At 39.1% G+C, this 72,089-nt stretch overlaps 1 protein-coding gene and 1 long non-coding RNA gene across 2 annotated transcripts; both read left to right on the top strand.

Moving 5' to 3' along the window:
- Window positions 1–28,346: 28,346 nt before the first annotated feature.
- On the top strand, window positions 28,347–29,216 carry LOC129721067 (uncharacterized). Its single transcript, XR_008727339.1, has 3 exons — window positions 28,347–28,522; window positions 28,579–28,768; window positions 28,860–29,216. It is a non-coding gene; the product is annotated as an uncharacterized LOC129721067 (long non-coding RNA).
- A 17,791-nt stretch (window positions 29,217–47,007) lies between these two features.
- On the top strand, window positions 47,008–59,800 carry LOC129721066 (cuticle protein 19). The gene is made up of 3 exons (XM_055673192.1): window positions 47,008–47,103; window positions 58,672–58,851; window positions 58,930–59,800. The coding sequence occupies exons 1-3, from the start codon at window positions 47,092–47,094 to the stop codon at window positions 59,155–59,157; spliced, it is 420 nt and encodes a 139-aa protein (XP_055529167.1). The 5' UTR covers window positions 47,008–47,091; the 3' UTR covers window positions 59,158–59,800.
- Window positions 59,801–72,089: the final 12,289 nt, after the last annotated feature.

Genomic DNA, 72,089 nt, shown 5'->3' with positions numbered 1-72,089 from the left:
AATGAATTTGGAACGTTCAAATAGTACTATACCACATTCAAAATATGTTGAGGCCACATATATCGATCAAAGCAGGGGTAGTTTTAAGTATTTTAATTTCTTTTCTTTCCATAACTTTTGAGCCACATCAAATTGTAATGAAGCTTGTTATCTGTAAGTTCGAGAGATGACTCGTTCGTATGACACTAGTTATGCTCAAATAAGTCATGTAATCTTTGAGATAATAGACTTTCGTTGTTTTATTAACAATTTAATACATAACGGTTGCTTAAGTTCGATTATAATCAAATGAAAAGAGGGCAGCCTAACTTTGAAACCACGCGTTTAATCATAATTCATCAGTTAACCTTGAACTAGCCCGCTTATCTGATAATAATATTGATCAAATCCATTGTGTAGTTTCTGAGATAATGAAGTTTCGTGATTTTCAAATTCCGGTACATTACAGACGAAGTTACAGTTCGATTACAGCAAAATTCAATAGGGTGTCATGAGGCAGCTAGACCTTTCATTCGACACTAATTTTGTGGAAATCGGGTCAGCCATCTCTGAGAAAAGTGAGTGAGTTCAAGTAGTCTTCGGAATATGTTCCTTTTCATAGCTGGATTTCACATTTTTAAACATAATAGGCAAAGTAATAGTCTGATTGCAAAACAAATCAATAGGGTCTTATGGGGCAACTAGACCTTCGATTTGACATTGATTTTATGAAAATCGGTTCAGCCATCTCTGAGAAACATGAGTGAGATTAAGTAGTCACGTTTCTTGTCATAACTTTTGAACTACAAGTTCAATCTTCATGAAATTCAAAACTTAAGGGTATTTTAGGTAGCCCGTTCACTTGAAACCTATTTTGTTTAAATCGGTTGTGTAGTTTTTGAGATATTGATGTTGCATGATTTTTACATTTTGATACATTACCTCTGAACCAAAAATCCGATTACAATGAAATTTAATAAGGTCTTATGGGACAACAAGACCTTTCATTTGCAATTAATTTCATGAAAATCGGTCCAGCCATCTCCGAGAAAAGTGAGTGAGAATAAAAATCTGCACATACACACACACACATACACACACACATACAGAAAATGCTCAGCTCGTCGAGCTGAGTCGAGTGATATATGCCATTCGGCCCTTAGGAGCAATTTTTTACTTTCGGTTTTGCAAGTGATTGCTATACCTTTCTAGGAGAAAGGCAAAAAATATATAAAATATCCTGTTTTATTTTACTACCTGAAAGTTAGAAGGCGATTGGTTGAATGAGTGGAAAATACCAATTTTTTTGTGATGCAATTTGGTCTTGGACACTCTTTACCCAATCCAACGAATCTGCTTCAGAACAGTCCTGTCGAAGATTTCTGTATGATTTCATGTTCAATAGTATGATTTCACAGTCAATAGTATGATGAATTCTTATAATCAACACTGCGAAGCCATTCACTTTACGATCATTACCATGACCAACGTAAATGTTTCATCGCATAACGTTGATTTGCGAAATTCTTGCGATAAATCTTCTTCTTCTTTTTCTATATCTATAAAATAGATGATACCCAGCCCGCGTTGCTGCGTCTCTTAGTTTGTAACGACAATTATGTATTTCTGGAATGTGCCATAATTTCAAACATGTATTACCATGCAATAAAAACCTAATTTAATCCACCTAGCGGTCAGACCTATTATTTGTAAAAATAGATTTACATGAATGCTTAAATCCAATAAATGTTTATCCACTCTTTGGGTTCTAAAATATTGATGTTGTAATTAAAGTATAAAATATGAAATATGACGTAATGTTAGTACTTAAGAAATAGCGAAATAAAAGCAATGACTCTTAATTTCGAACAATTTAATCACGAGCGATGCCGGGAACGTTCAGATAGTACGATACCACATTTAAATCATGTTGAGGCCATATATATTGATCGAAGCAGGTAAAGTGTTGAATAGTCTTTGAATTTCTTTTCTTTCTAAAACTTTCAAACAGCATATCAAATTGTTATGAAGTTTGTTATTTGTAAGTTTGAGAGATGACTCGTTTGTATGACACTAGTTATGTTCAAATAAGTCGTGTAATACTTGAGATAATAGACTTTCGTTGTTTTACAAATTAAAACATAACGGTTGCTTAAGCTTGATTACAATCAAATGAAAAGGTAACGTTTGGGGCAGCCAAACTTTGAAACCACGTGTTCAATCATAATTCATCAGTTAACCCTTAACTAGCCCGTTCAACTGATATCAATATTGTTCAAATCGGTTGTGTAGTTTCTAAGATAATGAAGTTTCGTGATTTTCACATTTCGATACATTACAGACGAAGTTACAGTCCGATTACTGCAAAATTCAATAGGGTGTTATGAGGTAGGTAGACCTTTTATTTGATACTAATTCTGTGGAAATCGGGTCAACCATCTCTGAGAAATATGAGTGAATCCAAGTAAGTTGTCTTGGAATATGTTTCTTTTCATAGCTGGATTTCACATTTTTAAACATAACAGGCAAAGTAATAATCCGTTTGTAAAAAAAATCATTAGAGTCTCATGGGGCAACAAGACCTTTCATATGACACTAATTTTATAAAATTCGGGCCAGCCATCTCTGAGAAACATGAGTGCGATTAAATAGTCTCCAGAACACGTTTCTTTCCATAACTTCTGAACCACATGATCAATCTTCATAAAATTCAAAAGTTAATGGTTTTTAAGGTAGCCCGTTCATTTGAAACTAATTTTGATCAAATAAGATGTGTGGTTTCTGAGATATTTATGTTTCGTGATTTTTACACTTTGATACATAACCTCTAAACTAGAAATCAGATTACAATAGAATTCAATAGGGGCTTATAGGGCAACTAGACCTTTCATTTGCAATTAATTTCATTGAAATCTGTTCGGTCAGACCATCTCTGAGAATAGTGAGTGCGAAAAAAAGGTGCACATACACACGTACACACCCACACACAAACATATACACCTATACATGCTTATATGCAGAAAATGCTCGATTCGTCTAACTGAGTCGAGTAGTATATGACATTCGGCCATTTCAATCATTTTTCTACCTTTTAATTAGCCAGTGATCGTTAGGAGGAAGTCAATATGTTTACTTTCATTATGTGATTTCACATTTTCATGAACAACGGACAAAGTTACAATCCGATTGCAATGAAATTCAATAGCAACCTATGGGGCAACTAGACCTTTCATTTGACACTAATTTTGTGAAAATCGGTTCGGCCATCTCTGAGAAAAATGAGTGAGTTTAAATAACCTCAGGATAACTTTTCTTTACATAACTTTTGAACCATATGATCAATCATTACGAAATTCAAAAGTTAAGGGTTCTGGAGACAGCCCTATTATTTGAAACCAATTTTATTAAAATAGGTTGTGTGGTTTCTGAGATATTGATGTTTCGTGATTTTTACATTTTGATACATAACCTCTAAACTAAAAATCCGATTACAATGAAATTCAATAGCAACCTATGGCGCAACTAGACCTTTCATTTGCAATTAATTTTATGAAAACCGGTCCAGCCATCTCTGAGAAAAGTGAGTGAGAAAAAAACGTTGCACATACATACACACACACACACACACACAAACACACATACATACATACATACAGAAAATGCTCAGTTCGTCGAAAGGGGTCGAGTGGTATATGACATTCGGCCATTGAGACCACTTTTATACCTTTGGTTTTTCCAGTGATTGCTATACCTTTCTAGGAGAAAGGCAAAACGTGTATTTTCCGAAATATTAAGAATTTATTGAGCTTGAATATAAAATAACTCGACAACCGATGCCTTTAGAATGTTTACTATCAAGAGCTTTTTGATTCAAAATGACTCTCTACATCTTTTAAAATCATCAGAATACAAATATTTTGAAAAATGTTTGAATTAGAATTTTCATAAAAAAATTATTCTACCATAAAAAAAAATATTTTTCATTTCTCCATCCTGGACTTTTTTTTAAAGTTGCGTATTAACGTCAAGTTAAAAAAAAATGAAAAGAAATTCAACTCTTTTTTTTAAATTGAAATTTAATGTTTTTTTAATTTTTTTGGTCAAAAAAATTTTTTTTCAGTGTATATTTTTTTAATTCCCTACAACTCATTCTCAGACAGTTTTTTTAAACAACCAACGGTTTCTGGGCTACAATGCTTCGAATAAAGCCTATGCCAAAAGGCAACGCCCTTTTAAAATGTAACTCATGGGTGTAAGAAATCTCTCCATCTGTGAAAAATGCTTAGTTTGCTAAGCCAGATACGTGTGCAAAGTTTCATTCAAATCAAAAATGGTCGATATTCGACCATAGTTCATTTCGCGCGATTTTGCTCATAGGGACTTTTTCGAGAAGGCAAAACTTTTGAAAACTGGCACATTTTAAAATTCAATGGTCAAACTTTTTCCTATAATATATTGGCACCCTATTATTTATGCATGATAATGGAAATACCAGAAAATTGAAACAAGTTGGATGATAATAGTCCCAAAAAAAGGTTGTCATAGTCAAAACACACCTGATTCTGTCGATTTCAGAAGTTTTCAAGAGCAATATTGCACAAAAATGATTTATGACCGCCCTTGTCATACAATTCGAACCACTGTGCTACGTTATTTTGTTTTCTTGATTTTATGCAACGTACGAATAAGTAACAACTAAAAAGAAGATATCAAAAGAAAGGTCTTCAAGTAACGAACAAATTGGCATAAAAACCCATATTCGAAAAAAATGGCATTTATGTCACTTTGTCATCTTTTGGCAAAAGTGCGGAGCTAGCGCTTTGATGGCACTAACAGTCTCTACCGAGCCGAGACTCGAACCTACGACGATTGGCTTATTGGGACGGTGTCATACCTTGAGACCAACTGGAAGACATTCAACACCAATTCTGTTGAGTAACAGCTTAAGGTCCAAAAACACAGACGGCATAATGACGCCTTCTCCATAAGAAGACGTGATCGCCATCACGCCTTCTATTTTGTATGGAGAAGGCGTCATTACGCCGTGTGCGTGACAGGGCCTTTATTAAGCTTTAGTTCAACCGTAATCCGGTTTATAACCATTTAACAAGCAATGTAAATCATCAAAAATGTTTGATGGGCAGGCCTCCGATAGACATGGAAATGATCCAAATTGGTAGTAGCTCACGTATGCTACTTTATACATCTATACCTATAAAAATGCAGTCCGGTCTGTCTGTCTGATCCATATAGGCTCGGAAACTACCGAACCGATCGACGTGAAAATTTGTGTGTAGAGGTTTTAGAGGCCGAGAAAGGTTCCTATGATGGTTTGAAACCCCTCCCTCTTCTGGAAGGGAGGGGTCCCATACAAAGAAACACAAATTTCTGCACATCTCAAAAACTGACCGAGCAAATGGAACGAAATTTGGCATGTGGATGTTTTAAAGGGTAACAAATATGTCTATATTAGTTCGACACCTCGCCCTTTGCTGGAAGGGAGGGGTTCCATACAAATGAATCACTAATTCCTGCACATCTCGAGAACTAACCAAGTAAATAGAACCACATTTTGTAGGTGGATGTTTTTAGGGGTAACAAATATATCCATAATGGTTTGACACTCCTCCCTCTTTTATAAGGGAGGGGATCCATACAAATGAAACTCAAATTTCGCACAGCTCGAGAACCAATCAAGCAAATATAACCAAATTTGGCAAGTGAATGTTTTTCGGTGTAAAAAACATGTAAAAAACAATGTTTCGACATCCTTCCTTCTTCTGGAATGTCTCCAAATACCATTTCGAAATCTAAGATGGCGACTTCCGGTTTCTAAAAAACAGCGGCAAATGACCAAATACCGACATGGGTATTTCCGGAATTGTTACGATGCATTGAAGCCACAAATCGACCTCAGACAACATTTTGAATTGTAAGATGGCGACTTCCGGTGTCTGGAAAACAGTCGAAAATGACCGAATACCACCCAATATGAGCGTTCCTTTAACCAGATTGACACACGGAGGCCAGAAATTGTTCCCAAATGCCATTTCAAAATCCAAGATGGCGACTCCCGGTTACCGTAAAACAGCGGCAAATGACCAAATACCACCCAATATGCGTATTACCGGAATTTTTATGATGCATTGAAGCCACAAATCGACCTATCAACCTCAGACAACATTTTGAATTGTAAGATGGCGACTTCCGGTGTCTGGAAAACAGCTGAGAATGACCAAATACCACCCAATATAAGTGTTTGTTTAACAAACATGACGCTCAGAGGCCAGAAATTGTCTCCAAATGCAATTTTAAAATCCAAGATGGCAACTTCCGGTTTCCAAAAACCAGTGGAAAATGAACAAATACCACCCAATATGAGTATGTTTTTAACCAGCATGACGCTCAGAGGCCATATATTGCCTCCAAATGCCATTTTGAAAACCAAGGTGGCGTCTTCCGGTTTCTGGAAAACAGCCGAAAATAACCAAATACCACCCAATATGAGTTTTTCTTTTACCAGAATGACGGTCAGAGGCCAGAAATTGTCTCCAAATGTCATTTTGAAGTCCAAGATGCCGACTTCCGGTTTCTGAAAAACAGCGGAAAATGATCTATCACCACCCAATCTGGGTATTTCCGGAATCGTAATTATGCCCCTAAGCCACAAATCAACCTCAGACACAGTTGAATGGTAAGATGGCAACTTCCGGTTTCTGGGAAACAGCCAAAAATGGCCAATTTCCATCCAATATGAGTATCTTCCGAACCAGAATGATACACAAGAGCTAAAATCGACCACAGGCACCATTTAGAATTTTAAGATGGTAACTTCCAGTGTCTGAAAAACAGCCGAAAATGACCAAATGCCACCCAATATAAGTATCTCCGGAACCAGAATGATGCAAGGAGCTAAAAATTGACCTCAGACACCATTTAGAATTGCAAGATGGCAACTTCTGGAAAACTGCCAAAAATAAACGAACACTACTCAATATGGATATTTCCGTAATCGAGATGATGCATAGAAGCCAAGCCTTGACCCTGAACACCATTTTGAATTCCAAGATGACCACTCTAAGTTTCTTGAAAACAACGAAAATAACTGAATACCACCCAATATGGGGTTTTCCGGAATCAGATTGATACAAGAAGAACAGATAAAAATGACCGAATACCACCCAATATGGATATATTCATAATAAAGGTGATGTACAAAAGCCAAAAGTCTAGGACGTTGACATTCCGATGAAACCAATCATTTCAAACGATTTGTCTTTTGACCTTGATCATATCCTATGGCTGATTCGTCGTGCATTTGCAGACTATAAACAAATCGCAAGGAATAGATGGCTTTGAAATGTTTAGAATTATTAAATTGAACACATGAATGGGCGAGACGAAGTTTGCCGGGTTAGCTAGTGCCTTATAAAGAATAAAGTTGTTGGTGCAAGCTGTGGCATGTTCATAAAACGAGAATAATAGAAAATCAAAGCAAAAAAGATACGAAACGTATCTAGTTATTCGACACAGACAACTGTTACTGTACAGGACGATTGTGGGGTTAACACTGCGATCCTTTTGACTACAACGGTCTTAGGTCACAAGTTTTATTGTTTTTCTTTGAACTAAATTATTCATACTGAATATATTGTTATTCGCTATCGATGAACCAGAGGTATTCACAAATTGAAATGCCAGTGCTTGTACAGGCAGTGTTTTTATGAAAGACTAAGGAACTATAAATATATTTATAAATTCTGTCTGTATCGCGGAAACGGAAAGCTACTCTGAGAATTCTCACTCAGGCAGGGTTATGAAAATGACTGCAAGACAGTGACAGCAATTTTTCAACTAATCCGGCTCTCATTGTACTGCACAGCTGTCTCTGCTCCCCACACGTTCGGTAAACAGTCCGACAGCAACTGACGACAGCCTACACATGCAACTTCAAACGGGCTATTATTTTTCATCTCTTTTTGAATGTTGGTTCTTCTAAGCTGTCGCTAATGACAGCCTTTACAGCGCGAAATCTGTCGTCACAATTCCGAGCGGGCTGTCATGTGATTATGATTCACGAGAGTAAGGCTGATGCTATAATGCAAGCGAGGCAATGCGAGACCCGTTTTTTCTCGTGCGGGGAATATTATCAACAATGGGAAAATATATGAAACCATATGCTTCGTGTTCAACATGGCATCGGCCTAGGAAAAAGGAAAAAAGAAGGAGTGCGAGTCAATATCATCGATGACAGCCGCAGCAGATCAGCAGGCTGTCAACAGCGCAGGCCAACCAATAGGCTGCCATGTCTGAACGAAGAAAATACATGCGCAAGAATGAGCTGTCGTGCGCAACACAAGACAGCTTCCTGGTCGCTGTGAGGTTTAGCTGTATGTGAATTCTTATGAATAGCTTATTCATGAGACGGTTAGAGTAAGAAGAGAGAACATTTGACTGACATCGCTGTCTTTTTACTAACCCTGCTCCGGATTCTTGGTTAGAGTTGCGAACCGCCGTTCGGCATTGTTAAGGTATTTTTAGACTATCTGATTCGATCTGATGAACCTTTGATTTTTTTTCAGTTTTTTGTTTTGGCTTCCCATAACGAACATCATTTTCGTTTTTTATGAGCTGGCAAATATTGAAATGAAGAAAAGAATTCATTTGACATTCATTTGGCAGTTCACCCTTTCGACTTGTGCAAACAGTGTGAACACCGCGATACAAACAGGTTCGACATATATCCTAGTTTTAAATTTAGATTTGTTATATATATCTAAATTTGTATTTATTTGTTTGAAAAGATGGGAGGGTTTTTATGCCTATTTGAGGAGGAATAACCATATAGATTCTACTCAAGCAGGCTTTTCCCTACTCCAACAGAATTTTCGGCCCCGTTATGCTTTCTGCGTCTGGGCCTTCTATTATTATTGTTGATAAGAATAAAAAAAAAAGTATGTCGAACGATAAATTGGGCAGACTTTCGATTTCTGCAGTGGTTGAAATCAAACCGACATGTCTAATAGTCTAAACGTGCCTTTAATGAGTGCCCCTTTTTAATTCGTTTTTTTTTTCTTCTCATATTTGTATTACCTTTAATTAAATGCAAATGAGGTTGTCTCTGTGTTGCCGAAATTTTTTTTGAAAAATATTTTTTGGAAGCTTCACCTGTAGCCGATGAAATACTCCACAGTATTAAAATTTCTAGAACCGGTACCATGCCCAAAAACTTAGACGATACTATTTTGAAATCTAAGATAGCATCCTCCGGCAGTAGAATGCCGATAAAAATATTTGAATACCCTCTGATAATTTATTTTTCAAACCGGTATGATACCTTACACCGATATTTCCTATGTCGATGCCCGATACCATTTTGAAGCCCTGATAACGACTTCCAGTTTACGGAAAACCAATCGATCTAGAGCCGAATCGAGAATACGTTGCCGTCTTTGTCGATCAGTCTTGAACTATTATTTTCCAGTCGCCTATAAAACCTCTTAAGCGGGCATCCTCGTCGACAACACACATCCAACGAGTGAGGGTTCTACCCCGAAGTCGACGGTCTCTATTGGAATTCCAACTAAGTTCTGCTAGTTTCTGCTGGTTTACTCCGGCATTCTAGCGACATGCCCAATTCACTGAGGTCTGCCGTGTTTAATCCGCTATATCCACCGATTTGTAAGCCTGGTACAATTCATGGTTTATGCGTCTCAGTCAAGTGTCCATGCTTCATGGCCATAGAGAGTCATCATGAGATTTAATGCTTTTTAGAGTGCTAGTTTTGTACGGGTTCATAGGCTGCAGAACCTCAGTTGATTACTCAAACCGTAAAAGGCCCTATTAGCAGCCATCATACGCCTCTATATCTTATGACTAAACCCATTGTCGCACGTCATCAATGTACCCAGGTAAATAAATTCGTCGACTTCTTCAAATGAATCCCCATCTATCACCACCGTAGCACCTACATTCGACGGACTACCACGCTCTCTCACAGCCACCAGTTATGAACTTTGTTTAGGTAGAGATTATGATAAGTCCTATTCTCGCAGCTGCCCACTGTCAGGTTCACCGCTCTACTGTTAATACCACCAATATCGATATCGTCCGAAAAACTTAGGAGCATGTAAGACTTCGTTATGATGGTGCCACTTCTCCGCACGCCGGTCCTCCGTATAGTACCTTCCAATGTGATGTTGGACAAATGTTTGACAGCCTGTCACCTTGCGTCAACAACGATAATTCATCAGCTACTCTGACGCATGATGTGAAACCTTAAACCACGGTACTGAGGTATTCGCCGAGAATTACTGCAGTCGTCGTTTTTCGTCAGACCACACTTTCAACATGATGGTTGGTACGATACAGCTGTTCGTTCCCGACTTTGAAACGTGCGGCGGAAATGTCGTATTTCCCAGCTGCCTTGCAGTTCTTCAGTTCCTTAACTGTTTTCTTCACCTCATTCATGGATGATGGATCCACAGCTTGGCCATAGCCAGTTTCAATATATATCCTACTCCTTTCGACGCCTCTGTCTTCTTCTTCGTTCAACATCAAAATGTTGTTTTCAACATCTGGCCACCTTTGATTTATCGGTAATCAGATTCCCCTGCCTGTCGATGAACATGACAGAGCAGACCCGATACGGTTCCTGATTCCGTATTCTCTTGTAGAAGCTCCTCGCATTGTACCTGAAGAAGTAACCCTCCGGCTCCGCAAGAACACGCTCCCAATGCTAACGTTTCCTTCGGCGATGAATACTCTTCTCAACGGCTCTAACAGCTCGATATTTATCTCCGCTCTGACGTGTCACAGTAGTCGCTCGCTGGCACTCAGCATCAAACCAACTATTGGATGCATTTGCTGCAGTTGGAATAGAATTTTGGAATATCTCGCACTGCGGTACTGATCGTACTGTGGATATATCTACACTGCCCGTTCAGGTCCCCTCCAAAATGCTCATCGATCCGCCTTTGAACTTTCTGCAAGTACTCTTCAGCCACTCCTCCAGTTGATAACCGTTGGGTGTTCAACCGTATTTTTTTCATTGTCCTCGATTTAAATACGTTAGACAGCCGGGTCGCAGATCTTGCATACCACGAGATAGTGATCCGAGTCAACGTTTTGTTCTCTGAACGATCTTACGTCTGTAATGTTTGGAAAATGCCGCACATCAATCAGAACACTACCGATGTGAAATCAGGTGCTTTCGAATACTCCGGCGTGCAAAATAGGTGCTCAAGATAACCGGCAGCGAAATTGATAAGCCTCAGGTCATTATCGTTCGTGTTAGAGTGAAAGCTTTCTTTACTAATTACGGAACGAAAGAAGTCTTCCAGCCCGACCTGCGCATTTGCATCTCCGATGACGATCTTGACATCGTTTCCCGAACGCTCACTCTATTTTTTTCAAGAAAATCATAAAACTTCTCCTTATCGTCGTCGGGTTCATCATTGATTGGGTTCATCATTGATTGGTGCATACATATTGATTAGGCTGTACTTGTAGAATTTGCCGTTAATTCTCAACTCGCATATACGGACTCTGATCGGCCTCCATCTAATGGCACGCCTAATCTGTTTCCCAACTAGCATGAAACCGATACTTCTTTCGGCTTTCACGCCGCCACTGTAGTAGATGGGTACTTTTTTGTTTACCTGAAGGGCATTGGGTAGAAGTGCCACAGCGACAAGAGGATTGTCTTTTGTGGCGGGCCCCGATTGATTTACACAGATTACAGGATGCTCGAGCTCATTGATGGAGTTGAGCTAGTTGGTTGTAAACCTGTGCCCCAATTCGGAACAACATGGCTGATGAAACCAGTGACCGTTTTGGGATTGGTGCTCTATACCTGGTATGAAGTTGAGAGGTAACTTATTAGGGATTTTCGACTCATCAGTCAGCAAGCATTGGGAAAACGAAAGTGTCGCAACTTCTTCTCCAACGTTTCGACAATTTATTTTGTCTTTATCAAGGAGTCTTCAAAGTGTACGTACAAAGGTGTGGTTTTGTCTTCAAGTTATACCTATTTCGTTACTTACATTAGCTCTACATTTTGTTGTCATGTTATTGTCTACGTTTGAATTGAAAAAAAGGCACTGTTGTTGCAGATATTGTTCTTAGTGTCACTGAAAAACTGTCCTATTCGTTCGCGTAGTAATTTACATGTTATGTTATACTAATTTGCACGTCTTTTTTAAAAATTAGATTAAATAGATTAGATTACGCTGTTCGGTTTTTGTAGTGTACGTTTAAAATTCTTATTACATTGCAGTATCCCGCCTAAACGTTCCCTGAAAGCTCTTCTGCTATATGCAGTTCATGTTGTCTGCAATCTGACGTCTATGCGTTTCATGTTGTTTGTTATTGCTTGTTGTGGTACGGAATAAACCAGCATATATGCAACTAAGGCCGTCGGTATCACTTCGTTTGTTAACTGTGTTTTCGTTAGTTGTTATGTGACATATTTCTAAAATTGGTAGTGCGGTTGTGTTTTTATGTTGGTCAAATATTTTTACTTCATGAAGGCAGATATTAGATGAAAAGAACGCAGTGCGAGGAGTGATGCTGTGAAGAGCCACCCGTCGGAGCGATACAAACCCCCCCACGTGGAGCGATACAAACAGAAATAGAGATAACAAACCCAACTCTTCCAGGACAAGAAGAGTCGCCAGGAAGAGGTGGAGTGCGAAGAACTACAACAACTGTAGCTCCCATGAAACTAAGACAGATGATCGTGAGGTGATCGAAAGGTGGATACTTCGATGAATGGTGTACATGCAGCGACGCAGGAGACTCTGTCGGTGCAGCAAGCGACGGAGTTGTGGCGCCCACATCGATAGACGTAGTTGATGATGCTATCCGGCGGCTTAAGAAAAACAAGGCAACTGGAAAGGACGGCATTGGAGCAGAGCTTCTCAAGATGGGCCCGGGCAAGTTGGCCAGTTGTCTGCATCGGCTGATTGTCAATATTTCGGAAACGGAATGCCTGCCGAAGGAGTGGAAAGATGGAGTTATTTGCCTCATCTACAAGGTAGGCGACAAGCTAGATTGTGAAAACTACCGAGCGATGCCTGAATGTCACCTACAAAGTGATATTCTAATTAATTTTCCAGCGACTGCGACAGATTTGTGGGAAGTTACCAGCCGGCTTCATTAAGGGTCGGTCCACAACGAACCAGGTTTTCACCATGCGACAGATCCTCCAAAACGCCACGAATACAGAGTCCATACGCAACATTTCTTCATCGATTTCAAAGCCGCATATGACACGATTAATCGTGAAGAGCTATGGAGAAAACGCGACGAGAATGGATTCCGCGGGAAGCTTACAGGACTGATAAAGGCTACGATGTAGGATGTGCAGTGTTGTGTGAGGATTTCGGGTGGTCTATCCGAGTCATTTGGATCCCGCAGAGGACTTCGACAGGGTGATGATCTTTCCTGCCTGCTGTTCAATATTGCGCTAGAGGTGTTGTGAGACGAGCGGGAATAGACACGCGGGGCACGATTTTCGTTGAATCTGGTCAATCAATCTGCTTTGCAGATGACGTGGACACTGTCGGCAGAACATTTGAGGTGACAGATCAGTGCACCAGACTAAAATGATAAGCAGAGAAGATTGGATTGAAGATAAATACATCTCAAACGAAGTTCATGCCAGCGAGTGGTACTGAACGCGACAGGGCACGCTTCGGTAGTGTTGTAATAATCGACGGTGATGAGTCGACGAATTCGTGTACCTTGGCTTAATGGTGACTGAGAACAACGAAACCAGACGTGAGATTAAAAGGCGAATTATCAGCGGGAGTCGTGCTAACTATGGGCTTAACAAAAAAATTCGATCGAAACGTTTAAGTACCCGAGCAAAATGCACCTTGTATAAAATGCTTATTCTCTAAGGACATGAGACGTGGATGAGACGAGGACCTGCGAGCGCTCGGAGTTTTCAAACGACGGGTGCTAAGATCCATCTTTAGCGGTGTGCAGGAGAACGAAGTATGGAGACAGACAATGAACCATGAGCTCGCGCAACTCTATGGTGAACCCAGCATCCAGAAGTGAAAAAAGCTGGACGGATACGTTGGGCAAGGCACAATGCGAGAACGACGGACAACTACCCTGCAAAATTGGTTCTCACCTCGAATCCGGTTGGTACGAGAGAAAAGGAGCGCAAAGAGCAAGGTGGTTAGACCAGGTGGAAAATGATCTGGCAAGTACGGGGAGCCCGCGAGATTCGAGGCGGGCAGCCATGGACTGATCACGTTGGCGGAATTATGTTATGCCAGCCACGTCTTAGGACGTACGGCCATATAGGTATGTTTAAGTAAATAAGATGCTTGTTAGAAAGGGAAGAAATGCTATGATATACAAGTTGTCAAATTACGAGTTCAATTTGTCATTACTACTTTTTCCGAAACGAGCAATCATCCTCTACAAAATTAGTTACGCAACTCATTATTATACTAGTTGCAATTTATATTTCGTACTCCATCGGTAAAATTTCAAAAGTCCCTACGTTTATCTGTTGTATCTTCAAAATCGCGCTCTTTTTTTAGAACAGTCAAGTTTCAATACACTCCATGATATGGTAGCTTGTCGGCCAACATTCAATAATACTATGCATTACGAATATCTACTAACATTCGCTAGTAGAAATCGCAGCGGTAGGCGACTGTAGATTGCAGGGTAAGTGATATTCGGAGGCGTGTGCGAAAAATTATTAATTGAGCAGAAATTCGTAATGATATGTTCTGTTTAATTCGTGCCATGGCTTGAATTGGCATTTACTTTTACCACCCGTAAGATATAGCATTATTAGACATGGACTCGTACACACTGTGGAGACACTCTTTGTACCGGGTACTATGCAAACCATCGACGACAGTCGTACTTTTGTGGCACTAGAAAATGGGTCACTTTTCACGTTACCCAGATGTACATATGCATATGAATCAACTAGCCAGTGTCGACAGATTTCATGTGGGGTCTTTGAGTGAATAAACTAGCTTCTGTAGATCTCGACAGGTGTCACGTAATTTGAAGTACTGGTGACATTGTGGAAAAGTGCACTGCAACGAGTAGTATTACTGCCGACGGTTTTAGTTTTGAGTATCGTTGTTAAGATTGTTTTATTTTTATAAAGAATCGGAAACAGTGGCTTATAAATATTGAAAACCGCATTGAAATGCTTTCATACAAGCAGCGAACAGATGCTTTAAAAAATGTTTCACCATACCGAACAACCAAAACAATCGTGAGTGATTATCTGGTAATTTTGAAGCGTTCCTTCAATTAGCACGCATTTTTTGCGCTTCCCATTTGCCATACGCTCAGCCCTCAACTAAACGAAATCGCATATCTTTAAGCGATGGTTGTTAAACTGCAGAGATTTAATCAGTAAACCGCAGAAGTGGCCGGCGGCGCGCAGCAGACATCCATGAAGCGGAGTGAATTTGAACTGCGTCGCAAGCTCGTTCACCTATTCTTCATCTGCATTTTCTCTCTGATGTTGGTGGCACTGGTGACGGCATGGAAAATTATTGTAAGTAATCAGTAGTAACTGGCTGAACTGCCGCTATTCGCATAACAGTCCTATGTAAAAGTTGCGAGTCCTGTGTAAATTTTGCGAAAATGGGTCCATTTTGGCATGTTTTTCAACTATATCCATTAAAAAACCTAAATTATTCCACCTAGCGGTCAGACTCAGCCTTTCTCATTCAATCTTATTATTTGTAAAAATAGATTTACATGAATGCTTAAATCCGAAAAGGTATATTCACCCTTTGGGTTCTAAAATATTGATGTTGTCATTAAAGTATAAAATATGAAATTTGACGTAATGTTAGTGCTTCAGAAATAGCGAAATATAAGAAATGACTCAATTTCGAACAATTTAATCACGAGCGATACCGGGAACGTTCAAATAGTATGATACCACATTTAAATCATGTTGAGGCCATATATATATATTGATCAAAGCAGCTATAGTGTTGAATAGTCTTTGAATTTCTTTTCCTTACAAAACTTTTGAACAGTATATCAAATTTTTATGAAGTTTGTTATTTGTGAGTTTGAGAGATGACTCGTTTGTATGACACTAGTTATGTTCAAATAAGTCGTGTAATACTTGAGATAATAGACTTTCGTTGTTTTACAAATCAAAACATAACGCTTGCTTAAGCTTGATTACAATCAAATGAAAAGGGAACGTATGGGGAAGCCAAACTTTGAAACCACGTGTTCAATCATAATTCATCAGTTAACCCTCAACTATCCCGTTCATTCGATATCAATATTGTTCAAATCTGTTGTGTAGTTTCTAAGATAATGAAGTTTAGTGATTTTCACATTTCGATACATTACAGACGAAGTAACATTCCGATTACAGCAAAATTCAATAGGGTGTTATGAAGCAGCTAGACCTTTCATTTGATATTAATTCTGTGAAATCGGGTCAACCATCTCTGAGAAAAGTGAGTGAGCCCAAGTAGTCATCAGAATATGTTTCTTTTCATAGCTGGATTTCACATTTTTAAATATAACAGGAAAAGTAATAATCCGTTGGCAAAAAAAATCATTAGGGTCTTATGGGGCAATAAGACTTTCCATATGACACTGATTTTATGAAAATCGGTCCAGCCATCTCTGAGAAACATGAGTGAGATTAAACAGTCTCCAGAACACGTTTCTTTCTGTATCTTCTGAACCATATGTTCAATCTTCATAAAATTCAAAAGTTGAGGGTTTTTAGGTAGCCCGTTCATTTGAAACCAATTTTGTTCAAATCGGTTGTGTAGTTTCTGAGATATTGATGTTTCGTGGTTTTTACATTTTGATACATAACCTCTAAACTAGAAATCAGATTACAATAAAATTCAATAGGGTCTTATAAGGCAACTAGACCTTTCATTTGCAATTGATTCCATTAAAATCGATTCAGCCATCTCTGAGAAAATCGAGTGAGATTGGGAGAGCGTTACACACACACACATGCAGAAAATGCTCAGCTGACGAGAACTGAGTCGAGTGGTAAACGACATTCAGCCCTTCTGAGCACTTTTATACCTTTAGTTTTTGCAGTGATTGCTATACCTTTTTAGGAGAAAGGCAAAAAGAGAAATGACTTTGAATTTCAACTTCAAACCCGAGCAAGGCCGCAAACATTGAAATAGTACAATATCAAATTTAAATGATGTTGAGGCCACATAATTTAGTTATAGTTTTAAACAGTCTGCGGGTTACGTTTCTTTCTATAACTTTCAAACCACATGTTTGAACATTATGAAATTCATTGTTTGAAGGTTTAAAAGCCCATTAATTTGAATTCAACTATGTTCATAGCTTCTGAGATATAAGAGCGATTTTCACATTCTGACGCTGCGCCAAAACTAAAAGTTTGATTACCATGAAATTCAATATCAACCTAAGCGGCAAATAGACCCTTCATTTGACACCAAGATTTCAGAAATGAAAGAATGGGTCAGACCATCTCTGAGAAAAGTGAGTGCGAAAGAAAGGTGCACATACACACGTACACACCCACACACAAACATATACACCTTTACATGCATATATGCAGAAACTGAGTTGAGTAGTAAATGACATTCGGCCATTTCAATCATTTTTCTACCTTTTAATTAGCCAGTGATCGTTAGGAGAAAGTCAACATGTTTACTTTCATTATGTGATTTCACATTTTTATCAACAACGGACAAAGTTACATTCCGATTACAATGCAATTCGATAGCAACTTATGGGGCAACTAGACCTTTCATTTGACACTGATTTTGTGTAAATCGGTTCAGCTATCTCTGAGAAAAGTGAGTGAGTTCAAACAACCTCAGGATAACTTTTCTTTACATAACTTTTGAACCATATGTTCAATCATAACAAAATTTAAAAGTTAAGGGTTCTGGAGACAGCTCGATCATTTGAAACCAGTTTTATTGAAATCGGTTATGTGGTTTCTGAGATATTGATGTTTCGTGATTTTTACATTTTGATACATAACCTCTAAACTAAAATTCCGATTACAATGAAATTCAATAGCAACCTATGACGCAACTAGACCTTTCATTTGCAATTTATTTTATGAGAATCGGTCCAGCCATCTCTGAGAAAAGTAAGTGAGAAAAAAAGTTGCACACACACACACACATACACACATACATACATACATACATACAGAAAATGCTCAGTTCGTCGAAAGGGGTCGAGTGGTATATGACATTCGGCCACTGGGATCACTCTTATACCTTTGGTTTTTCCAGTGATTGCTATACCTTTCTAGGAGAAAGGCAAAAAGTGAGGTTTGATTCCCACAACCTCGATTTTAATGTTTACTCTTGTAGAGCATGCCAAAATGTACCCATTTCCGCAAAAAACAAGAAAACATAGGACTTTTACATAGGACTGTTATGCGAATAGCGGCAGTGAAGGGTTTTGCTATCGACCGTGTTCACTCGGTGGATTTCGAAACAAGCGTGTAAAATCAAAAATGGATGGATTTGCATTTACACGGCGACTAGGATAAATTATTAAAGGTATTGTCTTTGTGAGTAATAGAACTTTTCTGTATTTCTGCAAATTATGATTCAATGTGGCTTTTCGATATTTCTTAACATTGGACTGAAACTTGCAGATTTCCGAATTGCAATGTAACCCTCTTAAGCGGTTCGTACTATGTAATACTTCTTGAACCTGCATGTGAAACAAATGGAGCTAATATAATATTCCGATCAACTATTGATTGGATAATTTCGATATCTGATTGCAGTATATTTTGAATGCTTTGCAATGAGGATTATAGTTATTTACATCCTTTCTCAGTTCTTTGCTTTTACTAATTTTGGCGAATTTACATTTCTGTTCGCAATTGACCTATTTCGAGCAAAGAAATAGGCATGGTTATGAAAACGGTTGGAAGTAAGTTGTACATTATTGAGATGGAATATTTCTCAGGCAATAAAACTGCTCACTCCAGGGTACATCAATCGTCTAATGTCTTTGGGCTCGTTATAGTTGTAAAACATTTGAAGCTTAGTTGCCTTGTTCAAGTGCGTTACGTTTTAATGCATCGTTACCGTCTGCTCCGTCATTAGCGTGAGGTTTCCTGATTTTTTTTGTTTAAGGGGGGATTTGTTAGTAGCTTAAGTATTTATGATAAATATTAGTAAATAATGAGTATGTGTGTCCAATCACAGATGGTGACTTCTCAACACTGTTAGAAATTTGTAATTTTAATTGTTAGGATTTGTTTGCTTTCGCAATTAGGACTTATAATTCATAGGGACTTAAACCTACTTGTCGGGAAAGGGGAAGTAAACTTACAACTAACTTAATTGCTAACTTATTGGCTATAAAGAGAGCTTATCGTAGCAATTGAGGATTGCAACGATTTTTGTCGAAAATTGTTAATAATTTTATTTGACATAGCTTCTAATGGTTCAACACCAGTAAGTCTATGTAATTCGAGTGAACCAAACCAAGGAGGACGCTTCAAAATCATTTTCAGAATTCTATTCTGAATCCTTTGGAGCGTTTTCTTCCTTGTTGAACAGCAACTTGACCAGATCGGTACAGCATAAAGCATTGCTGGTCTAAAAATTTGTTTGTAAATCAAAAGTTTGTTCTTTAAACAAAGTTTAGAATTCCTGTTAATGAGAGGATATAAACATCTCGTATATTTGATGCACTTGGCTTGTATACTCTCAATGTGCTCTTTGAAAATAAGTTTTTTATCATAAATTAGTCCCAAGTACTTAACCTTGTCGGACCAACTTAAAATAACCCCATTCATCTTGACAACGTGATTATTGTTTGGCTTGAGGAAAGAAGCCCTAGGCTTTTGTGGAAAAATGATCATTTGAGTTTTAGAAGCATTGGGAGAGATTTTCCACTTTTGCAAGTAGGAAGAAAAAATATCTAAACTTTTCTGCAATCGACTGCATATGACACGAAGACTTTTTCCTTTAACGGAAATGCTTGTGTCATCGCAGAACAATGACTTTGTGCATCCTGGAGGCAAATCAGGAAGATCTGAAGTGAATATGTTGTACAGAACTGGACCCAAGACTGAACCTTGAGGTACACCTGCTCTGACAGGAAATCTATCAGATTTTGAATTCTGATAGACAACCTGCTGAGTTCGATCAGTAAGATAATTTTTTAAAATTTTGATTAGGAAAATTGGAAAATTAAAAGTTTGCAATTTCGCAATCCCCCCCGCAAAACCTTTATGCCAAACACTGTCGAATGCTTTTTCTATGTCTAAAAGAGCAGCTCCAGTAGAATAACCTTCAGATTTGTTAGCTCGTATCATATTAGTAACTCTGAGCAATTGATGAGTTGTGGAATGCCCATGGCGAAATCCAAACTGTTCAGTTGCAAAAATTGAATTTTCGTTGATGTGTGACATCATTCTGTTAAGAATAATTCTCTCAAACAGTTTACTTATTGAAGAAAGCAAACTGATTGGTCGATAACTTGAAACTTCAGCTGGGTTCTTATCCGGTTTTAAAATGGGAGTAATTTTTGCATTTTTCCATAATTTGGGAAAATATGCAATTTTGAAGCAGCAATAGAAAAAACTACTAAAAATTCCATTTTGCTCTCAGGGAGATGTTTGATTAGTATATTAAAGATTCCATCGTCACCAGGTGCTTTCATATTTTTGAAATTTTTAATAATTGATTTAATCTCATTCAAGTTAGTTTCAATTATTTCTGCAGGTGAAAAATTCTGGGAAGAAATTAAATCAAATTGACGTGTGACTTCATTTTCAATTGGACTCACAAAATTCAAATTTGAGTTATGAACACTCTCAAATTTCTGAGCAAGTCTTTGAGCCTTTTGTTCATTGGATACAAGAAAACGTTCACCATCTTTTGAAACTGGAATAGGCTTTGAAGGTTTCTTAAGAATTTTCGACAGCTTCCAAAATGGTTTTGAATATGGTTTCAATTTTTCAACTTTAGTCTCAAAATTTTGATTTCTCAGACGAGTAAATCTATGTTTAATCTCTTTCTGTAGATCTTTATAAATAGTTTTAAAAACAGGGTCACGAGAACGTTGATATTGACGTCTGCGGACATTTTGCAAACGAATTAGAAGTTGAAGATTTTCGTCAATTATTGATGAATCAAATTTCACTTGAGCCTTTGGAACAGAATAATTCCTGGCATCATCAATTGCACATTTTAATGCTTCCAAAGCGGAATCAATATTCACTTCGTTTTGCAAATCAAGCTCATTATTGAAATTTCTCTCAATATGAGTTTTGTATCTTTCCCAATTAGCCTTGTTATAATTAAAAACAGAGCTCATAAGGTTAAAAACTGATTCATGTGATAAAGAAAAAGTTATTGGAAGATGGTCAGAATCAAAGTCAGCATGCGTGATCAAATCACTACATACATGACTTTGATCTGTTAGCACCAAATCAATTGTTGAAGGGTTTCTTACAGAAGAAAAGCATGTAGGACTATTCGGAGACAAAATAGAATAGTATCCTGAAGAACAATCATTGAATAAAATTTTGCCATTGGAATTACTTTGAGAATTATTCCATGAACGATGTTTAGCGTTAAAATCGCCGATTATGAAAAATTTCGAACGATTTCTGGTGAGTTTTTGTAAATCACCTTTAAAATAATTTTTGTGCTCGCGTGTGCATTGAAATGGTAAATATGCTGCGGCAATAAATAAAATCCCAAGTTCAGTTTGAACTTCAATTCCCAAAGTTTCAATAACTTTCGTCTCAAGATGGGGAAGAGCACGATGTTTGATTCGGCGATGAATAACAATTGCAACTCCACCGCCGGAACCCTGAATCCTATCATATCTATGAACCACGTAATTGGGATCATATTTTAATTTTATGTTAGGTTTCAAAAATGTTTCAGTAATAATTGCAATATGCACATTATTTACTGTTAAAAAATTAAAAAGCTCATTCTCATTGGCCTTCAATGAGCGAGCATTCCAATTTAATATTTTAATTGTTTTATTTAAAATCATTGCTAAATTTTAAATTAGAAACAATTTTAATAGTAAAATTTGTGCCTATTTGAATGGCTTCAAACATTGATTTTGCCTGCAACATGGCGTTCATAAGATCGAACATTGCCTGTTGCAAAAAAGAAAGTTTACCTGCCGTAATAGACCCCAGGCAGTTGACATTAGAAAAAATATTTTCGGCAGCAATATTAGCTGGAGTGATAGGTGTACAATTATTTTCTAGCCTGTTTTGCTTACCCATATTAACGGTCATTTTCGAACTACCAACACTAGGCGGTATAATGTTCGAACTACCTGTAACCTGTGCATAAGTTAAACGGGTATGCAAAGGAGTAGGTAAACTATGTGTCACTGGTACGCTTGGAGAATTTTGTTTTGAAGTTGGTTTTAATTGAGAAATTGAATTTTGTTTACCTTGCCTTGCCTTAACAATTGCTAAACGGACTGGGCATTGATAAAAATTTGACATATGGTTGCCGTTACAATTCGCACAGCGAAAATTTTTACTCTCTTTCACAGGACATGTGTCCTTTTTGTGAGAAGAGTCTCCACAATTAAGACATTTTTGGTCCATGTTACAGAATTTGGAACCATGGCCATAACGTTGGCAAGTACGGCATTGGGTGATATGCTTTTCACCTCCGCCATACTTCCTATAAATTTCCCACTTTACACGCACATTATACAAAGCATGTGCTTTTTCAAAAAATTTTAAGTTGTTAACCTCATTGCGGTTAAAATGAATTAAATAATTAACAAGGGAAATTCCAGTTCTCTGACTGTTTTCGCCTCGTGATTTTTGTTTCATTAGAATTACTTGGGTAGGGGCTATGCCAAGTAATTCTGTTAAAGTAAGTTTGATCTCATCAACGGTTTGATCGTTGGTGAGACCTTTCAAAACAACCTTGAACGGCTTGGCGTTCTTGGTGTCATATGTAAAAAATTTGTACATCTTGTCAGTTAAATACTGAACAAGACGATCACGACCCTTTACTGAGTCGGCTAATAAGCGGCATTCACCTCTACGGCCAATTTGATAGGTAACTTTAACGTCAGAAACAAACGTTGAAAGTTCCTTTTTGAATATATTAAATTCAGAAGAAATAGTTACCATAATAGGTGGAACTTTCTCCTTTTTTAAAGATTTTATATTTTGTATAGTTTCATTATTAATAACTTCCATTTCACCAGCTTCTTGCTCAGGCAAAATATCAAAAGGATTGTCACTACAGACACTCAATGTGTCAGAAAGAGATGCCTCTCTTTTCCTCCCCGCAGCGATGCGAGGTTTCTTTTTCCGTCCAGCCATTTCAGGTGATACGAAAAAAGTTAAAACAAATGTTAAATTCAAAAGTAGGTAGTCTTGAGAAAGACTGATGGGAAATAACTTTCAGGTAGTCTTTAAAAGACACACTGACAAAACACAAACTTTGAAGCTATAGACAGTCAAAGACCAGTCCACAAGCAACCGAAAAAACGTCTGATCTGTAGGACAGTTCAAGACGCACTGGAGAGGTTTCCTGATATTTTAATGCACTGCGGAGGTATGTTTTTACTGTCTAAATTTTACTACTGAATGTTTAAATTGTTGTTAGTGTTTATTAGCTGTATCGATATCCGCCCATAAATTTGATGTTTATGTAGCGATTAACGAGAATGCGCCGACCTAATGATCTCCAATGTGTCGACAAGGAGAATTCGGGAGGAATTTGTGTAATCCAGTTATAATTTCGTACAATAATCATGCAGTATGCGTATGTATTCAATGTAAGTAATACAATTTCATCATCATCATAATCAATTTGTTCAGGGCATCTTTTTGTCGACCAGTGTATTTCACTGATCTTACTTTCATTTAATCTTAAACACTATATATAAGTTTTAAGCAGAAAAAATGAGGAACAAGTAAGTTAGGTACCAAAAATTATTCCATTGTTTAATAGAAAATTACTAGAATGCAAAATCAAATCAAAATAATCTAAAAAGTAATTTGTTTTCCATTCGCCCAACGAATAAAACCAACTTTCCCGGATTTTCACGAATTTAACTTTTAAATTAAATTGACCACCACTTCTCGAGCCACGGTTTCCGTTTCAATGACCTTGATGAGCAAAAAGCAAACCAGATCCTTTTCACGCTGCCATTGCCTGAGACGTAATCGTTCGAACCGAACGAACGTTTAGTTTAACGCTCAATCCTCTCACTTTCAACGCCACACGCACACACGATGGTCATCGACCACTTGGCGTCACTGAAGATCGCTATCATTTTCTCTTCCTTCGACCTCGTCGACGAACGTGGAACTGATCGAACCTTCTGCTCGAACTAATCATATCAACTAAGGTGGAGCAGAGTGATTAGATCAGAGCAAACTAAAGTACATTGCTGTATCTAGGTAACGGGTGTCCAGCGGAGCGGTCAGATCGTACAAACCTTCATCAAGCTACGTTCATGGATAACACACAACATAACGCTACATTTCTCCTCGCCACACTAGCAGCGGTGATGCTAAAAAGCAACTACCGCGCCAATGCACTCGCCGCTGGATGCAATTTTCACGTTCGGATTGATAACTTTTGCAATCAGCATCCGATGGGACTGGTTTTCCGCTCCATGGAAATGTCAACAGTCAACCGGTTCTGCAGTGAGTTTCGGATCGTTCCTCACGCGACAAACTTGTCTATAAACGCTTTCTTTCCGATTTTCTGCATTCCGAAGCGCAGTTTTACACATTATGTGATAACAAGCTAAATAATGTTACGTTTTCAGACCACGTAACAGTGGGAAGACAGGTTTTCCGCATTAATCTATACTATCGGACATCTTAATTTGCTTCATCGCTTAGCCGATACAGTAGCCATATGGCTAATAGAAAAGGCTCTATAAACTATAAACAAAAACCGATCTCGCTTTTCTCCGCCCAATACGCATTAACCGAGAAAATTGGTTAAACGTGTTGTTCGACACCGGCATGCATCAGCTGGGTTTTACAGTGTGTAACATCAACCCCTTTTTTAGTACCGCTGATGGGCAATTATGTAAGGCTAAGCCGTCGCCGTATTCATAAAAAAAAAAGTTTTTGCTAGTAATACTCATCACATGTTGTTGGGGAATCCGATAGTCATCGCGGTTACCTAAATTTACAGTTACGTAACACGTACGAATTATGTTGTTTATTGTTTGTTTCAATACTAATTGAAACATGGGCAGTCAGATTTTTTTGAGTGTACTGCTTTATTTACTCTTAGCTTAATTGTTGATTTCGATCGATTCCGAGAGATTTGGATTTCGACAGATTTTGTACGATTTTTTCGCTTTAAATAGTGCGTCCACAGCTATCGCCAAATGTATTTGAACTCTCATTTTGAACACTTTGTTGTTTTATTTATTATCTGATCACTTTGCGTAGTACTGTAAAAATAGAAATAAAAGTATTTTTTAAGCCAATTAATATCAATAATGGCTTGACTCCCGCAAAATCGCTAACGAAACATGAATTTTGCAACAGAAGAATGTTTTGTTTGGCTCTGACAAATTGATCAAAATGAATAAATGTATTTTGCACTAGTTTTTCTAGGATGGCCTTTCAAAGAAGCTTCTGTTTTTCTATTTATATATGCCAGCGGTTCTCAACCTTTTTCTGTTCACGTACCCCTTAGAGATATTTCCAAATCCATTGGTTTGTTCTCGCAGAGTGGGAGGAAGTAGTGGTAGTCTAATCCAAGTTTGTTTGATTGCTACTACTGCCGGTAACTGCAGGTCAGTCCCATCTGTAATTTTATCAATATTGAGTTAGTATCGGATTTTGGCCTATCTTTGAGCGTATTTTCAGATGTACCAATACAAAAAAGTGGTTTGTTCAACAAAATTGGAAATCAATACCAAGTCAAATTGTCACATTATGAAAAGTAACCGTAAGTCAGTCCTAATTTAAACGAAACATGCGTAATACAATAATATGGACGAGGAGTGGAGAGGAGAAGTTAGACATGACTGTTTATAGAACTTCCGGCATACCTCCAAAGGTTCGATTTTATTGGCCATTAAGTGTAATGTGTGGTTCTTCTGGCTTCTTAGGTTCCTCTAAATTTAATTGATCTTTGACACGCCGAGTGAATAGAGCTAACTTTACTGTTTCTCGGAAAAACGTGGTTTGACCAGAAGCGTCCAAGTTCCAAAATCGATCGTGGATCTGTATCTTGTCGTGCTTCCAAATCTAGTTCACGCACTTTAATCGACATTTGTTACGGTTTATTGCCTTTATGGCATGTGACTTGCGCCTCCACTTTGCAAAGTCCTCTTTTTGGATTTTCTCTTGGTTTCCTTCTTCGTGAATATATCCGAAAAATCTTCAGTATTGAAAAAACTTCCATCAGAATCCAGGAAATCGTTCCAAGATATCTGCAAGGGATGCTTCAGCCTCAACGGATTTTCGTCGTCTTGACATTTGTTGTCTGATGAACCAGCCACAGTTTCGGCGTCAGATTCTTCATCTGAATCCTCACCGGACGAGCTTTCATCGGTTCCGTACTTCATGAAACTTTTCAACACCGATTTTTTTTAAACTGTTCTCATGGACATATACTTCCGAACTAGAAAGGGTTGACGGTTTTTCACGAGAACGAAGTACAACACTTCAACACGCGTTATAGCATCACCATGACAATGTGACTGACTCGCGGTTACTTTTCCCTTCGATATAGAATGTAACGGCAAGTCTGTCCCACTTAAGGATTTCATCATGATTCCAGTAGTTTATGCAACGTAATTTGTGCAGGCTAGTATGCACTCTATATTATAGCATGAATAACGTTTGCGGTAAAAAAAATGAACTTTTTTCAGATGGTGATGAAAAAAAAACTAAGACAGATAATTGAGTTGGATGAATTCCTCATTAATGGTAATTATATTATCTTATTTGCAAAAAAAAAACTACTCCCTTGCGGGCGGCCTTCCGGCAGTTAACCGGAACATTCGTCATGGCGAACGAAAACATGCGTGTAGGCATGTTTTTAAGCTCTTTCTTCGTTTTTTATTAACTCCTCCGCCGTTTTCGCGGCAAAATTGTTAAAATAGATCTTGCGCTTCAAGTTCGTTTCCATCCAAGATGAGATAGGTCTAGTCGTTCATCACCACTGCCACGTCGCGATTCGCCGGGAAAATCGACTTGACCATCTTATTCAACCGCTGTCGCTGCGTCATTGCCTGCAGCTTCGAGACCAGTGAACGGGACTGCCGCTTTCTGACATGTATGTCCATGTTCTCCAGATACTTTCTCACTGTTTCACCGCATGCACCAGCTTCCCGGCCAAGTGCACGCAGTGGTTTAGCCACTTTTCCCTTGGTCTCCCTCTTCAGCATCCTTTGAAGCTTCTTGTCGCTCAGGGTCGTTGGCCGACCGGAACCGGGCTTTCTTTCGATGCTCTGATCATTGTCCAATAGTGTCAAGATGTTATAGCGGCGCATAGCCGGCGTCCACAAAGTGCCGCACGATGTCCGTTTTTGACGAGGTGGGGTACCGTTCTTTGAACACGCACACTTCTGAACGGAATAGCTCCACTTTTTTCGCCAGCACAGTTAGAGTTTGACTGATAGAGGTGTAAAATTTTTTTTGCTAACTCATGGGTTACTATGATTGATGATGCATGAGTAGTTTCGTTAGTGCGAATCAAGGTAAACCCACGAAAAATCAGCAATTTTTGTCCATTTTTTACCGCAAACGTTATTTTACGTTGTCTTTTAGATATCAGAAACCTCAACCTGGATTTCGAAACGAAGCCTATTACGATGTGATCACAGAAAGTTGCTATACGCCACACCTTGCAAATAACACACATTGGGTCATAGGAACAACCCTGCCAAACTTGCGAGAAAATGACATGCGGCAATACTAGAACTCTTAGTAGCGGGGGCCTAGCGTGGTTGGTAACGTCTCTGCCAACCACGCTCGTCGCTTGGGTTCGAATCCCACCGCCGACATAGGTGTCGATGGTTGTGAGGTGGCGTGATCCGCTCACAACCAACCCAACTGGTCTAGATTCAATCCTAGCCGACACCGGGAGATTTTCTGAGGCGAAAAATCTCTGGGATCACGCCTTCCATCGCATGAGGAAGTAAAGCCGTTGGCGCCGGTCCGTTAATAAACGGGTCGTGAGTTAGGGTCCTGGGTGGAGTCGCCTCCCCGGGCGTCGGTGATTGGCACAACAACAGTGGCGGAACTAGACCGACGGAAAATAAGCGAGAATAAAAAAAAAAAAAAATACTAGAACTCTTCTCTCTTACGCTTTCTCAAAAGAGCGATCGCACATCCGCCATCCGCTATAAGAATCGCATTCTATTCTGAATTCACCGCCGTTGAAGGTGGACGCCGATTACTGTCACGTAAAGGCCAGTGAAAATATAAAAGCTTATACAAGTGAGCAAGCACATAGGCCAGTGAAAATATAAAACCTTATACAAGTGAGCATCTGAAACTTGAAACGTGCCGTGGCGGATTCATCAACGTGAAATTCACACGAAGGTAAGAAACCTGAAATTTTTGTGCTGAAACCACCAAACGACTCGCCATCTTCGCAGAACAGCCACGTGGTATTGCAATCGGACATCTGCCGACGTGATCGCACACAGAAGTGCACCAAAAGTCGAGTGGGAAAAGGATTTCCACGAAACGACAGGATTAAACCATTCCGCATACTAAACACCCAAGGCACGCACAAAGCAGAAGCCGATTGACGATCGTGCCCCCATAGAAAGGCTCTCTACGGAGGTAATTGACTAACTCCATCAAACTTACACTTACATTATTATACTGTTACATACTTAAGGGCCTTTTTATTACGTCATCTGGATCTATTAAGCATTAAAGCTGATCATGCGGGTGGGCGAAAAGGCCATCATCGACAAGGTCAAACGAGAAACGATTGTGGCGCAGTCGAAAGCAGGGGAAAAAGAGGCATGAGAATTAAATCCCAAGTGATCGGAACAACGATCAACACAACGGTGAATGCCAGGCTCGCGATGAACATTAGCATCTTCAGGTATAGAATGCCCTCGAGTAGGCACTCTCGATCATAGCGCATTCTGAAAACTGCACTGACATCGTAATTAGGATCATCGCACCGGGGCCCTGCTAGCGAGTCATCAGCAACAAAACGAGGGCGAAGCTAAGGTACCATAGTGAATTAAAATAATTATAAGGTAGTTTCGAGAAGAATTGTTAAATACAAAATGTCAACTGTATGACTGTTATGTTATTCGTACAATTATGATTCCGTATCGCAATTCCTCAACAGCAAGCACATAGTTGAAGCAAGTGAAGACGCTAGATCAATTTTGATTTTTTCCCTCATGCCAGTATAGCACCCCTTTGAGCGAGAAGTACTAATGCAGCCCCATTGAGTTTGAGTTAAAGGCAATAAGCCTTGGTCAATTTGGAATCTTTTTGGTTCCGAAAATACTCATAGTCTGCGGTATTCGGCAATTTTTCCAGAAACCAGAGTGCATCATACCCATCTCTTTTTCCGGAAAAAATGGTTTAAATATGTATTTTAATTGTATGTAACTTCCATTTTGAGAGGAGGGAGGGGTTTCAATCCATCATAGAGACATTTCTTGTACTTTATGAGGATTCATGGTTCAATTTTGGTTTCAATTGCTCTACTAATTCTCGAGTCATAGGTACAGATATTTGTGAAGAGAAGGCCCTTCAAATAAGTGAGGTTTGTCAAACCATCATAGAATCATTTATCGTACCTCAAAACCCTTACCTGCCAAATTTGGTTTCATTTAGTGATTAGTTCTCGAGTTATGCAGGAATTATTGTTTCATTTGTGTGTAAGCCCGGCTTTTCAGAAAGGGCAGACCATCCTAAGAACCTTCCTCTGCCCCACAACTTACTTACTTTGTTGGGCTAGCGGGTCGTTTTTCGGCTTAGAGCAGAATGAATTAGAGATGTCCAGCTACTTCTGTATTTGGCAGCCGTTCTCTCGTCAAGCATTCTGACTACATGTCCAGCCTACTGAAGCCTACCCCGTAATAGCCTGTTGGTAATCTCACTATATCAGCATGTTTGTATACCTGGTACAACTCGTGACTCATGCGTCTGCGCCACACTCTTCAATTTCACGCCAAGTATCGATCGCAGTTGGTCTCGAGGTACGATGCTGGTCTAGCAAACCAGTCGTCGTAGGTTCGCTTCTCGGCTCGGGAAAGACTGTTATCGTCAGTAGGATCGTAGCGCTAGCCCCGCAATTGTCCTGTACACTAAACAGTTTACTGCGAAATCTCTGTATAATAAACAGAAGATCGAGTTCCGAATCTGAATTAGCACCAAGGCGTTGCTTTTTATCGATCGCAGGACTTTACGCTCAAAAACTTCGAATACACGTCCTTCTGCTTCCTTGAACGTCCATGCTTCACGTCCGTAAAGGGCCACCGATCAGTGTCCCATACAGCGACAGTTTTGTGCGAAGGCCTCCTTCACGGCTTTATGATCGATATCGATGATATGAATGTCGTCCGCATAGGGACGTTGCAATACCACCGATACTAATACAGAATCGATCCTTCTACTTCCGATACTCGGATATTTGGTATCGATGTTTTACCAGCGATACTTAATCAATATCGATACACACCTCTCAGTATCGAAAAGACTCAAAACAACACTGTAAGGGCATCCTTAACATTGCGGTACCATTTAAATTGTTATGGCGGCAGTGTACAGGGCGGCTATTTTGCTCACTCACCCGTTTTCACACCGGTCGTTGCTATCGTTTCAGTTTAAGCGTCATCCAGCATAAACCTTTAGCAGCGCTGTTATCGGGCTGCTAAATTTGAGAGCGCGATGCTTCCCGGAAGCTCGGCTACTATTTCTCTAGCGCGTTTAGCAGCGACCGGTACGGTGTGAAGTGATGATAGAGCGCTGCCAAACGGGGTATGGAAGCGCACCGTTAAGGATGCCCTAAAGAAGAACGAACGAAGCAGAAAACTTGTTGTTTTCTGTGCCATTTTGATGCTTCGTATGCATGCATGCCATCTCATCGGCAATGCAAATTTAACAGAAATTTTTGTAGATTAACCTACGGGAACGATTCTTTTCTACGGTCATGCAGATCCGAAGGTAAAATCTACAGAGCCAGCGGCTCTTTTCGAAAACGGGATCAATTATTTAGGAAAAGCGTAATCGACTTTTGACTAAGTTTCTGCAGAAGCTGGTGTTTCTAGATTCAGTAAATTCATTGACCATTTTACGAACTGACAGACAGGGATACCAAATGTGCAGATTTGTCTGCAAAACGCAGGTTTTTGGAGTCCGTGTGCAGATATTCATTGATTTGCAGATTTTGCAGTTTTTCCACGGTTTCTGCAGATTTTTGTCAGAGTCTTCTTATATTTGCGCAGATTTTCTTAAATTGTGTGCAGATTGTTACAGACTTTTGCCTGCGCGAGCAAAATTTTTTCGGATCACGGATAGAATTTTTTCAGATATCGAGCAAATTTTTCCGGTTTTTTGAGCAGTTGCAGACATTTTTCAAAAACATCTGGCATCTCTGCTGACAGGTGTCACGTATTCTGCTGTTGATGATGTTGCTTTCACGTGCGTTATGTCAGCTGTTCCGAGCTCTCTGTCAAAATTTCATTCATAGAATGAGTTCAGAAACGTCTAGTAAAACGGTCTATATAAATGATTTAATTGAATTAAACATTTTATCTTGAGGAATAAATAATAAAAAAAAGAATTATGACTTATATTTTGAATGAAGTGGTATCGCACAACGATACATTTAGGTATCGATACGTTAGCCTCGATACTATCGGAATATCAGTACTTGCTCTCGATACAGGTATCGATTCTAAGTATCGATGTTTAATGGTATCGCAACGTCCCTACGTTCGCAAAACTAAGGAGCATGAGAGATTTCGTGATGATCGTATCGTTTCTTCGTGTGCTCTTCGTACTGCACCTTCAAGGAAGATGTTAAAAGTAAGTTGGAGAGCATATCCCCGCTGCTTCAGTCCATCTGACGTTATGAACGCGACTGATGTCTCGCCATCAATCAACTCGCATGATTGCAATCTCTCCAGTATCATACGATACAGTAGTATTAATTTCGTCGAGAAACATTATCTGCCACAGCTCGTTTCTTTTCACTCAGTCGTATGATTATGATTATGCGTGATTATGCAGATCATACTCCCGGAACTTATCGAGGATCTATCGTAGGATGAACATTCGATCCGTCGTGGAACGCTTCTGTCGAAAACCAGCCAGATATTCGCCGACGAAAGATCTGAATAATAGGATGCGAGAGCACTTTGTATGCGAAGTATATTTGTTTATTCACTTAGATCCTCGGTATGATCGCATAGTATAATCGATCGCTTCCCGCATTTAGAAGTTGGGTCGGGTTACCATCCTTTCCAGTTGGCTTGCAATTTTTCAGCTCACTAATCGCTTTCTCAACCTCCTCCCGTGTTCGTTGTTCATAATCCTCATCCTGTTCCTGTTTTTCTCATCTTGCTCCTCACTGTTCAATAGCGCTTGAAAGTGCTCCTCTGCAACCATCGTCAGTTTATCAACATCACCGGCACAGTGAAATTCCCTTTTCCGAGACTGTTGACTATTCTAAAGGCGAGCATTCAATCCTCGTGCTCGAGCTTCTACCGACGGTGGATTTGCGGCAGCTCTTATTTGCCTAGATTTCTTCCGCTTCCGATGCGTAGCTGCAGTGAGAATGTGGCACCTGGTACGATTTTCTTGTCCGTCGCTCTCTGGCAAACCATCCGTTACGCTGTCTATCTACCACCTCTCTCGAAGTCTTTACCGTGAAAACTACTCCACAGCACATTTATGTCTTCGACTCGTTCTTTTAATTGTTCTGCAATTCGTTGATCCTGCGATGGCGTATTCCTTTACCAAGCCATCAGCCTTAACCGTTATATGTTGAAGCACTCTCTGTGCGAAATATCAGCCCGCTCGACAACCCTGCGCTGGTCTTACTAACGACGAGATAATAGCCAGAGTCTATGTTTGGTCTCCGAAAAGACCTAACATCAGTTACATCCGAAAAGTGCCGACCGTCAATTAGTACGTGATCAATCTGGGAGCAGGCTCCAGATCTTTGTCGATTGTTCGGTTTCGTAGCTCTTATTTCGTTGTTCGTGGTTAAGAGAGGTTTCGGTGTGCTACCTTACCAGGGTCGCGATACCTACATCCTGCTGATGGGGCTGTCAACTTAGGTGTAGCTGGCACGATACAGCATTTCAATGATTCAGCCGCCCGCCCTTGGGTCAGAGGCTGTTGTACGCCGCCTCTCATATGAGGACACAGCCGGGTACTACCCTTCTTCCCAGTCAGTATACGACCAAAGTTTCCACCGTGGGTTGGTTACCCGATCACCGCTAAGGTTACTCGTATCCCGGTCGGCATCTCGTGGAGGTTGGGATAGGAGCTGCTGCACAGAGGTGAATGACCTAATTAGGGTCTCAAGTTACACGTTTCCAGCCTTTTATGTTTTTCCAATAATGTTTTTTGAAAGAAAAAAACCATTTTCTACAACTTTGCCGAAGACACTCTAGATACTCGGCGCAGGATATAATCTCAAATGATTTATGTCAGCACAAAATCCGGGACATCAAGTTTCGAGGTTATTTCTTGTAACGGGTATCTAAAAATGATAAAAAATAGTTGTGTCACAACGGTTTGTTTGATCGGTATGGTGCCTTCGGCAAAGTTATTGATGATAATTTTGTCCCTCAAATATATATATATATATATATATATATATATATATATATATATATATATATATATATATATATATATATATATATATATATATATATATATATATATATATATATATATATATATATATATATATATATATATATATATATATATATATATATATATATATATATATATATATATATATATATATATATACCGGTCATTCCATTCGAAGTGACCACGAATAAGCACAAACTTAGACACGACCATTACAGACTTTGCTTAAAGTTGAGGGTATTATTCATCTAGTGTCACTTTGGAAAAATCCCAATTTTGGTGTCGCTATCCTCTATGAAACCCTTTTTTGTTGCTTGATAACACATTTTTGTCAAAAGCACAAAAGCAACTTTTTTATTACCTTATACACGTAAGACGTCCGGAGAATACTGATGGATGGTTTTTGAAGAAAATAAAGCAAGGAATCTAGAGAAAGTATTATTTTTGACAGGAAGTGTTGCCGGATAGACTATTATTGTATTTAAAATTATATTTATAAATAGGTATGCATTTTTGGGTAAATTTAGCCAATTTTATTCGAAATTTGATGATTTCATCGTATTTCTCGGGAAACTTTTACGTAAGAAACACCTATCACTCCGAGGTAATAAGAGCCAATCTCAAAAAATAACATTTTTATGAAAATAGTTGGAAATTTCTTAAGCAATTTTTCTCACAATTTACATTCGTAAGACGCCCGAAAAAAAAATTGGTGATTTTTGAAGCAAATATACCAAGGAATCCAGAAAAAATATTATTTTGGCCGCGAATGTTGCCAGATAGATTATTTTCGCATTTTAAAACAAAATTTGCATTTTTCGGCAAATGCAGCGAATTTAATTTCAAATTGGATAGTTTATTTGTATTCCTCGGAAAAATTTACCGAAAAAGCCAATCTCCAGAAATAATATTCTTACGAAAAACTAATTACAAAATTTAAAACTATTTTGAGAAAACAATTACCTATCAGTATTTTCCGGACGTCTTACGTGTATAAATTGTGGAAAATAGAAAAAAGTGGATTTGACAAAAAATGCGTTATTGCAACAAAGAGAGGAGTCCCACAGAGCGGGATGTATTCCAATCGACACCAAAATTAGGATTTTTCCAAAGTGACACTAGATTCCTCTAACTTTGAGCAAAATCTGTGATGGTCGTGTCCAAATGGCATGTACACTTTGTTTGGATGACCCATACAGTAATAAAATTTGAAGAGATTTTTTTTCACGGTGTATAATTATGTTGGAAAGACAAATTATTCACACCTTTGCCGGAGACGTCGCAACGATCAAACAAACCGTTCTAACTCTACAAATATTTGTAAACATCAATACACTGTTTTTGCTTTAGTCCTATTCAAAAGTGATTCGTGGTAAAAAACTTTACAAAATTTATTTATTTTCATTTTTTTTAATGGTATTTTTTGTATGTCGCTTTACCAGTTTCTGTATTTTTTATAATGCGTTGTCAAATTCTGAGTACGTTATAAGCACTTCTACTTTTTTCTTGTTCTCATTTTCAATCCAGTTTTGGTGAAATAAATCAAATAAATAACCTAAATAATTTCTAACAAATTCGCTTCATTTTCGCTGGGCTTGGCAATAACCAATTTTTCAGTTGCATCCTACTCTAGTGAAAACATTGTTGAAAGTGCACGTGTCCGGATCTACGTGGATATTGGAAGTCCTTAGAACGCTAAATTTGTTTGAAGCATACAAACAAATTTAGCATTGGTTCTTTTTATACCGTCGTATCAAATCGTTGAGTTTTTGTCGAATACCCAGTTTGAGGTGGGACGCGTAATAGCACCTTAAAAAAACGCTCGTCTCCAACAGCTGACGCATTGCGTTTACGATGTGTGACGCATAGGCTTGAGTGGCCACGAAGGTGTTGGAGGCGACTCTAAAGGTGTTGACCCAGTGGTGTTTTTGTTAATGGTGATTTAGTAGTGTTATGTTGTTTTAGGTTATCTGAACGGTAATAGTTTGAGGTATCAGCCTTACTGAAGGTTTGGAACTGAGAGGCCTGTTATTGGGAGGTCGATAGTTGGTAGTGGATCGGTAAATTTTACTTCCTGTTCTTTGTTCATTTTTGCTGATGCTATGGTCACTTTTGTTTTCTTTAATGCTGTTGTTTGTGGCTGTAGGGATGCTATCGTTATTATTGGTGTCTGCGTGTTATTGTTTTTTTTTTGTGATTTTTGTTGCATCAAAATCTTTCAGAAGTTTTACTCAGGGCCTACGGGTATGTTGTTAAGAGTCATATTCGGACTAGTATTGCATCTAGCGTCATTGATTCCTATCCGGAAGATTAATGGTAAGCCAATGGTATGGGCTGTGCAGCTTCATTTTTTGCTGGAAAATTTTCATCTATTTTTTCCTGCGGCGTTTTGTTTAGCAGAGAGACATTAATTGCCGAAAAGAACGCTGAAAAATTTGTGCACTATGATTTCAATTTTCTCATATTTGGAAAACAATTGCCGGCACGGTTGTGCGCTTCATGCGACGTGTAATACCGCACTGGACTAATGCTATTGGTCGTTGGAGAATACCACACAGAGAAAAAAGTCTAACAACAATGCTATATACTATTTTAACAAATGGGACATGTTTAATGAACTGTGCATTTGACAACTTGTTAATAGCAATGAAAATAAATGCTAGCGTTGTAAATAAAGTTTATTGATTACTTCATGCATAAAAAGAAGATACAAATAAGGAACAACATAAAATTTCAAAAATATTCTTTGTACAAACTTCTTATGAAAAATGTTCTGGCCTCATGGATGTTATTGGAAATTTTGGCCCTGATTGTTTCCCTGATAAATTGATTTTTCCCAAATTTTTTTGACTGTTCATTGTTAATTGATGAGCAGCGAATAAATGATAGACTTCGAAGCTTACGAATGGCACTTATACTGAGCAGGAAAAAAAAATAACTGCTGATACATATCATGTATCCATGCAAAACATATTTTGCTACAGGACAGGTCCTACGTTTGTAAACCGCTGAAATGAATAATAAAATTCGCGACTTTCATCACATGATTATATCTAGCAAGCTGGTTCAGGCTGAAAACTATACAAGTGTCTGCAAGGAATAGCAACTCAACTTCATTCTCCCACCGTATGCTGCTCCTATTCTATCCAATGACATAAAATCTATATCAGTAAAAAATCCACCAGCACGCGAACACCCAAGCAGAGGCGTTTCAAATTTCCCGCCGTTTCAACGTTTTCCTCGATACAACACTGTAGCGAACCGAGCTCATTATAGGCTGCTTCAGATTAGGTAGGTGCCTTTGCCGGTACGCAACCTGCAGAAATAGATCAGAGCACCCGTTCTCCCATGCATCCCATGCAACTATATTTCAATAGTTTACGGTTCCAAAGCGCACAATTGTATACATCGGGTGCAATTATTTTCCGTAACGCTGAATATTTTCTTCTGCAAAAGAAGGCTCGCGAATTAGATCAGCTAGCCGGCAGCCACAAACCATTCAGCCGGGTCGCACATTAATACGTGATCTGGGAAAAAGCATTGAGATGATTACTATAGGTTATGGAAATCGGTTATGTAATTTTGTAATTCTTGTGTGCGCCGTCAATGTTTTACTTTCTGACGTTTAGCGAGAAGGCATTATTAGGAGAGTTGCAGATATACGAGTGTGTCGAAAGCAATGGCTTTACCAGAGATGCCGGTTACGGAGATCCAGCGGGTGGCCGGTACAGAGTGATTATGACAAAGACCGATACCGACAGATCAAACTCACAGTACGGGGCGGGTGATCTCCGCACTGAAACGTATGCATCAGTTTGGAAAGGACCCTTGGTTTCAATTTATAGACCTACAGGGCATAGTGCATGGCAGTACCATACCAAACGGGCGAATGTAAGCCTGTTGTAAGCTGTTGTCATGTTTAATGACTACTTGGGACAAGTAACGAGTTGGTAACGAAAGATTTTATGACAATATAAGCAAACACGGGCAGCTACGTGAATGCAATAAATGTAAGGCAGTGGGAAATTAGAGTTTTACAGCAACAGCACATACCGCAGATCTGTAAATTCTTCAGGCAACCTCAAGAGTGAAAAAAAAAATTTAATGTGAAACATTTTTTCCAATGCAGCAATTTATCTTTCAATTTCGATAAACTTTCAACGTTGATTTGTCACCTATGTTTTTGTTCGTTTCTGATTGAGAGATTAACCGCAGGGAATCATTCAACTAAGATGTTAAGCTATATTTTTTTATAACGTCAATGATATTAAAAGTGTTATAATATAGTAGAAGTACGTAATAGTAAGTAAGTAATATTGTATAACTGAATTATGTCAGCTTCCAATTATTGTTCTTTCACAACGTTTTTTTTTCCGCACGGCTATGTCTCTCAATGATGTCTACTTCGTATTATACAAGCATTGCAAACCATGGAGGTTTGTGATAATAATAATAATAATGTTGTGTTTTGTAAATAAGTTTTGATTTTGAATGATGTAACCAAACGCCTTCGATACCACGCTTACTAATATTATTAGAAATCGCAGAGAATTTTTTTTTAAATTGATATTTTGTAGGTAAGCTCACTTCCATTTCTAATGCATAACTTTTCACACTGCGGCAACTTTAAATTGTTCCTGGATTTCTCTTATATTATATAAGAAGCACTACTTCGTGCGAATAATACATAATAGTTTAATAACAAATAAAAAAAGTGGAATCCCGCGACGACATGTCAACCAATCGCAAAACAATAGTCGACAGAAAAATTTGCGGGCACCCGAGATAAGAATTATATACAAAAACTACACCAACACAAATTAGGCGTCGTACACAAGTTACGTAACGCTAAAAAGCTAGATTTCAGACCCCCTCCCCCATAACGATCTTGTGGGATATGAGTTGGGTTAAAATAAATTATCTTCAAAATTAGTGTCACTTCATGTGGCGTGTAGAATGTGTGAGCACTAACTTGCTATTTACATAGTTCAAGTTCGTGTAATGCTATCGCAAAGTCGACAAAGAGAGCGGCCGTACTTTTCAACACGAGCGTTTAACGAGGTGCCCCTAAAGAACGTCCTCATCGGGAAAACAAGAGCTCTTACAAAAGTAAAGGAAAGAGAGATAGAGTGGTGTGTGTGTGTGTGCGAGAGAGATAGAGAGAGAGCAGCGTTAAAAAAAGGACAGTGTGTGGAGGGTGTACATCTTCTGGTGGGAGCAAGAGAAAAGCAAGAGGAAACGGAATGAGCTAACGGAGGATATACACACCAGGTAGAATGATCTTCTCCTCATTCTGTGTTCGAAATTTGAAGCGATTAGTCGGACTGCACGAATTTGGAAAGCGCAACAAGATGGCTTCTAAGCGTCACGACAATGGCGCGGTAGACGCTCCCATCAAGTAAGTATAATTAATCAATTACTGAGCTGAAAAGTGAACATTTGAAAACGATTGCGAGGATGACGCAATTGAATAAAAAAATGAGCTATTCGTGAGAAAATTGGCAAAAAAGGAGGTAAGCCATGACGATAAATTCATCATTACGAGCTATTATTGAGAAAATTGGCAAAAATAGTGGTAAGCCATGATGATGAAAAAAAAAACCTAAAATGGATGGTATTGAAGGTTCGTAGGCAAAAAATTGAGGTAAGCCTATAGAGAAAAAAATTGATAAGCCATTATTCAAGCGTCATAAACATCGCGTAATTATCGCAAGCCTGTTCACAAAGCAAAATCAGTATTTATAAATTATGTGTACGTGGTATTAATTAATATGAATTCCAGAAAAAAAGAGCGCTAAGCTGAGTGTAGCTTTACTAGAACTATCGGAAGCTAACACCAGTAATGTAAAATTAACGGAAGGGCTTAACAAGGCACGAGAAACTATTCGTTCCCTGCAGACTAGTTTGTCGTCGGCAAGAAGTGAATGCGGCGAAATCAACAGCGTCGAGTTTGAAAACGAATTGGGACCTTGCAGTACAAAACACCTAGCTGACCAGCGTAATGATTCCGCAGTAGAATTGTCGCGGTTTGTCTCCTCGATGAACCAAATATCCATATCTTCTATTACTGTGCCAGAATGTAAGCCGTGTGTGGAAGGAGAAGACATATCCAGAATCGACTTTGATGCATGGCATGACCTGTTGACCAATTCAATGGCATTGGCGGGCATTAATGACGAAGCAACAAAATACATAATTTTCAAGGTCAAAGCAGGTCAAAAGCTACTAGAAGTATACAGAGGAACCACATCGTCTGTCGATGTACCTGATGAAGCAACTCAGCCTTTCTCTAACGCCATGACTCGTCTTAAAATGTATTTTGCTTCAAACTCGGACGTCATGCTTCAGCGTAGGAAGCTTGCGCTCATGTCACAGGGACTCAACGAGTCAGATTTGGCCTTTATTAGAAGAGTCGGATCTGCGGCAAAACTGTGTGAATACACGGAGGACAAGCAATTCGACGAGATTTTTTGTACTGTAGCCGAGCAAGCCAAGTATAAAGAGGTTCGAGTCGCAGCTCTCAAAATGATGAGCCGTAAAGGAACCCTATCACAACTTATCGATAAAGTTCGAGAGATCGAAACAATACGTCTGAACGAGGAATTCGTCGCTAAAAAGCAAGCTGTTGCTGGTTCGTCTGTAGCAACAGTAAATGTAGTTCGTAGTGTTGGTGCATCATCACGGTACAATTATAACCGTGGAGCGCCAACCTACGGTAGAACTGGGAGCCAAAGATCAAATTTTCGGAGTGGAAGAGGACAGCGGCCAATTAGAGGTGTAATGGCATGACGAGGTTCGAGCTCACAGATCCCCGAGCGCTGCAGTCGATGTAATAGTATTTACCATTCAATGGAAAGGTGTTTCGCGATTCACATGACGTGTCATAACTGTGGTAAAATGGGTCATTTGCAAAGAGCATGCAATGCTCCAGTGTCACCAAGAAATATGGGAAACTCCGATGATCGGAAAACAGATTCGGAATCGTTTGAAGTTGCAACTGTGGGCACGAAACCGGAAGCTACAATCGAAAACACTAGTGATACGAGACCAGTAAGTCATGTTTCATCTCAGTCGTAATGAAGTTCACCAATGGGCGATGAGTGGAACTAGCTGATCTTTCTAGAATAAAATGTTCTTGCTGTTTTTTATTATAGTCTCCTCTTTGAATAATAAAAGCCTATTAGATAATAAAATGAATTTGTTAAGCAAACTAATGCAGCTCAGTAGATTGTCCACTCATCCGAACCATCCCGTACAGGTGATTCATTGTTGGCATTCAATTAATTATTGATTGATTTTGATAGGTCGTCGAATCAGCAATTGCTTCATCAGAGGCAGGGTCAGTGTTGTCAGAAACAACTGTCGTGCTACCTGAAATAAAAGATAACGGAATTATTAAGGCTACTGTCGCGGGAATGCCATGCGATCTTCTAATCGATTCAGGTGCACAGGTCAATACACCGACCGAATCCATGTTTGAAATATTACTGTCGAATGACCGGTACAGCAAAGAGATATACCATGTTCGACAAGGTACCGATCGTCCACTTATGGCATACGCAACATCAGTGCGTATACAAGTCCTATGCACATTTGAAGCATTCTTATACATTTCGAGTGACCGCCCCGTGTTACTCGTAAAAATTCTACGTTGTCAACGAGATGAGATCTTTACTTAGCAAAGCTACAGCGACCAGATACAGTGTTCTACTTATTGGTTTGGACGTACCGTTGAACTGGCCCTCCTCAACTGGGCATGCGGACAGAAGGTGGCACAATATTGCCTTCATTAGCTCAGGTGAATACTTTCCAAAATTCAACATACCTCCTATAAAGATACACTACGATCTATCGAAACCGCCACGTCGTAATATATTTATGAATATACCTGTTGCGTTGAAACATTCAGTCGGCCAAAAGCTTGAGGAGCAGATATCGGCTGGTAGTATTGAGCGTGTCACAGAAACCATGGACACGTCCTTTTGTTCGTCTATGCTCGTAGTGCCGAAAGGGCAGAGTGATTTTCGTTTGGTCATCGACCTCAGAGGGCCAAATCGATATATTCTGCGCAGCCCGTATACAATGCCCAGTTTGGAGAAGATACTTGCGAAACTGGAGGGTGCAAAATGGTTCTCTACATAGACTTGTCAAGCGCATTTTTTCATATCGAGCTCCATGAAGACTCACGACACCTAACAAATTTTATGACTGACTTTGGTATGTTTCGTTACGCAAGATTGCCTTTCGGACTGTGCAACTCCCCGGATATTTTCCAGGAGGTCATGGAACGTAAGATACTGGAAGGATGCGAAGGGGTATGCAACTACCTCGATGATATCCTCGTTTTCGGAAAAACGAGAGAGGAACGTTCTAACTAGACTCACCGACCACAACGTGAGAATCAACGAAACAAAATGTAACTACGGTAGCCAAGAGGTGCAGTTCCTTGGTTTTGAGCTAACTGCCAATGGTTGGAGGATCGAGGCGGAGAAATTGATTGCCATTAAAAATTTCAGACGGCCCACCTCTTGCGCCGAAGTTAAAAGCTTTCTCGGCTTGATTACTTTCGTCGATAAATTTTTAATCAATCGTGCGACTAAAACCGAGCGTCTGAGGCAGCTAGCAAACGCAGCTAAATTCTATTGGACTGATACCGAGGAGGACGAGTTCGTATCTTTGCAGACCAACACAAAAGAAGCGATAAAGATGCTAGGCTACTTTAGTAACACAGACAGAACTGAACTCTTTGTGGATGCCTCAGCCATCGGATTAGGGGCAGTGTTGGCCCAATATAACACTAACGGCATCCCAAGGATTATTGCTTGTGCTTCGAAGGCACTCACGAGCTCTGAACGTAACTACCCCCAGTCTCACAGAGAAGCGTTGGCAGTTGTGTGGGGCATTGAACGCTTCACCTTTGTTCGGGACAACACCGTTGGACAACCCGTAGGGTTTACCACAGGGATGATAGCGTCACGGGTTGGTAGCGAAGCGTCACGGGATCAGGGAAACGGTAGCAAAGCGTCACGGGATCAGACAGAAGTTCTTGGATTTCGGATCGGTGGTAGTTGCGAAAATTAAGTGGAACTTAGTCAGGTATTAAAATTAAAACAAATTAAAATATAATACTGAAATAACGTTACATAAAAACAGCACGACAGGACAAACCGAGTTAAAAACCTTGCGGGGGAGAATTTTTAGGATTGACGAGTGAAAGTAAGTCGATAGCTAAAACGTTAACCTAAAGTTAAATAAAACATTGAAATCTTAAAATTTAAAATATAGAAAATCTGAAGTCGATTTGAGAAAGAGAGTCGGCTAGGGAAAAATAAGGCGAATAAATCCGCAGGAGGAAGGAAGAAACTAAATGTGAGTTTGTAAAAAATTTTTTTTTGGTTAAGTTACTAAAATTTACTAAAATTATTAATAAAATTGTAGCTTTGATCTACTTAGAACTAAAAGTGGATTTACGGCTGGTTTCTTGTTCCGAACAACCTTTTATCTTACCGGTAGATCCTTTATCGTACGCACCGATGCTTCAGCTTACGAGTTTATCTACCATTCTTGTCACCGAATCGGAAAACGAGCTGTTTCAAGAGCCGAAGGATATGCATTAAGACTGCAACCTTATGACTTCAGAATGGAAAGGGTAAGAGGAGAAGATAATGTGGCAGACGCACTATCAAGACTTGTTCGAGACACTCAGAATGCTGAACCCTTCGATGATGAAAATGATAGTCATATGCTTTGCACTTTAGACGCAGGTTACATGGAAATAACACTGAGTGAGATAGAGTCTGTTGCAGAACAGGACGAGGAGTTGATCGGATTATGACACGCTTTGGACTGGGACGTTTGGCCTACTGAAATGCAGAAGTATGAAGCACAAAAGAAGAACATACATAAGCTAGGGGCACTGTTGTGCAAGGGCGACAAAATAATTCTACCCAAGAGATTGAGATCCCGAGCATTAGAATCAGCGCACAGTGGGCACATTAGCGAAGTGGCAATGAAGCGCATTATGCGGGACTTTTTCTGGTGGCCCCGAATGAGCGCTGAAACGGAAAAATTCGTTAAAAGTTGTGAGACCTGTGTGCTGTTATCTAGGAAAAATCCTCCGATACCTCTAGCATCTCGAGAACTCCCTGAGGGACCATGGGAAATAATCCAGATTGATTTTTTAATGGTCCCGGGGTTCGGTTCTGGAGAATTTTTAATGATAGTTGATACATATTCTCGGTTCCTTACGGTCGTTGAAATGCATCGCACTAATGCCGATGCTACAAATGCAGCTCTACTACAAGTTTTCAAAAGCTGGGGCTTACCGCGTATACTCCAGAGCGACAATGGACCTCCATTTCAGAGTTCACCCTTTTGTGATTTTTGGGAAGAAAAAGGTGTGAGAGTACGCAAATCAATTCCGATGAGCCCACAGTCGAATGGACTAGTTGAGCGGCATAATCACCTAATAATAAAGACATTGTCCGCTGCAAAAATCGAAGGAAGAAACTGGCGAAAGCCCTCGATACGTTCGTACACAATCACAATACGTCAATACCGCATTCCCGATTAAATGTAACCCCATTCGAATTACTTGTTGGGTGGAAGTAACGAGGCACTTTTACAAGCCTCTGGAATGAAGTGAGCAATCGTGAACTAGACCGAGAAAACGTTCGAGAACGAGATACCGAAGAAAAACTTATCAGTGCATAACATGCAGATTTGGTGCGAGGAGCAACCTGTTCGGATATTCGAGTCGGCGATATGGTTTATCTCAAGCAGCAAAAGAAATCAAAAACAGATTATACGTTCTCTTCCGAACGATATAGAGTTGTGGCACAGGAAGGTTCGAATATCCAGCGACAATGGAGTTCAGTATGCACGAAGTGTCAACGATTTAAAAAATATTCCGTGTTACCCAGCTCATCGTGTTTCGGCGACACAGGACCTACAAAATGACACTGCTTCAGACGATTTAATATCGGACGAACCAAACAAAGTAAACCTGCGTAGAAGAATTGATATAAAGAAACCGGCAAGATACGATGGTAATTTTGTTTACGGAATCTTCCAGTAAATTAATATTTAATCAACGGATCGAAATTAAACAAAGAATGATAAATAAAACATTTGAACTGATAGTCCAGTATTTCGTATCATGATCATTAGAGTAGAGAAAAGTAATATTGTGGGATATGAGTCGGGTTAAAATAAATTATCTTCAAAATTAGTGTCTCTTCATGTGGCGTGTAGAATGTGTGAGCACTAACTTGCTATTTACATAGTTCGAGTTCGTGTAATGCTATCGCAAAGTCGACAAAGAGAGCGGCCGTACTATTCAACACGAGCGTTTAACGAGGTGCTCCTAAAGAACGTCCTCATCGGGAAAACAAGAGCTCTTACAAAAGTAAAGGAAAGAGGGATAGAGTGGTGTGTGTGTGTGTGAGAGAGAGAGATAGAGAGAGAGCAGCGTTAAAGAAAGGACAGAGTGTGGAGGGTGTACATCTTCTGGTGGGAGCAAGAGAAAAGCAAGAGGAAACGGAATGAGCTAACAGAGGATATACACAACAGGTAGAATGATTTTCTCTTCATTTCTGTGTTCGAAATTTGAAGCGATTAGTCGGACTGCACGAATTTGGAAAGCGCAACAAGATGGCTTCTAAGCGTCACGACAGATTTTATTCCCAAACCTATTGAAAGAAATACATCGACATAAGACAGACTGCCGTAATTCTATGTTTACTTTGTGGTCGTGTCTTATAAACAACCTCTTCAACTATTTCTTCTATTTTTCTCATAATAATTTGAAGTTTTTCCACAATTATTGGCAAAAAATTAGGGATGGAAAATATGAGATCAATTTGCTTTTGGAGGTTTTTGTTTTGTTTTTGGAGGTTTAGTTTCTACTTTTCTAAGAATACATTTATTCCAATAAAGTTAATTGATTTCAAGGTTATTTACAATCAAGAAGTTTAGATACTTTGAGTTGTATTTTCCCCGGAAGTTATTACAAAATTTCTGATCAAAAGTTCAGGCAGAAATTTAAAACATGATTTTTCTTAAAGATTATGGTTCGAGCATTTTCTCACTCTCATCTTTTTGTGAATGGTCATGTTTCAATGATGTATTGATCTCGTTGGTGACTAACTTTCAAAAGGCAACCGTTTTCGAGATAAGTCTAAGTCTATGGAGAAATTTATTTACACACCTTTCGAAAAGTCACTCGTCGGTAAACTGAATGCTTGACACTTATTTAAAATGTGTGTCGAATGTATTAATTCTGTCCGCTGACTTAGATGTATTGGTTCTTATCGGGATTTTGACAGTTGCTAACAACTTTTATAACTGAACTGGTTAGTATTTTTATGTAAGTCTTAATCCATGAATGGAACTATCATAATTCATCCATCTTGTGATGCAGCGATAAGTTACTTAAGAAGATATTTAAAAATGACAAAATCTGGTTAAAACTCATTAAGTTTCAGTGTGATAAAAATCGAATAGAGAGGTATTTAGTTTCGACCGCCATCCTCACTCACTGTTGAGAAGAAGAAAAACCGAGATAATTCAAAAAATCTGTGCGCATCACAATGAAATTATCCGCCATTTGAACTTGCGTTACGAACAACAAACAAAGGTTGCTAAAGCACCCACACCCCTTTAAACGGCGACTGTTCGGATAGACTTGCTCGAAAAAAGTTCGTCTGCCTCTTAAGTGACGAACGCGCGGTTTCTCAAACCACACAGTTCCATTGTTAAATATTTGCAGTGATGGGTGTTTTGCTGTCATTGTCGTTTCTGTGTGACCCTGTTTTCGCTATGCAGTTGAAAAATCATTCATTACAGATATTATGCTGCTCGTTGATGTGAATCAGTGCACCGATTGACCGCAAGAAGACAAACCACCGAAACCAGCTTCGTTTTGCCGCACTGATTTGGACTTACAGTTTACGTGATAGTCGCTGTTGGGAAAATAATCAGCTGTTTTTTTTATATATTTTGATTTCGTTTTCCAAGGTGAAAAAAAAACTTTTGCTTTTCTTTCGTTGCACATCACAGAGGTCAGGCCAGTTTGCTCGGACCTGTTAATCTTAAATCCTCTCTCTCTGTCATTCTCTCACCTCGTAAGGTTCGCCGGGAGAGCCTAGCCGTTCAGCAATGTTTTTCCAACCCCGCCAATTCACCTATATAAAAGCGTGGAAATGTGATGTTTTGTGCATTATTCAGTGTTAGTCCTTTGCTCAGTGCAGTGTGCCTAGTTGCGTTCCGAAGGAAAATTTATTTTGTTTTGTGTGAAGATGGCTTTCAAGGTAATGTGGGAAACTCGCTGGAAGTTTAAATTGCTTCGAACATTGCTAATATTTTGGATAGCGGTAAAAAGACTGTGAATGCAGTATAGTGCAACGATCGTGGTTACTGAATATGTATATGAAAAAACAAGTGATTTAAATTGAAGTGACGATTTGTTTAAACATCGATACCCGAAACCATAATAGAACAAATTTTTATCATGCAAACAACCGTTAGTGCAGCCAAAATAGCACCAGCAAAGTATGATAGTTTGTTAGATACCGAGTCGCTTGAAGCTTGAATGCAGAAAGTTTTCTAATAACGAGTGTGGCAAACGCGTGGCTGTGAAAATGGTCGTTTCTTCAAATTTATCAACAACAGCAACTAATCATTTTTTAGTTGATCATGTTAGAGTAATTTTAAAGGCAAATGAAGTAAACAACACCTGAATGAATTGTATGCACTGTTGTACGACCGAAGTTTATTATGGAGATATGTTTTATTGTTCGGGAAAGATACCTTCGTAGGGAGTTTCCGTTAGCAGGCATAAGTCAAAAGTTTAGGTCTCCAATCTGCAAGTATCGTATTTCAAACTGCATTATTGCAATATCGCACAATCTTAGTGTATCATAGATGCCATCTTCAAGTGAAATGTGTGGGAAATAAGTTTAAAGATTTAGAAAACATTGCTGCTTGTTACTCAGTTTGGTTCCAACAAACGATGAACATTTTTTTCGAAAACTTAAATTGTTTAATCTACTTCTATAGAGAAATATTTATATTTAGATGTTATTCGTGTGAACCTGTTAGAGGGTTGATTGTTATTAACTAATTTTCAGAAACTAGTATTCAATTTTTTTGGGTTACCAGTGTGAGTGGATTTTGGTTTCGATTGCAAAATAAGATTTTTTCTATACTTTCCTTGACGTTTATGTTTAGCAAGAAGATAATTTCATGACGGTATTGTTGCGAACCATTTGCGACAAATCTGGATCGCCCAACCGGTAGTTTCGGTGAATTTCTAACATGTTTGATAGAAATTTCTGTTGGAAGTAATCTTTTTTCAAGAATTTATTTCTTCAGTTTATCTTCAAAAATATTTTTCACTTAAAAATATTTTTTACTTAAAAATCTTTTCCTTTTGATATTTCAAAGTAGTCAATTGTCAAAAAATCGATATTTAGACAATTCATGTGCTACAGTACACTTTTTGATCAGAATCTATAGAAACGAAAAATAATTCAATGCATCGAATTTTTCTATAATTGGAAATATTTTTCCTTAAAAAAATTGGTTATTATAATTATTTGAGATCAACATTCGATCACATACCTGCTTAACCTTTTATGTTTCTGATAGAATCTAATGTAATGGGCATATTTACGTTTGCTTTGACAGTGGGTGATAATAATCCTACTTTATTTTATTCCATGTGATCAATCATTCCAGTTTACTCAATTCGTACTATTTGCATATACCTATTTACCGTTAATATTTAGCTTATTATTTTTTTCAGAATGAAAAATGGTACTTTAATTTTCCTATGTAATTTCAGAGCACCTGAACATATATAAATATAAAACATATATAACCTGCTTTGTAAATTTTTTATTGCTTTGCCAAAAATATTTAGCTGCTATCTTAGTTCACTTTGTTTAAGTTTTTTTCTGTATTTTTTATTGCGTCCTAAGAAATTATTCTCCTATCCTTCTAGCACAGAAAGGTGTATCCAAGTTTAACAGTGTAGGAAAACTACGTTTCTGCACTAACTTTTATTGCCCATATATCCTGAACAAAATTTAACGACGATTCGAAATGTTTTCTAATTACATATATAATATTTGCGATTTTTCAATGCCCAGGACAATTTTTATTCAACTTATTGATTCCAATGTTTCCTCAAAAAATTCTACGCAATATATTTTAAGATACGTCTTTTCAAAAAAATGCTCAAATTTCAAATGTCAATAATAATATGAAAACTGAATGAAATTAAATAATATTAGGAGAATCAAGTTCTTGGGTGAATATTTTCAAAATCGAAGTAATCCAATCCATGAGTTGTAACCGAATTTAAATACGTAATCTGCATTTTGTAAAGAAACTTCGTTCTTTTGTTAGTTCGATTTTAAATTTTTGTTAACATGTTTGATTTATGTTCTGGCGACGACCTATTTATCGTATGTGAATAGACTGCAATCAGATCTGAAGTTGAACCCATTATAATTTTGGGATTTTATCAGCACCCGGAAATCGTCGAAGCGCATTCCTTAGAGTTTGACGGATGTCATGCAAGCACAGCCAAGGAAGCTGCCAACCTATTTGCCGGCTTTTTCAAAAGCGTTATTCGAACTATCATTCCTTTTTCCAATCCGAAAACATGTCGGCAAAGATAACTAGAACAAGATACCTGCTGTCATCTGATGACATAAATTCTCATAAAATTGTCACTATGAGCAAAACCGAACTCTGTCATCGATCGTTGAGCTGTTCAAAATTATATATGAAAAAGGTGTAGCAGTTTGGTCAGTTCGATGCTCACAATAACATGCAGATTAATGATATTGTCTTTTTTGCACTTAATGCTATTGTCTCCTAGATGGTCTCGAGGTACGATGCTGGCCTAACAAGCCAGTCGTCGTAGGTTCGAGTCTCGGCTCGGGAGAAACTGTTAGTGTCAGTAGGATCGTAGCGCTAGCCCCGCAATTGTCCTGTACACTAAACAGTTGGCTGCGAAGTCTGTGTATAAAAAAGTCAAGTTCCGAATCGGAATGTAGCATCAAGGCTTTGCTTTGCTATTGCCATATTTTTTGCACTTCAAAGTAGAAAAGAAAAATGTGTAATTGGCTGTCAGAGTGGGGGTTTATATTGAGGGGTTATATTCATTCTCAGGTCCAATTCTACCAAAACTTAAAGTTTGATATGTTGCAAGCCAGGTTTTAGGACCATTGTGCATATCGTCAGGTTCACCGGGCCACCCGATTTTTGCCTTTTTAATCTCGGCAAGGGTGGAAAACTTGGCTGTAGAACGTGCTTATAGCGGTTATCAGGAAGTTCTGATGGTACGCTTAATTTTTAATGATGCGCCAATAATTCTTGATTTTTCCGAAAGGTTTCATGTTTGGGAACTAAACATTCGTACACATTATTATCATTTTTCGGATGGCAGCACCGTACAGTCGTCCACATGTTTACTGAAATAAATTGTTTCACCTTTCAGCAGTCATGTCTTGGCCTTGTCGTCAGTTGGTTTTGACGTTAAGTGTACATCATATTAACAGTGTATAAATTAGTTCGAATTTTGCTCACGCGCAGCGAAAATCATGTCCGATGAATTCTGCAAGAGTCAGGTATCTTGTTCTAGTCATCTTTGATGTCGGCTTACACCATCGCACTAGGTGCATCTTCTTGAATTTCACTTTTCTGACACGGACGTTTTCGAAGCACTGAATAACCTAGATGATACAAAAGGCGTTGATCGATTGACGCCATATAAACTAAAGATTTGTGCAGCCAAACTAGTAACACCGTTAACGATTATTTTCACAGTTCCCTAGTTAAGCATACATTCCTGTCCATGTGGAAAACTACCAAGATGATTCCAATCTACAAATCAGGAACCATAAATATCGTTGCAAACTATCGTGAAATATCGTTACTTTACTGTCTTTGAAACACACGTCCAACGTTTCCTGAACAATGCCGCTAAGTCTACAGTCCGCAAAATAAATATACCGTACATGCGAAAACTTTGAATATTTTTACTTTTGGAGCAAAATCATACGCAACACAATATAGAAGTGGTTCTCACACAAAACCGCAAGCACAGAATGTTATTATATTTTATTTAAATTTCACTATGCTAATAAATTTGAGCTTTTCGTAATCAATCCATACGAAATAAGTAAACCGTACAATAAAAATCAAATGTGTTTCCACTACCATTCGTTCGTGAAACAAGCGCTAATATTTTGTACAGCTACCTCTAACTTCAACAACATCAGCCAAACGTTTGGGCATACAAACAATCAATGATTGAAGAGTAAAAACTGGAACGCGCAAAAAATGGTCGACAAAAAAATTGATTCTTTCAGTCAAAATTTATAATAATCTGGCCGAATCCGAAATGCCGCGTCTACCGCCTAACACAGCGGTTTTCAACCGGGGGGAATTCCCCCCTAGGGGGAAATTTGATCGTTGCAGGGGGAATTGCGAGTGGAAAAATTTCACATGTAATGCGCTTTTGTGATTGACGGTGGTGCGACATTTTTTTTCAGTGTCCAATGAATTAGCTCGCAAAAAACCTAAGTTTTATGCGCATTATTTTGCTCCATAGGCACTCATTCGTCAAATGTGCTTGTTGACGATAAATCGTCACACACACCTTCACAAGAGATGCTGAATTGTATGCCCGTGTATTGGTGTTCTCCTGCTCCTACTCGAAACCTGTTGAAAATTAAAGTTTAAAGAGCCTCATATTTTTCAATTACTACAGCTTTTTTTTCATGGTGCCGATAGGGGGGAAAAGCTTGTGAAAATTATCAAAAGGGGGTGCATGAACTGAAGAAGGTTGAAAACCACTTGCCTAACACCTTTTATCAAATTTTATACTAGTTTTTTGATTCCGTTTGACCAAGGCTTAATACCGTTCGATAGGGCGAAGTTCTGGGCTGTTAGGGGGATTGTGGTTTTTGAGTACCACAACTACGTTGTTCGCATCATACCACTCGATTGCCTTTTTTTCGTAGTGGCAGCTCGCCAACTCTGGCCAGAACAACACATGTCTTTCATGTTTCCTAAGGAATGGTAGCAGCCGCTTTTGAGGTACTCCACTCCTGGACGTAGATATCTAGATTTATGGTTCCCGTAATAATGAAAATACCGCTTTTTAACCCACACGTGCATATGGCCTGCCAGATTAGGTATTTCTTCGGAAATTTTTTCAGTTTGATAGTTTTGAAAATATAGGCCACCTTCCCTTTTCCTGATGCAGTATAAAACGCCTGTTCCGGAAGCTGCTTAAAATCCGCCTTCACATAAGTTTCGTCGTCCATGACGACACAGTTGAACTTCGTGAGCAGAGTCGTATACAGCTTCCGGGACCGCTGCTTCGCCGACTTGTTTTGTTTATAATCGCGGTTCGCCACCTTCACCTTCTTGAACGTCGACAACCCGGCTCGTTTCTTGGCCCGCTGCGCACTAGTATGGGACACATTGAGCTTGCCAGCGACGTCTCAGATGGAGAGGTTAGAATTCTGTTAATTTTCTGCCACCACTTTCTTCGTCATCGCTGCCATTTCTGGATTACGATTGCCGCCGCTTCCAGGCTTTCTGGTGGTCGACAGACGCTCGCCGAACACTTTCAAAACGTTTGTCACAGTCGATTTAGTCACATCCAGCAACTTTGCCACCTTGGCGTGCGAGAACGTCGGATTCTCGTGCTGCGCGAGCAAAATTTTACAACGCTGCTCCTCTTGCAAGGAAGCCATTTTTAAAACTGGAGAGCAAACGGTCAAAACTCACCATAGCAACGACTGTATATACACTCTACTTTCAAATGCAGCATTTCGGGTTTTTTAATGCATCTATAACAGAAATAGACCAATTTGAAGTCGACCAATTTTTGCGCGTTCCAGTCTTGAGTGATATCGATGTTTGACCATTCTTCTTGAATAGCAGTCTTCAATTGTCCAAGTGATTCATACTGACGTCCATGTGCATAAACTCGCTGTGACAAGATCCCCCCATAGTTCTCGATCGGGTTTAAATCGGGGCTTATAACAGGCCATTTTAAAACAGTAAATTTTTGTGATGTTAGAAATGATGTTGATAATTTTTAACAGTTGGTAGCCGCGTTGTCCTGCTGGAAAATTCAGTTTTCTCCCCACAAACTATAACCAAAATCGAACAATGTCTACCAGATCAACACACTTCTCCGAATTCATTCTATGAGAAATAAAACAAATTGGTGTCTTTCCGAAATGTCCGAATGCGGCCCACACCACAGGTGAACCTTCCTGAAAGATTCTCGAATGATGAGTTTCGGGTTCTCGGCGAATACCCCTCCATTACATTTGGCAACCATCAGGATCATCCAGGTTGAACTTCTTCTAATCGGAAAGATGACGGATTTCCATTCGTCCTCCCAAAACATATGCCGTTCTGCAACCTCAAATCTCGCAGTTCTGTGTCGGGGTAGAAGCTTCGGTGTTTTCAAACGTTGCTGGTATTAAATGTGAGTATTTTCTTTCAAAATCTGTAGTTATCTTCGCTTAGACACTGAAAGAGACATTCGAGCGTTAATCTGGCTTGCACTCAAGTTTATATCTACAGCCAGGCGAGATATTTGTATTTTATCTCGAGGATCCAAAGTAGGCGGACGCCATAGTTTTCAGGATTCTTGAGAAAATTCACCTTTATCACGGTTTAGTTTATGAGCTATTTTGCGAATAGTTAGTCCACGTTCTCTGAAAGCCGTGATTCTCGCTCGCTCTTCAAAAATAATGATTTTCCTCTCGGCATTTCCAGCAAATAAAATGAACTGCGATACAGGAATTTATGAAAACTATTCCCCATAGATGAGGAAGATAAAATTTAATGATGGCTATTATTATATACCGTGCAAACATACTTACTTGTATACTTTGTATGGGTTAAAGATGATCAAGGATCATGTACGGTATATTTATTTCCTTCTAGAAATAGAAATTGTTTCGATTCACCGTGAAATTCACCAAGTACAAACATGTAAACAAACATTGCTATTGTTTATTATTCGCACAATACACTAATGTACTGAATACCACAAAATGTTGGTAGAAATAACTTTGTGCATTATTGTAATAATACATGATAGTTTGTACGGTATAATTCTTTCTCGCATAGTTTCAGCACAGACTAACAGACATAACACTTCGAACAAATTTTCAATAAAATCATCGTTTGGATGATTCCAGTACTTTACGTTAGTAACACTAGCACCATCTGCTGTCGTGTTCGCGCTGCGTCATGTATTTCGACATCAGCGCCAGCTTTACTGCATGTGTCAAACGGGGAACTACAAAATATGTATGAGATTGCATGACAGCGCCCCAGACGACGTTTTCGCGCGATGACTGTTATTCGATTGAAAATTTGAAATGAACGTTTTTTGTGGCGATGGAGCCAGGTTCCAGTGTTACGTCTGTTAGTCTGTGGTTTCAGCATAGTAGCTATGCTGTTATAAGTTTCTCGGTACGACAACCAGAGGTGCTGCAGTAAATAAAAAGAAACTGCCAAATACTAAGTGGAACAAATCTTAGTCTATGAAATCTTAGTCTATAAAATCTTATTCAGTCTTGATGCGTTATCATGCAAAAATAATAAAAACAGCCAAAATATGGACTGATCCACAATTATGCACCGCAAAACCGTAACATTACTACAGTTATTGGTCATTATGGGTTATTGCACCTAGCAGAGTTATTGTTTTTAGTGACATTTTCAACTTTAAATCTTTTCCATTGTATAATTATGGTTATTTTTCAGCATTCAGTACCAATGCAACGCAACGTAGATGAACGCAACTCTAAAATCCCTGTTAAAAAGGAGTTCGATCGGATATAAAACCAAATAGTAGAGGTCCTGCATTAGCCTTTTATGCTGAAAAAACTCCTCTGTAGCGCAAAAGAGCCGTTTTAAAATGGGCCGCGTCTCGGTTATAATTTTTTCCCTGATTGTTTTTCAGTTCTCCTGATCTTCCCTGATTTCCCTGATCAAAAAATGAATTTCCTTACATTCCCTGATTTTCCAGGGTTTCGCCACCTTGCAGTGAGTTACAAAAAAATACCAATGCTAATGAAAACTGTTCAGTTTCACGGTAATAAACAAATTTGCGTAAAAGTGACCCATAATTGTAGAGGCACTGTACTGTATGGAAATTCATTTTACTGATGGAAGCACCCTGTCTACGTCAGCGTTCCGAGCCATTTTTAGTTGATAATAGTCCGGAGATAGTGACGTTGTTAATCTTCGCTTTCAATTGAAAATCACTTTTTTCCTTTTCGAGCCCTTCAGCTGTCAAAATCAATAATAGAGAAATCGAACAGTTTTCATATGACTCACAAAAGGCTTGGTAATGAAACACATGTTTTTCAATTGAAAGCGACAGTTGAAAGCGTAATTATCATCTGACGATAGTTAATTAAAAATAACTTTTTCAGGTTATGCTGAGGACTGCGATCGTGGAATCAGACCGTTCGGTGTCAGAAGGACTTTTACGCATGGGTCTATTTTCAGGCTCCCGACATTCTCTCACTTCTTCACTTCTTTCACACCAAATTAAAAAAAAACTCGACACACAGTTGAATGTTGAACACCTCTCTAAGCAATTACAATTGCCGATACTTGACATGAGTAACGAGGCTAGGTAAAAATAGCAGTTGTAAGCGTAGAGAAAAGAACGTATTAAAATCCGACACTTTCTTTTCTGTATGGACTTCCCCACTGCGACCAGAATCGTAGATCTATTTGAGAAATCCGTCACCTACCACGGTGTTAAAAATATTTTTCCATTTTGTAACAGTCGTTAGATATGCAAAGCCTCGGTTCTACATTCCGACTCGGAACTCGACTTTCTGTTTGTTATACACAGACTTCGTAGCCAATTGTTAAGTGTAGGTACAGGCCAATTGCGGGGCTAGCGCTACGATCCTTCTGACTGCAGAGGTAAACTCGGCCTTTGCAAACAACGATTGTAACACTTCCTTCCTTTCCTCATTAACAGACCGTAAGGACGAAACCGGCGTCGTTTTCGGTTTACACAAAGCGAAGAGTTGTACAATAAAAATGAAATTAACCGCAATTAGAAATATTACGGTGATTCTTTGTGTAACTTCACCAGCTCAGATCCATCAAGTAACCAAGAAGTAACCACGAAATATGCGGTTATTCGAGCTCAAGCTTTGCTGAGGACCTCGATTATGTCCGCCTTTTCACGATAATTTCGTATTAATTCGAGAACTTGGCTTTGTTTGTGAGAAAAGACAACTTTTTTAAACTTTTACAAAATTCAAGCAACCGTATCATTACAAAGTCGAACGATTTCTGAAATTTGACGGTAACTGCGGATAATGAGTGAAATTTCAAGTGATTTTGAACAATTATAATTAAATGACAACTGTAACACACTGTACGCAATATTTGAAAAACAGTATTGGATATACAGTAAAATGATGATGATGATGATGATGATGATGATGATGATGATGGTCCCACCTCATACCCCTACACCGGTTTGAGCTGGTCGATTTATCTATGAAAGATATTATTGAGAGACATACAATGTAACCAGTAGGCAAACAAATAACGGACTGGTTATTAATACAGACATAGTAACCCTTCAAAATAATACCAATAATTTGAAAACTTACCTTACTTGAAAACTTGATACTTACTTGAAAACTTGATACTAAACAGTCGTGGATGGATTAACTATTCAAAAATATTTTTTTAAAGACAAAATAATTTTAGTGATTGGAAAATGATGTGTACTAAAAATTGAACCAAACGATTGACAACATCATTTTTATGAGCTTAAAGTTAACTTGAAAATAAGGAAGCTATAAATTTGTAGTTGGGGAGAATTTTTTTACGTGTAAAAGTAGAACGAAGTAAACTCAAAGTGGTTTGATCCACACTGCCGTGATATAACATTATGTCGTACATCCATTTGATCAGTTTTTCAATACGGCCCAAAAACGAACGGGTCACTTGTCACTTTTGTATTGATATGGTGCATACGTCATTTTTTTTTATTCTCGCTTATTTTCCGTCAGTCTAGTTCCGCCACTGTTGTGGCCAATCACCGACGTCCAGGGAGGCGACTCCACACCCAGGACCCTAACTCACGACCCGTTTATTATCAACGGACCGGCGCCAACGGCTTTACTTCCTCATGCGATGGAAGGCGTGATCCCAGAGATTTTTCGCCTCAGAAAATCTCTCGGTGTCGGCTAGGATTGAATCTAGACCAGTTGCGTTGGTTGTGAGTGGATCACGCCATCTCATTACCATCGACACCTATGTTGGCAGTGGTATTCGAACCTAGGCGTCAAGCGTGGTTGGCGGAGACGTTACCAACCACACTAGGCCCCCGCAACATATACGTCATTTTGTTTTCTTGATTTAAAGCAACGTACGAATAAGTAACAACTAAAAAAAAGATACCAAAAGATGGGTCTTCGAATAACGAACAAATTATCATAAAAACCCCATTTTTGAAAAATGACGCCTACGTCAGTCTACGAGATTACGGCAGCACAGTTCTTGCTACCAAATGATACAAACGAAATTTACACATCATGTTCGTTTTTTCTCGTATCCAAAACATTTGGAAAAAATATTATGTATCTACCAAAACAGTGACAAGCTGTTGCTACATTGGAACAAAAATGTTTCGCTAAGCACATAGATCACAACTTTGAAAAATGTTCAACATGAATTCTTTATTTTGGGGCCCATTTTTTTGGTGTGTACTCATCACTGCGACCAGAGCTTAGATCTATTTTGATATTGCCCAGGTGTTTTCTGTACTCCGCACTTCATATTATTAGCAGTAACACTATTAAAGTAAGTGATACGTTTATCATTCATATCCGTGCTTGTGTGTAAGTTTTACCTTTCCGTTTCAAGCTTACTACTCTACTATACCGAGCCTCTGTCCCTCCTAACAATATCGCCTAATTACAATTCCCTAGAGAGAACTTTCATACGTTACTCACACCAGTTTTATTATAACAGGGACTTGAATTTGTTAGAAGGAGAGTCAACAGAGGCACTGTAGAATTCAGATTGAAGGAAAGGTACTTGGTGGGAAGCCTGAGAATAAACCCATGCTAAAGTCCTTTGGCAACCAAATGGCCTGATTCTACTAAGATTCGAACCCACGACCACCCGCTTACCAAGGCGGACTCTGTAACCTTGTGGCCACGGAGCTCCCCATAAGTTAGGGATTTTATTAAACTATTTCTGAATATTAATGAACAAATAATATTTACGTTTTTATTAAATGAACCAAAACTCATCAGCAGCAAATAAAGCATATATCTTGTGTTGCAGCAGTGACGTCAAAGAGTTCACAATATACTTTCCCATTTTTTCGGAAGCTGACTCAAGTTTTTTAAACTATAAGCTTGAACAGCGCAGTTGGCTAAAGTGCGTCAGTTAATGATAGGTTTTCAAAAAAACTGCTTCTAAATTATTACCTATCCCATTCAAATATCGATAGCACCTAAAGCAGGTATTAGACGAAGCAAATATTTGCTATTTTTAGTACGGATTTTTTTTTGTGCAAATAAAGTTCGTACTAAAAATAGCAAATATTTGCTTAGTGTAATGTCCGCTTAAGAGTGGTTGATTATCATTTGATGAGTGGATGATGTCGTTAATTCAACGATCAGCAATCAACAGTTAGTTATTGTATTTGTATTCTAGTCTCACTAGATTGTACAACAACTGATAGCAGTGTATTTCAAGCATAAGATAAACCAGCTAATGTAAATTATTTGTTTATTTTGATATTTTCCATCGCTTGTCTGTGATCTATGCAGTTTGTGGTGTTTGCTTCCCTGCTTGCCTTCGCTGCTGCTTATCCCGTCAGCTACGAAGAATACTATGGACAGCAAGACGCGGGAGAACATCAGTATGGTCAAATCGCACGGATCTCACTTGGAGATGGTCATGGACACCACGAGTATGCCCATCACGAGGATGAACATGTCGATTATTATGTAAGAAATTGTTTGAATCACACGGACCCGCCCACGTCTCTTAACATATCTATTGTCGTATAATGTTTGTTTTTACAGGCCCCACCGAAGTATGCTTTCAAGTATGGAGTTAATGATTTCCATACTGGAGATGTGAAAAGCCAGCACGAAACCCGCGACGGTGATGTTGTGAAGGGACAATACTCTCTGGTGGAACCGGACGGTTCCGTGCGTACCGTCGATTACACCGCTGACAAGCATACCGGATTCAACGCTGTCGTCCACAAGACCGCTCCAATTACCCACCATCACGGAGAACATTACTAAGCCAGAATGGCCTCCTGGATTCTCCTGAGCCCAGCGATAGCCAGTAACTTTTGTTGTAGACTGTCACGATAACTGCCTTTTCTTACCAAAAACAAAACTTGTTTAAGTCACGTGAGGAATCTCTTCCGATCCTCAAAGCCATCCAACACATGACTGTCAGCTTCGTTCATCCTTGTGGGCTTTCTATACCTATCATTTCTGAAGTTCTCGCTAACCTAGTGGTGCTTGATGATTTCCGTTCGTTGTTCTGAACTGTGATACATATATTTGTTTATCGTTATTTTGTTGAAGTATTTGTTAATTGTTGGTGCTTTGTTGTTTCCACGTAGTCCGAGTCGATTTACAACAGTTTGCATATGATCAAGCATAGCGGACTGGAAACGATCGAAATCATTTAAAATAGCTGCTTAACGAACGGAAAAATCAAGCACATCCCGATGATTGGTGCTGGCCAACCCCGAACATACGTTCCAGTCCTTTACCCACCGTACCTCTAGGACCCGGAGTTAAACGTTAGGCTAAATAGCGTGAACGTACTACAGTGCATGTAAATAACTAATCATCGCGTTCCGAAAAGCAAGCATAAAAGTGGTAAGCTAAAACAAGCTGAAGCCGGTCGGTTTTCCTGCCCATCAGCAACACAGCTTTCCGACACATCGTTGAAGGCACATGTCGAGTTGAAGTTTCCTTGATTACGTAACCGTCAGTGTGTAGTATTGCTTGTTATCCATAAGACCTCGCTCCAAGGTGCGAGGCCTAACAAAAACAGGTTAGCTGTTAGTCAATTTTGAAAGAATCAAACACCGGAAATTCCAATTAAGGAAACATATCGTAGATTATCTCTTACTCCAAGCTGCCGGTAACGACAACAACTCCAATCGACTATCCTTCACGACCGGTCACAAACCGAATGCGAAATACACTCAGAAATGTAGACTAACAACTTCTTCCAAGCTCTTAGAGATCGAAGTTTCCACTAACATGCCGGTTGCTCGGGCCATCTCAAACAACTTTTACTATCATTTCATTTTATTACCTTAACCACTATCTCCTCATTCGTCTTCAGCTGTAACGGACAAAAAAGCAAACGCCTGTTACTTTGTATTTATGTGTATGTTGATATTTACTGCTAGCTATTATTAACGGACAACGATTTATCAGATGTCGAGCGGTTTTTTTCTCACCCGCTCTTTATCTTTTGTAATAAGTACGTGTATTAATTACAACTAGCGTAATATGATGGTATTTACTGCAGTGCGAAGTGAGACTGTTAAGAGTGTCAGAAGAAGTAGGGAACGAATTAATGACGTGATCATAAACAATAACGATAAAGAGGATTTGAAAGGAATTGTATGCAACGAACTATGCAAAAAACGATGAATAAATAATTAAACCAAATGGAATAATCATTGTTTTCTTTTTGATTCATTTGATTTACTGGGTTCACTAGCCTCTGCTAAGCTTATATCTGATATCGTTAAAAGACTGATAACATGAAATGTTATGAAGTAACTTAAACCAATTGTACTATGCTGCTTATTACTGACAACAGTTATTACTATAAATTTTATTCTGAATTCAAGTCTTAGAATGCATTTTGAGCAAAACGAGCTATTCATGTTATTTGTGTAATGCATATTTTTTACTTGCGCAGATTTTATGTTATTGAATTTTTCCAGTCAGTCCTTACTGACGCCTGATGGTCACGGCTTCATCGTCGACAAATGATGTAAAAAGATTGTTTTTATAACAGTGGTATAATGTAATACCTGTAGATTTACTTTCTGGATAATATTTCAATGGCTGAGTCATAAGTAGCGGGACTAAATGAAAACGTTTTGCACATTGGATGATACGGATTTCAGTTGTTGAGGTAACTTTCCAACCAATTTCGTACGCTAACTGGGACAGTATAGCCACAGACTAACAGACATTACACTTCGCACAAATTTTCAATTAAATCATCGTTCGGATGATTCCAGCACTTTAAGTTAGTAACACTAGCCACCATCTGCTGTTGTTTTCGCGCTGCGTCATGTATTTCGACATCAGCGCCAGCGTTACTGCATTTGTCAAATGGGGAATTACAAAAATCTAAACACTAGGATTTTTAAATGAATGCAATTTAAGAGAATTCTGCATTAAATTACACTATGAGCTGCTCTTACATAATTAAATTTCCGTCATCTGAGTTATTTATTGAGAGGCATATGTTTTATTGTAATAGTTGGTACTTCTTACTCAAAATATAACGAAGTTTCCTATGCATAGAAATCTGAACTCAAGCTATACTTAAGAATTTGTGTGTAGCTTTCAACGCTTGTTCTCATAAAGCATTAGTTACTACATATTTTCACGTACAAAGTGAATTGAAAAATATAAATCGAGCACTCTAAGGAAACTTAGAATTATTAACATTGCACTATTCCAAAAACTGAAATAAAAACTTAAACTTGGTCTGCGTGAGCATGGTATGGCAAGTCAATTGAGGTAATGTAGTTAACGCTAGTAGCGTTATTTTCGAGTTGATGTATGAAGCTCGAAATGACGCATTTGCGCCTGAATGTTTACTACAAGACGTTGTTTCACCGTTTGGCGATACCGTAGAATGGGATAACGTTGTTCAGTAGTAGTTTTGAAATCTACAAACAGATGGTGAGTTTATATGTTATACTTTCAGAGTTTATCGAAGATCTGTCGCAGAGTGAACAATCGATCCGTCGTAAAACTAGCCTGGCATTCGCCGACGAGAACTTCCGTTTGAAGAACAGGATACGGGAAAGTACTGTGTATGCGGAGCAACGTAATGCCTTCTTGTTGATTGGGCTCTTCTTGTTAATTGGGCATATGATGCCTTCCATCCAGTCGTTCGGCATTTGTTCATCCGTCCAGATCCTCAGTATGATCTGGTGAATCTCATGGTACAGCCGATCGATTCCCGTTTTCAGATGTTCGGTCGGGCTACCATCTTGCAGTCTTTGGCTCACTAATCACCTTTTTAACCTCCTCCTGTGCTCTACAGCTTGTTCGTCGCACATAGCACAGTGCAACAAAAATTTATTTTTTCTTCTGCCTTGGTTTCTATATATGATTTTTTTCATGTATTTTGACGCAAAAACAAAATCTCCCGAGTTTGAACACATTTCACCTTAAAGGGTTACAGTGCACTATGGGAAATTTTCACACCAGCAAGCAGGCAGAAATATTTTCATCATTTTTTCAACACTTTCGGTATTTTTTAAACTTGTTATGATCAAAACAAGTTGCTTAAGATCATTTGTGACTATATTGCGGTCAAATTTTGATAGAAGCGTGGATTTTTTGTATAAAAAGGGAAAGTTATACATAGATTTTTTCGGAATTTAGCCCCTTCTTTTCTTTCATTTCTGATTCGCCCTCTCATTTCTGATTCGCTTTTGAATACCTCCAGTGTGCAAGGCACATGTATGTCAAGTTTAGTGAGTATAGGTCAAGACGTTCCGTAGATATGTTAGAATATGTATATACCTAAAGCGATTCTGTTCTGAGACAGCAAAAAAAATTTTTTACAAGTACCGTTTTGACTCAAACATAGAACAGTCTCAAACTTCGAACACTTTAGAATGAAAACCACATTATTATAGCTAGAGTAATCAAAAGTATGATTATTATATACCATTTCGTTCCTCGGAATGTCCTTTACCCTGTCATGTATAGCTCTTCACTGTGGGGCCATTTCCAGGGAACCAGCAGGCGTTGAAAAAAGTGACAGTCAGTGTTGGGACGGTTTGCCTATCTATCTCTTAGTAATTACATGGAAGTGTTCGGAATTTGAATCAAAACCTAGGTTTGAATTCTCGTTAATTTAATAAACAAAACTTGTTTGAATCTATATAATTACCACTTAATTGCAACAAAAATAAATTAACCAACATGGTAAACCTTTGAGAACGTCGAAAAAAAATATTTTTCGTTGATTTTTCAGTGCAAGAAGTTACATCATAGCTTAAGTGTTCGAAGTTTGATGCATTACGGTACTTCAATTTTACTTAAAATTGCAGAGATTGGTCACCAGCCAAAAAAATTAGACCTGTATTTTTTTATTTGCCAATTAGGGTGTCCAGTCTTAAAATAGAGTGACAATATGTTTGAATTTGTGTGAAAATTTTCAATACTATTTCAAACGCTTGGTCGCAGGTGGTCGCAGCTAAACTCTTTAGAAATTATTAGTGAACACCTGCAACTTGGCAAAAAAACAAGGACCCAGCCCAGGAGCTCCTGGGAGTAAAAATATGCCGACCAACAAAGCTGAAAATAATGATTTTTTTTTTCATTTTCTTCTTTTTGTTATGTTTTATTTTCTTTTTTTTTACCCATAAAACCACAAAACCTCACGTTTTTTTGAAAGCCCAATCAATAACGTTCACAAAAATATAATACATTTAATGGTTGTTCTGTTATCATGTTTAAAAAATATTTTCTTTAGGCTCTACTTTGTCTTGGAAAAAGTGCATTTTTTTACCATTTTTCATTTTTATATTTCGATATCTCGAGTGAAGTACCTGCTACAATCCTGAAATTTGAAACTTTTCTTAGTTGAAGTATCTACTTTCGATAAAAATATAGAGAAACAGAACGGCGAAAGTCACCTTTCCGACTTTTGTCCGCCTGAAATCCTATTGTGCAGTGGCGCCATTTTGAATTTTTGAGAAACCGGAAATTTTCGCAAAAGGGGGAGGATCACAAAGAACAAATTGTGCTTGTATCTTTGAGTATCGCTTACATAATTGATATTACATTAAACAGATTTCAAATAATTTAATCTACCGTCGAGATAAACCTATTTTTAGTATTATAGGGGAATTGGGGAAAAATTGACTCGTAATTGACATTTCACGTGGATCAGACACCTACCAATCGATTCCTGCGACTTTTTAACTCAATATAACACATAATTTGACTACCACTTATAGATATTAGCGCATTACCATTAATACTCATACATATTCGATATTATTTCGCTTTGACCATGCCAAAACCGTTTTCGTAAAATCACCGTTTTAACTCAGTTTTCATCCGATTTAAAATCTGTTTTTTCAAAGATGGGTAAGAAAATGTTTATATGTGGACAAGCTCGTGGAATTTTGATATTTGGCTTTAAAACAAAATGGTGACGATTTCTGAAAAATTCAAAATGGCGCTACTGTTGCCCCTTAAGATGAAATGTGTTCAAACTCAGGGGAATTCGTTTTTGTGTCAAAACACATAAAAAATCAAGCATAGAAGCCGAGGCAAAAAAATTGTTGCACCTCGTAATCCTCATCCTGTTCTTGTTTTGCTCATCTTGCTACCCACCGTTCAATAATGCCTGAAAATGCTTCTCCCACGTGGCTGCAACCGTCGGTTTATTCGTAAGCAGATTGCCATCCGTTACACATCACTTAGGCAAGGAAATTTCTGTTTCTGACTCTGTTCTATAGAAGCTCGCTACATCGTTACTTGCAAAGTTGTCTTTTGCACTGGCTCCTCGTGCTCGCACTTCTTTCGACGGTGGATTTTACAACATTTCCGGCAGCTTTTGTTTCCCTGTATCTCTCTCTGTTCTGACCAGCGATGAAAAGATCATCTCTAGCGATTTTAAATACATATAAATACATATACAGATCGGACTCAATTATCCGGAGACTCAATTATCTGGAATTTTAGACTCGATTATCCTCAATATTTTTTTTTTTGCTGTTCGTTATTAATATTTATTTTGGAATTTTACCTTTATCAATACGAGTAACCTTAGCGAAGATCGGGTAACCAACCCCCAGTGGAAACTATGGTCGTATGCTGACTGGAAAGGGGGCCGTACGAGGCTGTATCCCCTTAGGGGCGGCGTACAACAGCGTCTGACCCGGAGCGGGCGGCTGAATTATGGAATGCTGTATACCGCCAGCTAAACCTAAGGTGGCAGCCCCATCAGCGGGATGTAGGTATCGCGACCCTGGTAAGGTAGCATACCGAAACCTTTCTTCAATCACGAACAACGAATTTAGAAATACGGAAAGGATCAATCGGCAAAGACCTAGGCTACGAACACGGAAAAAGATTATGGTAAACGATTGGTAATTGGGTACTTGAAACATCCGATCTCTCAATGAACCAGCGCGGGCTGGCTTGCTTGCCGAGAACTACAGCGGCAGAGATTCGAAATCGCAGCGATTCAGGAGGTTCAGTGGCCAAATTCCGGAAAAAGGGAATTCCGCGCACGCATATCTTTCAAGTACCACATCTACTACAGTGGCGGCAAAGCAGCGGAACGGGGAGTTGGTTTCGTAGTGCTGGGAAAATCAGAAAAGAGTCATCCGGTGGAGGCCCGTAGATGACCGTATATGCGTGTTGAGGATTTAGGGCAAATTCTTCAACTACAGTTTAATCAACACCTACGCACCGACAAACGACAAATCCGATGAAGTCAAAGATGAGTTCTATGACAAACTTGAGCGAATCTATGACGAGTGCCCAAAACACGTCGTAAAAGTCGTCATCGGAGACGCAAACGCATAGGCTGGGAAGGAGGAATTCTTCCGTCCGGTCATTAGAAGGCATAGCCTCCACTCGTCAACCAGTGAAAACGGCCTGAGGCTGATAAACTTTGCCGCGGCCAGAGGAATGGCCATATGTAGCTCCTATTTTACACGTTTGAATATTCGGAAACACACCTGCAGGCATCCAAATGGAGAAGCCTGCTCCCAGATCGATCACGTACTGATTGACGGTCGGCACTTATCGGATGTTACTGATGTTAGGTCTTTTCGGGGACCAAACATTGACTCTGACCATTATCTCATCGTTTGTAAGATCCGCGCACGGTTGTCGAACGTGCTGAAATCTCGCACAGAGAGGACGACGCGTTTCAACATTCAGCGGTTGAAAGCTGATGGCGTGGCAGCAGAATACGCCAGAGAGCTGGATCAACGGATCACAGAACAGCAGGAGGAAGGAGTGGAAGACATAAATGGGCTGTGGAGCAGTATCCACGGCGTCATCGAAACTACTGCAAGAGAGGTGGTAGGTACGACGCGTGGAAGATAGCCTAATGGCTGGTTCAATGCCGAGTGCCAGAGAGCGACAGAAGAGAAGAACCGTGCCAAGAGCCACATGCTCACTGCGGCTACGCGTCAGAACAGAGAGAGGTACAGGGTGGCAAGAGCTTCCGACCCATCGTCGGAAGAAGCTTGAGTACAAGGAGCAGGTGCTCGCCAGCACAGAGGACAGCTATGCTCAAAACGACGTGCGGAGATTCTATAGAACTGTCAACAGAGTCAGAAGCAGGAATTTCCCTGTGCCGGTCATGTGTAATGACAAGGACGGCAACCTGCTTACTGATAAACCGACTGTTGCAGCCAGGTGGAAGGAGCATTTTCAGGTGCTATTGAACGTTGAGGAGCCGGATGAGCAGAGCAGGAACAGGATGACGATTATGAGTGACGAACAAGCTGTGGAGCCACCAACACAGGAGGAGGTGAAAAAGGCGATTAGTGAGCTGAAAAATGGCAAGGCTGCTGGGAAGGACGGTATCCCGGCCGAACTTTTAAAAGCGGGAAGCGAGCGGCTGTACTATGCGATCCACCAGATAATACTAAGGATCTGGGAGGATGAACAAATGCCGAACGACTGGTTGGAAGGCCTCATATGGCCTATCTATAAGAAGGGCCATCGATTGGATTGTGGCAACTATCGAGGCATAACGTTGCTCAACTCCGCATATGAAGTGCTCTCCCGTATCCTGTTCTTCAGATTGAGACCGTTAGCGGAATCCTCTGTTGGCGAATACCAGGCTGGTTTTCGACAGGGGCGCTCCACGACTGATCAAATTTTCACCCTGCGACAGATCCTCGATAAGTTCCGGGAGTAGAACTTACCGACTCACCATCTGTTTGTGGACTTCAGGGCGGCATACGACTCAGTTAAAAAAAAAAGAACGAGCTGGGACTTGACATTGAGTCTGCTAAAACGAAGTACATGGTAGCTGCGGAGAGCGTGAGAGTCCCCGTGGTATTGGTGCTGAGGTGGAGATAGATGGGAAACGATTTAAAGTGGTTGACGAATTCGTTTATCTTGGTACGCTTGTGACATGTGACAACGATATGAGCAGTGAAGTGAAACGACGAATTGCAGCTGCGAACAGGGCCTTCTACGGACTATGTAATCAGCTAAGATCCCGTAGTTTTCCAACTAGCGCTGTATAGGACGCTGATACTCCCGGTGGCCCTTTACGGACATAAGGCATGGACGCTGAAGAAAGCTGATCGACGAGTGCTCGGAGTTTTTGAGCGTAAAGTTCTGCGATCGATACTTGGCGGTAAACTGGAAGATGGATTGAGGCGCAGACGCATGAATCACGAGTTGTACCAGGTATACAAACATGCTGGTATAGTGTAGGTAGGCTTCAGTGGGCTAAACATGTAGCCAGAATGCCTGACGAGTGAGCCACCAAAACTATCTTCAGTAGAGAATGATTTGCTGGTGTACGAGGAGACTGGAGAACGGCTGCCCAAGACAGAAGAAGCTGGACATCTCTAATTCGTTCGGCCCTAGACCGGTTAACGGTCCGTTAGCCAACAAAGTAAGTAAGTAAGTACCTTTATCATCCCTTTCAGCACATTTGTTGCCGTTTCTTTCTTTCTGGCATGTTTGGGACATGTCCGAGTTAAATGAAACCAATGGATGTCAAATTATTATTTTTTGCTTCTCTAGATTTTTTTTTACACAGAAATGATTTCTGGCGTACGCCACTGCATCATTTAAGTAACATATCGAGAGAAAATATTTTTTACGTTCATAAAAGGCAAATTTATACGAAAAATTGATGATTCGATTATCCGGAAAATTCGATTATCCGGAGTTAAAAAAAAACGATACTCCGGATAATCGAGTCCAACCTGTTGCAATATTTATCTCACCACACTTATTTGTCAAATTAAAAATTAATTTTACCATATTTTCGAAGTAAAACTTCCGATTACTCGACCAAATTGGGCAAAAGGAAGGTTTACTCCGGCGTTAAATTTAGGTGTGGAGATGAATGTCGGAACATATACTCTTTCCTCATTGGTTTTGCCTTTCTCCTAGAAAGGTATAGCAATCACTGGAAAAACCAAAGGTATAAAAGTGCTTCAGAGGGTCGAATCTCGTATATCAATCGACTTAGTTCGACGAGTTTAGCATTTTCTGTATGTGTGTGAGTATGTATGTGTGTGTGTGTATGTATGTAACGGTCTCCCGATCTCACTCTATTTTTTCAGAGATGGCTGGACCGATTTCCATGAAACTAATTGCAAATGAAAGGTCTAGTTGCCCCATAGAACCCTATTGAATTTCATCGTAATCGGATTTTTAGTTTCGAGGTTATGTATAAAAATGTGAAAATCACAAAACTTCAATATCTCAGTAATTACACAACCGATTTGAACAATCAGTATCAAAAGAACGGGCTTGTTTTTTGGACCATTTGTAAATCAACTTTTCAGTGTTTGGACATGTAGTTCAAAAGTTATGCAATGAAACGTGTTTCGAAGACTGTTTAATCGCACTCACTTTTCTCAGAGAAGGCTGGACCAATTTTCACAAAATAAGTGTCATATAAAAGGTCTTGTTGACCCATAAGACCTTTTTGAATTTTATAGTAATTGGACTTCAACTTTGTTCGTTATGTATAATAATGTGAAATCAGGTTATGAAAAGAAACATTATCCTGAGACTACTTGAATTCACCCACTTTTCTCAGAGATGGCTGGACCGATTTTTACGAAATCAGTTGGAAATGAAAGGTCTAGTTGCCTGATAAGACCCTATTGCGTTTTATTATAATCGGACTGTAACGTTGTCTTTTATGTAACGAAATGTGAAAATCACGAAACTTCATCATCTCAGAAACTACACAATTGATTGGAACAAAACAGGTATCAAAGGAAAATACTGTCTTTAGAACCATCGATGATTTTTACAATCAATAAACATGTGGTCCAGAAATTATAAGTATAAAGGTTTGCCGATGAGTTTATATCATTCACTAATTCTTGCCTTTCTTCAAGGAAGGTATAACTATCTCTGGCAAAGGATACTGGCGATGCTGGGACGAATATCAACGTTCGAAGCCAAATCCCAGGACCAAGTGGAGTTAACGAAATGAGACGTAACTTGGAGCAAACTGATCGTGCAATGTAAACTACAGAAGGATAAAATTGCAATCGAGCGATAATCCAAACACTGGCAACCGCATGTCAAACAGTGGGAAGCAAAGACCACCACAACGATGCGGAGATCCAAGCAGAAGAAATGAATGACAGAAATATCAAATGCGTTCAAGTGAATCTGCACCACGCAAAGGGAGCAACCGCTGTACTTTGGAAGCGATTCACGGAGAGCAAACTGGATGTTGCGTTAATCCAGGAGCCTTGGACATATAACAGTAGGATACAAGGATTTCCTTCAAACATATGTAAGCTAATTTATGACGATTGTCTGCCCTCGTCGCCGAGGGCCGCAATCCTAGTAAACAGGAGAGCTAATTTCTTTCCAATTACAGAATTCATTTCAAGAGACTTGACAGCGATCACATTGGAGGCACCAACAAGCCACGGCAAAACTGAAATTTGTATCGCGTCAGCATACTTTCCAGGTGACGTGGGAGAAGTTCCTCCCTCATAGGTTGCTAGATTGGTTTCTTACTGTAAGGAACAAAACAAGGCTTTTATAATTGGATGTGATGCAAACGCCCATCACACGATTTGGGCCAGCACAGACATCAACAACAGAGGTAAGTACCTTTTAGACTTTATATCATCACAAGGGATAGATATATGTAATAAGGGGGATAAACCATTTTTTGTAAATGTATTAAGACAAGAAGTTCTTGACCTTACACTATGTAGTCCGGTGATTTACGGCAGAATAAAAAATTGGCACGTATCAGATGAAGAATCTTTATCTGACAACAAGCAACTTTTATTTGATTATGAAGCAAATCAAAAACGCACTGAGTTCATAAGGGACCCCAGAAAAACAAACTGGGAGCTTTATAATTCAAAGCTAATGGTAGCTTTGAACAGCTTCGAAGGATGTTCCAAATCATACAGAGAGTTGGAAGAAAATTCCAAATATCTCTCAAATTTGATCCAACAGTCTTACCTTGATTGCTGCCCTGCAAAGATACGCTCTACAAATAGAGAAGTACCTTGGTGGAATCAATCTCTACAAAAACTTCGGAAAAAAACTCGGAAACTCTTTAACCGGGCTAAACGAACCCAACAGTGGGACGAATACAAGCAATCCCTCACCGCCAATAATAAAGAAATAAGATCAAAAAGGATTCACTGGAGGCATACATGTGAAAACATTGAAAATACTCCAACAGCCGCCAGGCTGCAAAAAATCCTTGCGAAAGATCACTCAAATGAGTTGGGTACTCTAAGAAAAGAAGATGGTTCTTGTACTAGCTCTGCTAGAGAAATATTAGAGTTAATGATGAAAACACACTTTCCTGGGTCGATCATTAACTCAAGTGAAGACCAAAGTACATCTGTATCAAGTACTGGAAATCTTATAACCAGGACAGAAATTCACGAAACAGTGAATACGATGACTGGGCTAGAAAGAACTAGGGATGATGCAATTACTTTGGCCAACCAAATTTTTACCGAAAGCAGAGATGAATGGGCAATAGACTCCTTTGAACCCTTCAAGTCACCTGGTAGAGACGGAATTTATCCGGTACTACTACAGAAGGGTAAAACAGTTCTGATGCCCATTCTAACACAACTCTTTCAATCCAGCTTAATTCTAGGCTATATCCGGAAGCGTGGCGACAAGTACGGGTTATTTTTATCCCTAAGGCCAACAAAAGGAATAAATCTCTGCCAATCCTTTAGGCCAATTTGCTAATCGTCAGTCGTTCTCAAAACAATGGAAAAAACAATCGGTGAGCACATCAAATCATCATATCTTTCTAAAACTCCTCTTAGTAAATATTAATTTGCTTACCAGGAGGGGAAATCGTCGGTAACTGCACTCCATACTATAGTTACAAAACTAGAAAAATCTTTTGCTGCAAAAGAAATTTCCCTTGCGGCGTTCCTTGATATTGAAGGGGGATTTGATAACTCGTCTCATGACTCAATGACTGCTGCAATGGCGAAACGTGGTTTTGACAATTGCATTATTCATTGGATAAGCGAGATGTTATCAAAAAGAGAAATAACAGCAAGCCTTGGTAGCTCTAATATAAGTGTAACAGCTATAAAAGGGTGCCCACAAGGAGGGGTGATATCTCCTCTGCTGTGGTCATTAATAGTTGATGATCTTCTAAAAAAATTGATGGAAGAAGGCTTTGAAGTAGTTGGATTTGCTGATGATATTGTCATTATTGTTCGTGGCAAGTATGATGATATCATCGCAAACCGAATGCAAATTGCCTTAAACATTTTTTCCTCGTGGTGCGATAGGGAAGGCTTAAATGTAAATCCTTCAAAAACCACTATCGTCCCATTTACACGTAGAAAAAAAACTATGCTTAATGCTATTGACTAAAAGGTGAGCTTCTTAAACTCTCAGATAACGTCAAATACCTTGGAGTTACACTTGACAAAAAACTTAACTGGAATACACATCTAGAGCAGGCAATAAAAAAAGCTACAATTACTCTATGGATATGTAATAAAACTTTTGGTAAACAATGGGGACTCAAAACGAAAATGATCCATTGGATTTATTCGGCTATTGTGAGACCCAGAATTACCTATGCTTCACTAGTCTGGTGGACAAAAGCAAGGGAGAAAGGTGCTCAAGATAAGTTGGGAAAACTTCAACGGCTAGCCACTCTCTCAATAACGGGTGCAATGAGAAGCACACCTACCAAGGCATTGGAGGCTCTACTGTTAATGCTTCCACTGCATCAATTCATA

This window comes from Wyeomyia smithii, chromosome 2 (genome assembly GCF_029784165.1).
Source record: "Wyeomyia smithii strain HCP4-BCI-WySm-NY-G18 chromosome 2, ASM2978416v1, whole genome shotgun sequence".
NCBI classification, from domain to species: domain Eukaryota; kingdom Metazoa; phylum Arthropoda; class Insecta; order Diptera; family Culicidae; genus Wyeomyia; species Wyeomyia smithii.
The sequence above is the reverse complement of the archived record's forward strand: the minus strand, read 5'-3'. Positions and strand labels throughout refer to the sequence as shown.

Coding starts and splice junctions, on each gene's coding strand:
- LOC129721066 (XM_055673192.1), top strand. Junction 58,852..58,929: donor ATGAACATGTCGATTATTAT/GTAAGAAATTGT, acceptor TTGTTTTTACAG/GCCCCACCGAAGTATGCTTT.